A 72,089-nucleotide genomic window follows, 5' to 3' on the forward strand; every position below is an offset into this window, starting at 1 on the left:
CTAAATCATTCTACCAACTTTTGTGAGGGTCGGTCCATAATTAACCTCTATATCGGACAAATATTTTATTGTCATATATTGATGGTGGGTATACCAGATTCGGCACAGCCGAATATAAAACTCTTAAGGCCCAACTATAATATGCATACACTAGCTTAAGTCAGCTTAAGCAAATGTGCGAATACATATAAAACGTATGTGACAAACTATAATGTACTTAAGAGAGTTTCGTCAAGTTTCGTCGAATTTTATTTGCTTAAGCAAAGTGCGAAGCTGGTCGCACATTCCGTACGGAATCAGCTGTTTATTTATTTTATACAAAGAAAATAAAGAAATAAATGAAAAGGATGAAGAAAATTTATATATTTTGATAAAATAATAAGAAATACGTATTTTTTTAATTGCAAGTTGCACATAAATGTTCAAATGGGGCTAAATAGTTTTGAATGCACGTAAGTACATTATAGCCACCTAAAAGTTTCTTTGAATTTCCTTAAGCATTTGACAGACTTTTCGTTCGGTTTTGACATTACCTTAAGCTAGCTTATGCATATTATAGTTGGGCCTTTACTTATTTTATTTATAATTTATTTAACATGAAATTAATATAAAACAAAAGATCTTACATTTTGTACAATATTAATTTCTTGATAAACAAATATGTAATAGTATTTATTAAAGTTTATCTAATAAATCATAAGAGTTTACAAATTATCATCTTGTATCTCTGACTCTGTATCTCCTTTATGTGTATAATTTTGAAAACACTTTTTAACAATTAGCCCAAAGACACATTATTCACGCATTCATGGTATTTTATCGACAACAACTAACACTCAGTGCAAAAGATGAAATGATGATATTGCAAAATGTTTGTCAAACCATAAATATATACAATACAGTACAGTATAGTGCATTTATTAATTTATTTATTTATTTATTATGAACAACTGATGATAATGTTTATAGCACTTTAAACACACCGTATATTTATTTCATTTAACACATGACAATGATTAACTTCTGATTTTACAGATATGGACAAATGAACATGAAAATTGTCTGTATTGCCTGTTGTACTCGTATTTAGTCGTCATAATCATTATCATGGCTAAAGTAACAATTATTTAATTAAACATATTAATAACTGATTTTGTGGCAAACAACTTTATGAACAGTTTTGTAGAGAAAATTAAGAGTTTATATTATGTTAAGTATTTTTTAATTGAACTCCTGTTTATTTACAATAAAAGAAATAATTATCACTACCATCGATTCTCGATAATATACCCCATTTAAACGGACTCATGAGAGCTAGAAACAAATATTTTGAAAATAAATCATCCATTTCTAACTGAGAGATCTGATTGATATGAAATTTCACATAAGCGCAGCAGAGGAGTATTCGACTTTATGTTTAGACGACTGTCGCCATAAACCACTCAGGAGCGATGCTTTAAACATATTTTTTATGTTGATATTTTTTACTGGACAAAATATGTCCGGTTATTATATACCCACCCACGGTGATTATAACATCATGTCAAGAAAAGCTCAATTCATAAAACTCAACCGGACCAAAATAGCAATAGTTCGGAGAACTAAGATTCTCTCCCGAGATACTCAGCCATACTCCTTCACCTCCCGTGAAGTCGAGAACATTATCTCCAAGTCAAAACCCTCCAAAGCTCTAGGTCCGGATAGCATATCTATGGTAATGCTAATTCACCAATTGGTGATTCCAGATATCCGGAAAGTCGTTCGAATTATCACAATTCTAAAACCGAGCAAATCCGCTACTCAAAGTGAATTATACCGACCCATCTCCTTATTAACACCTGTAGCTAAAATTTTAGATCACTGCTGATCGATGCTGATCAATGACATCACGAACTCAACACTTCACAATGATGTCAAACGCTGGTTATTATGCGGAAGACATGCGTTTGTTGAGTTCAGAGATCAGAAATCAAAATACAACAGGATGAAAATGGGCATTCCACAAGGAGGAGTACTCTCACCGATGCTCTTTAATATATATCTTGCTAAGCTACCTGAATATGTCTGTATGCAGATGATTGAACTCTAATCATATTTCAATATCGACGACTTAAGTGCCAAAATCACTTAATATCTGGCCACCAGAGCAGATTTATTTCAGTAACGAAAATTAAGGTTATCTGCTTTGAAATCCTCGGCGTCTCTTTGGACCAAAGACTAAGGACGGCGCTCATCATCTTAATCGAAGGACGAATTATCCTTACGGTTCAAAACACGAACATTTTAGGGGTAGTCTTCGACAGCGGCCTTCACTTTTCAAGACACGCAATTTACATCAACCAAAAGTTTAGAAACAAGAACAAGGTCCTTACAACTCTATCTGCCACCTCTTGGGGCATGGTCAAGGCGACGATTGTAGTGACGTACAGTATGGACCTTATTCCTTAGTGACGTCCAATGGCGAGGTTTACAAACGGCTCAGAATAATGCACTCTGGATCGCATCTGGTTGTATTAAGATGACGAATGTGGATCATCTACAGAGGAGACCAGGTTACTGTCGGTCAGACAACATAATCAGCCCAATTATGAATAAAAAATTCCGCAGGAGTTTGTTCCCCGGGAGTTTTTTCCCATTGAATTTGAATAGGAAAAATGAGAAAAGGGAAAAGGGAAAAAACTCCCGGGGAATTTTTATTCATAATTGGGCTGAATGTGTTGTTCACTAAAAAACTCCTGTTGGCATGTCATCTGCCGAGTCGCTCCAACCATCCGACGTCGACCGATTGTCTATTGCAAGTACTGAGGCAATGACCTTTTGCACCACAGTGTACCACACCACAATGTAAATGGTCATGTTTTTGAAAACTTAAATTACGGAATATAGTTTTCAAAAAAAGTTTCCATTGTATTATCACTCACTGTATTTACCAATAGTATAAAAAAAAGTAAAACTAACATAATTTCTCTCTAAATCCACTATATAATACTTTTTATTAAAGTTATAATTCAATTAAGACAGTCTTAAAATTAAATTCAAATGTATAGTTTTTCATAAAAAAAAATAAAATAAAGAAATTCCAGATTCCTTAAAAACAGAGTAAAAGAAAAATAAAATAGTTCAATTATGTTCCTTAAGACAACAATTTAATAAGTTGAGTTAGTTAGTTAGTCTATTCATTTTGTTGCTGTTGTCTAGTGAAATTAAAAAACTTAACATAATCTTGTACCAGGGTCATTTGATTCCAATACAAATCGACCCATCGAGAATAAGCCGAATGATAGGCTAAATTGAGAGAATCTGTTGTGGGGTTTGTTAAAGTATTTGATGAATTGCTACTGTGGTTACGAGTGGTAGTTGTAGTATGAATTTGAGTGAAATCTGTGGCCATGCGGTTTTCAAGACATTCAGCTAACTCCTCGTCATCATCATCAGCATCTCCATCTTCTTCTTCAGCTTCTTCATCTGTATTAAAATAATGTTCACTTCCATCATCATTATCTTCCCCCTCTTCTTCCTCCTCTTCCTCTTCGTCATCGCTTTCATACGATTCATCTTCACTTGATGTATAGTACACAGGAATTTGTTGAGGCCTTTCTTCTGTATTATTGTGTTCTGAAGATTCTATGCCCGATGAACCAGATGTTGAGGTTTTTTCATCAAAACCACTCGTATTGCCACTACGCTCTATATCAGAGCCAGAGTTGTCCAAAACTTCATCTTGAGGCGATGTGGCAGAATCTGAAGAACTTTCACTAGTTGGTGATGAATTGTTTTCATTATTTTGCAGAGCATTCACTAAAGGTGAGACGGAATTGGGTGGCGACTGATAAGGTGGTATTTCAATCTAAAAAACAAAATTCAAAAGTGGTAATTTTTATAATTTTATGTTTCAAAAATCCATCTTACTTGAGCAGTTTTATTAATGGATAACTTTTGCTGTAGTTTCTGATGCTGCTGTGGCGGTTTATTTTTTTGCATCTGCCCAGCCAAGAGGTCTGGCATAAATTCTGTCACTTGATTGTGAGCTGGCGATGGAAAATGTTTTGGTTCCTTATCTCCCATACTTATGTTTGTTTCATCTGTGGCCGGATATAAATCTGAAGAATTGTTTTGTAATTCTGAAAAAGAATCTTGTTGTACAGATGGCGTAGCTACGGACAGTATAAAGGTTTGTTTATCAATATCTTCAGATACCGAGGTCGAAATGTCATCTTCTTGGAAGTTGGCAAAATCGGAATACAGATCATGTACATTGTTAGTGGGTGATTTTTCATCAGGTTTATCGATGAGCAAAGATTTCAATTGTGCTAATTTGTTGGAGGACATTAATGGTTCATCCACGGTTACTGCAGGCTGAAAAGATGTTGCAAATGTATGTGGTGTGTATAGTAACTTGAAATCTTACAAATTGAGAATGATTTCAAATCAAATACTTTCTCAAACGTTTAAAAATTTTGTTGAACAAAAATTAATTGAAAAATGTATTTTATTTTCAACTTACCTCTGTGAAAGATTCATTGTTATTTAAAACCTCCTTGGTGTAAGCATCAAATAAGTCAATTTTAGTGCAAGGTTCACAATCCTTTGTCTGTGAGTCCTGTGAAGAATGACGATCGACCAGAAATTCCACCAGTGTTGGTATGGCTGATTTTTGCATTAATACCGATTGATAACGTGAAATATCCTGTTGACTGCTACGCAAACTATCAGCCGCAATGCTGCTGGCATCATCAATAGTATTCGAAGTTAACAGATGGTGTGAGGAGCTGTTGTGAGATTCTCCAGCTGTGTTAAGATTTTCGGAGGGGTTTGGCGGTGGTGGTGGTGTACCTAAGGGTGGTAAATCTTCAATACAGTCTTCATTATTTGAGGGAGATAACATGATTTGTTGAGCATTAAGTTGTTCGCTGGACAAATTTGGCACGTGCAAAGCGCTATCTTGAGAATTGACTAGAAAAGTATTGGTGTCGATGGACGATTGTTGGTTGGATGAAATATTATTTGTAAGATTTTCCTTATTATCCGACAGCGAAGAAGTTAGTGTAATGTTGTCTTGTGAGGCTAGGGGAGCCAATAACTTCTGAATATCACTTTGATACACACCAAAGTAGTTGGCATCTTCTTCAAATTCTCCAAAATTCCATAAATCTCTTGGGTTCTTTTCTGGTTGATCTTTCAAAGGAAACTTCAACACCTTCATACCAGTACCAACTTCGGTTATAAGTTTTTTAAAATTCCTTTGGTCTTTTTCTGACGATACAAAACTAATGGCTAAACCATGAGAACCAAAACGTCCTGCTCTGCCTATTCTATGCAGGTAAGTTACTACATTAACTGGTAGCTCAAGATTAATAACCAAATTTACATGTTCGGAATCCACACCACGTGCCATTAAATCGGTGGCCATCAGTATGCGTGTTTTAAATTCACGAAATTTACGGAAATTCTCCAAACGTGTTTTTTGATCCTGAGCCCCAGATATCAGTTCACAAGGCCAGCCATCCTTTTCCAAATAATTGCGATACGAATCAGCACGTGATTGTGAGCCAGCAAATATTAAACACTGTTTAAAAGCTACTCTGCCAAATATATGTCTTAAGGCCTCCAATTTCAATTGCATTTCTAAAATACTTGTTTTCTGTTCGGGCAATTCATAGACAAATTGTTTAATGCCCACCAAGAGTGTTGCACGTTCCTCTGTGGATATCAGCAAAGGATTTTTCATAATCTTTGCCAATTCCTTATCCAAATTATCAATGAATGTGGCACTACAGGCTATGGTCTGTTTGCGATTTGGCAAAGCTTTGCGTATTCTCTGTAAATCTTGGCGAAATGTTTGTGTATACATTTTATCAGCCTCGTCTATAACTAACGTGGATATTTGTGAAGTATTTAAAACTTCATTTTGTATTAAATGTAAAATTCTTCCCGGAGTGCCAACCACAGATTTTGCCCCCTGCAAACGTTTACGATCCTCTGCCACATCCATTCCACCAATAACACAAACAGCGCGAAATCCTGCACAATATTTACCAATTTCATTAAGAATTTCTTCAATTTGCACTGCAATTTCACGTGTTGGTGCCACAATCAACGACTGTGGCTCACGCAAATCGCTTTGATAGAACTCCAAGACAATCGTAGAAAAAATCAAAGTTTTTCCGGTGCCCGATTTAGATTGCACTAATAAGTCTGGTAAAATAAAGAAAATTCATATTTTAACTGTTTAAATTATGCAAGTAGAGTTAAGTATTATTTACCCATTCCTGATTTACCCACTGGTATAGCGGTGGCTTGTATTACAGTGGGATACATAAAGCCAGCTGTATGTAAACCTTTACGCACCGGCTCCGAAAGTAGCATTTTACTGAATGGCGCCAATTCTTTTAGACGCACATCATCGGTTCTTTCTTTAGCATCCAATTTGTGAGCAATGCCTTTTGTGTCCATTTTTTCACTAAGTATTTTTTAATTTAATTAAATTTTTATTATAAATTTCACAAACGTTGAGCAAATTTTTTTTGTTTACCTGTTCTAGCACGATACACAGTAAAAAAAGACCCACGAAAATTAAATGTCAAAAAGTACACCACTGCAGTGATGCCAGACTGAGCTGCTAATATTAACAAAACCAAAGCCAATTCATATAAGGTGGAGTCAGTCAATCAGCTGATTACTCTATTTCTGTCAAAACTTGTTTTTATATATCAATATCGCCCTATTCTGTGCTTATTATTCAATTACAATTGAACACAAAAAAACAAAGTTAAACATATGCTCCTTTTTCTTTTTCCCAATTGGCTTCACGATCTGGCACAAACACTCCCTGGTACTTAATATCCTCACGAAAGCATTTATCCTTGCACCAAATACACGACAAATAATAACCAGCACTTAGAGCATATGTTTTCATGCATTTGGAATGCGTAAAACCGCTGCCACAACATTTCGAATATATCCAACGAGTCGCATTTTGTAGCATAATTTGCTTGCATATAAAGCACACCTCTGTTGTTTGCGATGGCCTACGTGCGAATAGTTCTATTTCATATTGATCGACCGGCACGCAGTCATGGCTGTATGATTTAAATTCCCCCAAAAATTGCGATAGGCATCTGCTGGTGTGACCGCAAGTCAAATGAAAATATTTCTTACATGTACAACACTGTATGGAGGCGCTCATCTCAAAACAATATTTGCACTCGCGCGTCTGTGCCAAAGCTATTTCTTGACGTATATCGCGCATAAGGAAACCTAGTATACCACTACGATCTTTTCCACGTTGTGGCAAATGAGTTGACAACAACTAAAGGATCCGATTTAGTTTTCAATCATCAAAATTGGACCTAGACAACACTCACCAAACAATAATAGTGTACACGCATTCCTCTCTTTTCCATCCATTCACCAAAGTGAGTTAGGGATAGACCATTCGCTTCAGTGGTTTTGTTGCATAAACTACATGTTCTCATAATTTTTTTAAGATTTTAAATTACTTTTTGGACCCGCTAAAAATGATATTTATTTATTATACCCTTCAGCTTCGTGAGAAGGGTATATATAAGTTTGTCATTCCGTTTGTAATTTCTACATTTTTCATTTCCGACCCTATAAAGTATATATATTCTGGATCCTTATAGATAGCGGAGTCGATTAAGCCATGTCCGTCTGTCTGTCTGTCCGTCTGTCTGTCTGTTGAAATCAATTTTCTGAAGGCCCCAGATATCTCCGGGATCCAAATCTTCAACAATTCTGTCAGACATACTTTCGAGAATTTTGCTATTTAAAATCAGCAAAATCCGTCCATAAATAACGGAGATATGAGCAAAAATCCGAGACAACCTCTGAAAATTTCATCAAAAAACACAATGTATTGCATGCTTTGACAAAAAAACAACAAAACGTATGTTTGGATGTGCAAGTTTTGTGTATTTTGTTTTTTTTAGTGTTTTGTTTCTTTTGGCGTTGTTGTTGTTTTTTATACAACTAAACGTTTGTTTGGTTGTGTGTTGGTTTTTTTTACAAAAAAGCAACAAAACGTATGCTTTGCGTATTTTGTTTGTTTTTGTGTTTTGTTTCTTTTGGCGTTGTTGTTGTTTTTTATACAACTAAGCGTTTGTTTGGTTGTGTGTTGGTTTTTTTGTCAAATAAGCAACAAATCGTATGTTTGGATGGAAGCATATGCTTTGCGTATTTTGTTTTTCTTTTGTGTTTTGTTTCTTTTGGCGTTGTTGTTTTTTATACAATTAAACGTATGTTTGGATGTGTGTTGGTTTCATTGGCTTGCGTATTTTGTTTTTTCTTTTGGTGTTTTGTTTCGTTTGGCGTTGTTGTTGTTTTTTGTGTTCTTGATAAATTTAGGATGCTGTACGCTGAAAGTGGGCAATGTACATACATATATACTAATTATAAAAAATAATAATGCATCCACAACAAAGGTGAAGGGTATATAAGATTCGGCATAGCCGAATATAGCACTCTTACTTGTTTTTTATTAATCTTTGATAAAGTATCTCAGTTTTCATAATTGACATTGAAAACTGAAAACTTTAGCCCTAGTACAAAACTGGCTCATAAAGGGAAATTTTAAATACCCAAATCTGGCAATATTGCAATTAATGAAATTTCCCAACTTTTTTATTAATAAAAAAAATCCCAAAACAAATGTGGTTTTTTTATTCGTTTACTCCTTTAGTTTAAATTTTTGGTTTATTTTTATAAAAAAAAATGTTCAATGTGTCTTAATTAAAATGCTCTTCAATAAAAATCTGCCAATATTGCCATTGGTCACAATAGATTCGTTGAGTTATCAAAAATGTTTAATACCCAAAGATAAATTTCCTGTTAATGCAAGGCCGGGCCAATGGGCAAAATGTTACTTTAGAGAAGTTGCATCAGAAACACAAAATTATGCCATAGCTCAAATATTTCCTAGATCCGATGTTGATGGTGCATGTTATATGGACACATGTGTAGCCAAATATACTAGTAATAAGGATCAACGATTGATTTTAAAGGAATTAAAGTTATTGGAAAAAAATCAAGTAACTTGTAAAGCTGATGTGATAATTCAATTGAATCCACAATATTTTATCAAAAACTCCAGTCTTTTAACAAAATCATATCTCCATGAATTGTCCAAAACATTACTACAAAAATACCATTTAACACCTGGTAGTTCAGTTACTGATACATTTTTCGTAGACAATGGAGTAGATTCTATAGGAATTGAATTTGATGAGTGTACAGATGATGGCATTTATTTAGTAACGGATGATACAAATTTAAATATTAAAAATATTTCATTAACAAACAATAACTTAAATCGAGATCTAGTAGCATTAAATGTGACACCATTTACTGAAGCTAGTCAAGAACTTGATGATTTAATGAAGTTTGTAAGCATGCAACGTTTTCAAAAACGTTCATTATGTATGAGCTTGAATACACTGTTAGTTGGTCCCGTTGGCTGTGGCAAAACCACTTTAGTGGAGGAGTTTTTACAACGCCATCATTGTAATGTATTTCATATTGAAATTGGAAATTGCCTAAAACAGTATCCGGGAGAGACTGAAGCTGAATTGAGAAAAATATTTAATGCAGCTTGTGATTTTGAAAATAAATTACAAAATGAAGGTACAGTTTTCCATCAATCTTTTAGTGTGCTTTATATGAAAGGTTCGAAAGAATTAAATCTATTTTCGAAATCAAAATAAATTTTATCTCTTAACCATTCTGGTAATTAATTCATATGTTTAATTCCTTTGCACTTCAAATATATTGATTTCATTCCTTTGAGGATTCATTCTTTATAGAATTACAAAACTTGTTCATACTTTTATAAAACTCACTATACTTTAATTCCATTACAGATCCCACCATTGTACTTCTAGAAGAAATTCATCTACTTTGTCCACAGGCCACTTCTGCTGGCGGCAACAACTCGGAATCGTTGGCTAATTCTGTGCGTATTTCGGCACAATTATTATCATTGGTTGATAACCTTTTCACCACCCGAACTAATATAATGTGTTTGGCTACCACTTCTAAGCCGGATAATCTCAATGAACTTGTTAGACGTCCCGGAAGATTTCAACATGAAATAAATATAGCAGCTCTACAAGAAGAACATCGTAGTCATATTTTAAAAGAACTTCTAAAGCATAGCATACCTCATCTTAATATACCTCATACAATATTGGAAATTTTGGCCAAACATACACAAGGTTATGTTGTAGCTGATTTAGCTTTACTAGTGCGCAATGTGACCCAAATTGTTTTAACTAAAACCGAAGAGAATTTTGAACATATTGTACTTGATATACTAAAGAAATCCAAACCAATTTCCTTAAAAGGAACAGATGTAACGGCTTATAGGACAACAGAAACATTTGGGTCTATAGGTGGTATGTTGCAGTTAAAGAAAGAGCTAGAAGTTTCTGTTTTAGCAGGTCTAAAACAGGAGCAGTCATTTAAAAGATTCGGCTTAAGCCTACCAAAGGGATTATTGTTATATGGACCACCAGGTTGTGCCAAAACTACAATAGCCAAGTGTTTAGCTACAGAGGCAAATATGACGTTTATAGCCACATCGGGGGCAGAAGTCTATTCGCCGTATGTAGGTTGCGCAGAAAAGTTTTTAGCTAAAATTTTTCAAACGGCTCGTAAAAATTCACCCTGTTTAATATTTTTAGATGAAATTGGTAGGTATATGTATGAAATATAATTTTCTGGTTTTATGAGTATTTTTATTTTTATTTTTTTAGATTCTCTAGTAGGCCGTAGATCCTTAGGTGGCTCTTCAAATTCAGGCGATGTTCAAGTTCGTATTCTGTCCACCCTCTTAACAGAAATGGATGGCGTTATTGCTACATCAGGCCAGAGTGCTCACATTCTGGTGGTAGCCGCTACAAATCGTCCTGATATGGTTGATGATGCTCTTATGCGTCCGGGGCGTTTTGACAAATTAATTCATGTGCCAGCACCCGATTTATTATCCAGACGTTCTATACTCGATTTGTATAAGAGTAAAATGCCATTTTCCGAATTTCTGGATTTAGATGCTATTGCCAGTCAAACGGAGAACTATTCTGGTGCCGATATTTGTAATATTTGCAATGAAACTGCTATGCAAGCCTTTCAGCGTGATTTCAATTGTAAGGAAATTCTAATGGAAGATTTTGAAAACGTTTTGAAAACAACGAAATCTTCTCTGGGCCAAAGTCAAATTGATTGGTATTACCAATTTGAAAATAAATTTTAACAAATAATAATGATTGTTGCTTCTTTAAAATTGTTGAGAATTGGTAAGCTCACTTACTGCTCCCTATAACCCCCATTGTTGTACTCATTCAGGGGGGTTACTCTCTATTGCGATGCGAAAGAAAAATGGTACAATTGGTACCCTTTATTGCGTTTTCGCATCGCACAAAAAATTAATTTAAAATGTTTTTATTTACAAGTTTGACATTTAATTTTGTCATTCTTCGCTATTGTTTATTTTGTGGTGCCAGTATTGCTTCTTTTTGCGAAAGCGTTTGCGTAGACGACACAGAGTACAAAATTGTATTCTTAACGCATTTACCTTTCGCATCGAAATTGCTTTCGCATCGCAATAGAGAGTAACCCCCCAGGATCATGTTTCTAATTTTATATTTGCGGTTTCTCACTTTGTATGATCCAATACCGCCCATTTTCAGCCAAATCACAAATAGTGATACAAAACAGGAACCAAGTTTAAATACTTTTACGATTACAGTTCTTTAGATATTTGAAATTAACAACGTATATTTTGTGATTAACATTTTTAAACTGGAGTAAATAATTGGATTAAATCTTTATTTCTTGTAATATTTTTGTTCTTCAAACATATCCAACAGTCTTTTTACCAGTAAATTTGCAATTGTGTTATCATCCATTCCCGAATTTGCAATAGTGTTATCATCCATTACCGCAGCCTCTTGAAAACTTCCTTCATCAGTAACAGACTTAGAACTATTAGGCATTTCCGGTGTTATCAAGTTACGCTTTAATAAATTCACATTAATAACCGTTTCTTGTGATGTTGTGCTGTCAGATGACGTATTAATAGTACTTAAACTTTGGCTAAGAGTTAATACCGGTCCAATTTCCGTTGTTATTTCTTTGTTAACATAAAGTGAGGTGTCTAATAAATCATCCTCTACTACTCCTGCGAATGTTTTATGATGAATAATAGTTTGCTCGGTAATTGAACAAACGTCACATTTAAATTCCTGTATTTTTTCTTTGGAGCCTTCAAAGCCGGGAATGCAGCCTGGTGTATGGGCTCCAAAAGAACCACAGAATTTACATGTTATAAGTTGCCATTTGTAAGCTGTAAAAATAATTGAATGAAACTACTAGTTATAATTTTAAATATATATACACAATTACCATTTTTAAAATCTCTGCCCTTGGGACATTGACAGACCGCCATATCACAACGTTTATAACTGCGATACAATTCTCCATATGCTCCTTTTTCTTTTTCCCAATTGGCTTCACGATCTGGCACAAACACTCCCTGGTACTTAATGTCCTCACGAAAGCGTTTATCCTTGCACCAAATACACGACAAATAATAACCTGCACTTAGAGCATATATTTTCATGCATTTGGAATGCGTAAAACCGCTGCCACAACATTTCGAATATATCCAACGAGTCGCATTTTGTAGCATAATTTGCTTGCATATAAAGCACACCTCTGTTGTTTGCGATGGCCTACGTGCGAATAGTTCTATTTCATATTGATCGACCGGCACGCAGTCATGGCAGTATGATTTAAATTCCCCCAAAAATTGCGATAGGCATTTGCTGGTGTGACCGCAAGTCAAATGAAAATATTTCTTACATGTACAACACTGTATGGAGGCGCTCATCTCAAAACAATATTTGCATTTGCGCTTCTGTGCCAGAGCTATTTCTTGACGTATATCGCGGATAAGGAAACCTAGTATACCATTATGATCTTTTCCACGTTGTGGCAAATGAGTTGACAACAACTAAAGGACCCGATTAAGTTTTCAATCAAAATTGGAACTAGACAACACTCACCAAACAATAATAGTGCACACGCAATCCTCTCTTTTCCATCCATTCACCAAAGTGAATTAGGGATAGACCATTCGCTTCAGTGCTTTTGTTGCATAAACTACATGTTTTCATTATTTTTTTAAGATTTTAAATTACTTTTTTGACCCGCTAAAAATTAGTTGTGCCGGACCGTATTAGTGATGTAAAAATATTTGAGTTTACTGGATACTCAAAAGTAACTCATCAATACTTTTTGAGTTGCATTTTTCATATACTAATGTTAAATTTATCAAACGTTTGTTTATAAAATAAAATTTCCATAAAAAATCGTTTTATTAATCTTTGATAAATTTATTTTATTAATCTTTGATAATGTATTCAAATCTCAGTTTTCATAATTGACATTTTTCTCATCTTCCGATCTATGTGTTTATTGAATGATTGATATATAAAAATACACTGATGGACAAAATTCACCGCCATTTCCCTTTTAGGATGTATAAAGGACCGCCACGCTACGTTTTTGTAAATAAGGTTAAGTTAAAAAGACTAGTTTTAACTGAAGTGTAATTAAAATGAATTAATGTTTTTGTTGAAAAAATAAAATTTTGTGTTTCAATTATATTTATAACGTGGTAGTCCTTTAAACATTCTAAAGGAAAATGGCGGTGACTTTTGTCCATCAGTGTACATAGATCGGAAGCTTTCCTGTCAAAGGCCTAACTCAGTTGTCAAAAACCTATGTGGTGAGAATGCATTTAGTTAATAAAAACTAAATGAAAACAAAAACAACACCCGCATATGTGATTTTTTTTGGAATAATATTATTGTTTGAATTTTCGTTCTATGTGTATTTCTCTATGGTTTAACCCGGCAAGTCATCGTCGGAAATATAAAAAACTTTTTTGTTTTAAAAAATGTGAGTTAGAAAATAAATTTTGGAATGAAACTAATACAAAAAATCCAGTGATAGTTTATATAGTTTACTTTTATTTTACATTTTTAAATTACTGTGCTTCACCTAAAAATATGTTTATAATAGAACATTTTTAAAAAAATAAAGCAGTTTAGGAATATATTTTTAATTTAAACAATTCATGTATATACCAATATCAAATTTCTGCAAAAAAGATAGATTAAAAATACTAAGCTGTGTATATTTGATATTAATATGAATAATCAATTAATTCAAAATATTTTCCACTGCAAACAATCTGGCTACTTCGTTGCGCTTTGACATTCTATTTTACACGAGTTCTTCGTTAAGTTTCGTTAAAAAAACTGTATCTGTACTCTTCTTACGCCATTGTCAAATGAAAAATTGACGCATAGAAAAAAAGTATTGTGAATGTAAGCTCCGTGAAAATTTATAAATTTTATTGAAAAATTACTATTTTTCACTAGAAATTATCACTAAAACTTGCAACAGGCTTAACTCCATAACAATTAAATGAAGTTTGTTCAAAAGGTAATTATTTTAAGTGGAAAAAGTTGAATTAGATTTTGTCAAGACGGCATACACACATTCGATCGGCAAAAAAAAAGTTCTGAAAATTTTCCTTTGTGCTTCTTTTTCTTGTGCTATTCTTCTCACTACATGTTTTCTCTTTTTACACACACACACAATCATACAACTCTTGTTTTTGCTGCTGCTTCACCGATGCCAATTTCATGAATGAATGTCAAGTAGGAGAACAAATAAAAAACAATAAAAACAACGCATATAAAACGAAAAACAAAAAAACCTTTAGTGACACGGTGGAAAAAAAGCCGCATTTGTTTTTTTACGGGTAGTTTGCAACAATATATTTTTTGTATGTGAAATTGTATACCAGTGTTTGTGAGAGTGTGCAATTGTATATATCCAATTGACTTTGACAGCAGATCAGCAAACAAAATCAATGAAAATCATGGCTGATTTAGATGCTGTACATTTGGGCCTAGATGAAAATGAAGCTGACATTGCTGAGGAACTGCAGCATTTCGATGATTCATTTGATACGCGCAGCGAAGCCTCCGAATCTGGCTCGGATTCATCGGACTCTCAACCCAGCATTAGTTCTGTAAGTACATCGCACTCGAATAAATCTAAAGAGAAGAGAAAAACAAAAAAATTGGATAAGGCCTCGAAAGATTCCAACAAGAAGTCAGCCACCAAACGTTCTAGTTCAACTCCGAAAGATACCGCTGCAGCTGTCAATGGCAAGTCGGCTTCATCTAAGAAGAAAAAAACGGAATCCAATAAAGATGCCGATACCTCTACTGATTCGGTAGAACATAACAAGGGAGAATCGGCTAGTGAGTCTAAAACTTCTCGCAAAAAGTCTATTGACAACGCACAAAATACTTCCTCCAACAATGCCAATGTCAGTGGCAGCACAAAAAGTGACGCCAGCGATGACGAAACTGGTAAACCCAAAAACACTACTCCTTTCGATAGCGATTCAGAATCGGAGGACTCCGATTCGGCAGCAAATATAAAACGTAATGGTCGTAAAAATACCTCTAAAAGTGCATCACCGGAAAAGAAAACTAGCTCTTCGGGGGGTGGTGGTGGAGGTGTTAGTAAAAGCGTCTCGACCTATGACTATAAAACAAAATTGAATTATTTGTTCCGTGATACACGTTTCTTCCTAATTAAATCAAATAATGCGGACAACGTGGCCATAGCTAAGAGTAAAAGCGTTTGGGCCACTTTACCCCAGAACGATGCCAATCTGTGTCAGGCTTTCAAGGAGGCACGTAATGTTTTATTAATCTATTCCGTCAACGAGAGCGGTAAGTAAAGTATATAGTTATATACATAAATACGATTTTAATATTGGGAGGAAACAATATTTTTCTGTGGTAATACGAAATTTGTAGTTCCTTAACATTTTAAATTTGCTATTCTATTGAGGTTCAAAGCTTAAATTCTATATATGTATATAAAAATAATGTAAAATAGTGTAGTTTCATTTGTATATAACTTTTTAATCTTAGTTTTACTATATATTTCCTAAAAATCCTTTTCTTTTGAACACAGGATATGGAATAAAAAATTTGTCCTTGAACAAAGGATATCTTAAACAAGTAAGGGAGATATATTCGGCAGTGTCGAATCTTTTATACCCTTCTACAAATTATACTTTAAATTAAAAAATAAATATTTATAGGTAAATTAAATAAATTTTTTTTTTTTTAAATTTTTTCCAATTTTTTTTAGTTTTTTTAATTTTTTTTTTTAATTTATTAGTGAAAAAAATTCGGGTTAAAAAATATTTTTTCCATTGTATGTCCAAACTATATGTACTTCGTTGCAATGGACTTTGAAATATCTATCATTAAATATCCATATTGTCTATATTAATGACTTAAGGTAGGGTCAGATATGACAAATATTTGTCGAAAAAGACGTAACCACTAAATAAAATACATTTTATTTATTTCAAAAACCTATTTTACTTTGGTTGATTCAAAACAAAAAATTTTGCTTTATTTTATTTGAAGATGTTTGATCTTACAAAACACTTGTAAAAGTAAACACGTTAAACACGTTTTGAGCAAATATTTGCCATGTGTGATATACCTTTAGTAATCCAGATATAGATAAAAAATAGGTCAAAAATCGAGGTTGACCCGGATTTTTCCTTATATCTCAGCCATTTGTGCGCCTATTTTAAATAGCAACCGATATATATTGATAGTTATAGATAGCGAAGTCGGTATAGCCATATCCGTCTGTATGTTGAAATCAACTTTCCGTAGCCTCTAAATAAGTTACATACATGATTCATACATCAATATGTCGGGAATTCTTCCGGCTCGGTTGCTATTTAAAATCGACAAAATCTGCCCACAAATGGCTGAGATATAAGGAAAAAAACGGGAAAACCTCGTTTTTTGGCCTATTTTCGATTTATATCTGGATTATTAAGTCATTAATATAGATAATATGGGTATCTAATGATAGATATTTTAAAGTCCATTGCAACGATGTACACATCTGCTCAAAATAATAGATACACCAAAATTTATTTTTTAAAAACGAAAAAAAATAATGGTATATTGTAAAATTATAAAAAAAATTCAGTCGATTTTTATTTATAGTTAAAAGGAGAGTAAAAAACAAAAACAAAATATTTCATAATTAATAATAAATATTATAAAGTAAATTAAATTTCTTAAATTTCGAAAAATTTGGTGCTCATAATAATAGATACATTTTTAAAAATTCTTATTAAACAAAAGCTAATAAATTTTATCTTAAAAAAATTAGTTTATTATTAAAGTAAAGCTAGTATCCAGTATATCCACCTTTGTTTTGTAAAACTTTCTCCACTCTTCTGGGCATACTGGATATCAAGTTCTGACACTTCTCCAATGGAATCTCGTACCATATTTTTTGCGTTTTCTCCCATAAATCGTCTTTATTTTTGAAAACTTCCTTCGAAAGCCTTATCTTTAATTCACTCCACAAGTTTTCTATTGGGTTTAAATCAGGGGATTGGCTGGGCCAGCTTAAAACAGGTACGTTATTCTCCAAGAACCAGTTTTTAACTAATCTTGAACTATGTTTTGGTCGTTGTCCTGCTGGAATGTCCATATTAATGGCATATTTTCCGATGCATATGGAAGCATTACGTTTTCCAATATGTCTCTATACCCACTAGCATTCATGGTATCTTCTATTCGGAATATCGGACCAACACCATTCCATGAAAAGCAATCCCAAACCATTATGTTTCCCCCGCCATGTTTTACCGTCTTTTTTGTAAATTTAACGTGGAATTCTTTTCCTTTTGGTCGGCGTACATTTCTTTGGCAGTCGTTTCCAAACAAATTTATTTTTGTTTCGTCGCTCCATAAAATATTTCTCCATTTTTTTTCGCCTTCACACCCGGACCATTGTAAGTGCTCTTTAGCAAATTCTAATCTTGTCTTGATATTTTTTTGGCGCATTAGTGGCACTTTTCTGGCAATTCTTCCTGGCAATTTAGCTTGTAAAAGACGACGACGAGCTGTTTGTGGACTGATTTCGTTACATAGCTCCGCAGAAATAGCTTTCGATGATATGAAAGGGTCTTTTTTAACCATAAGGACGATCCGCCTATCTGTTTCTGGACTGGTTTTCTTTGGTCTACCGCGAGTTTCTCTTTTTTGTTTTTTAGATAAAGCATTTTGGACAAAATGTAAAGATCTTCCTATGCTCTTTGCTATTTCCCGTAATGATTTTCCTTGATTTCTCATCGTTTGAAAAATTTTTTTCTCATCTTCGGTACAATGATGATTTCGTCCCATTTTCTTCAAAAGAGTCCTATTTTTTATAAAATTGTTGCTAAAATTTAAATTATACTTACTGTTTCACGTAAATAGGAACAAAAAATTGCACAAAAAAAAAATTGTATATAAACAAATTACAAATTACTGATGTGTATCTATTTTTATGAGCAAATAATTTTTTGTAATTCAAATAAATTCGTTTTTAAAAATCAACATGAAAGCAAATAGTTGCCAGATTTTTGACTGACATGACATTGCCAGATAGAAATTTTAATAATATGATGTATTCTTAACGCTTGCGAGGAAATTTTCAATGTTACCGCCATTTAAATTTTTTCCAATTAGGTGTATCTATTATTTTGAGCAGATGTGTATATAAAGCTATAGTAAGTTGGATCCAAATCGGAGAAAAATATTTTGTAACCCGATTTTTTTGTCACAAATTATTTTTCCAAAAAAAAAATTTTTTTTAATTAAAAAAAACTTTAAAAAAATTAAAAAACAATTTCGAAAAGAAAAAAATTTAAGAAAACAATTTTATACAAAAATTTAAAAAAAAAAATTTAATTTTGTTCACCTAAAAATATTTAAAAACAAGAAAGAAAGTATGGTCGGTCAAGCCCGACCATATAATACCCTACACCAAGTAAATGAGTAAAAATATTTTTCTTTTAAAATATCAATAATTTATATGCGTGAGTGATTTTCGGAAGTGGGCCTTATATGGGAGCTATGACCAATTATGTACCGATCACCATAAAATTAGGTCGTGTGCTTTATGTCTATGTGAAAGTTATTTATGTTGAATTTTGTGTATATACCAACATTTTTAAGTGATTTAAGCACGTTAAAGTGATTTTCGGAAGCGGGTCTATATGGGAGCTATGACTAATTATGGACCGATCGTAACAAAATTTGGTGACATGAATTTTGTATATATAAAACTTATTTGGAGCGAAATCTGTGTAGATACATATATAAATTAAACATTTATGACCGATAAAGTCCAATTTCGAGAGGACATTGTTATGGGGGTTAGGTGAAATAATGGACGGATTTCAGCCAGTTTCAATTGGGCCGAAAAAATAATATGTACCAAATTTGATCGAAATATCTTCAAAATTGCGACCTGTACTCTGCGCACAAGGTTTACATAGACAGCCAGCCAACCAGAAAGTGATTCTAAGTCGATCGGTATACTTTAAGGTGGGTGTTAGACGAATATTTTTGGGCGTTACACACATCTGCACAAACGCATAATACCCTCCCCACTATGGTGGTGTAGGGTATAAAAATTATTTTAAAGTATAATTTGGTGAAGGGTATCCAAGATTTGGCACAGCCGAATATAGCTCTCTTGTTTTTAATTAACGTAAACAAATGATTAATGTTATTTTTACGGTGAAATAATAATTTTTTTGATGTAAAGTTAGTTCTATAGAAATGTACTCAAAGATAAATTTTGTTTTGTTTAAATTATTTTTTCTTCATTTAAGGAAAATTCGCTGGTTTTGCTCGCATGACAGCGCCATCAAGTCGTGACATACCCCAGCCATCATGGGTTTTGCCTCCAAGTATCTCGGCTAAAGCATTGGGTGGTGTAATCGAAATTGACTGGATTTGTCGCAAAGAACTGTCGTTTAATTGTACCTCTCATTTGTATAATTCCTGGAATGAAAATAAACCGGTTAAAATTGGACGTGATGGTCAAGAGATTGAACCAAAAGTTGGAGCTGAATTGTGTCGTCTCTTTCCCGAAGATGATAAAATTGAATTGACACCTATTTTACGGAAATCAAAGGAAACAGCCAAGATGATGAGAGAAAAGGGTATACGGGTGATTTATAAGGCTCCCAGAAGTCTATCATCGCGTGGTGGTGGCCGAGGAAGTAATCATTATCGTAGTGGTGGTGGTGGCGATCGTCGTGATGGTGGTGGTCCTATGCGTCATAAAAGATCCTATGGTGCTCCTCATCGCCCATACAAACTATCACATATGGGCCATCCAGGGTCAGGTTATAAGCGTGGTGGCTCACCCTATGGTCGCGGTGGGCCAGGTGGTGGTGCCGGTGGTAGTGGTGGCTCGAGAGCAGGTGGGGGTGATTCTTCATTACCTCCTTGGGAAAGGTATATGACGCCCACCGCTGCAGCTGAGGCATATTTGGCTGACTATATGCGTACCATGCACGGCCAGCTGCCGCCACTGCCGTTTGTACCACCATTCGGTCAAATACCACCACCTACACCGGGTGGTACTGCTGTACCACCTCCTGGTATGCCAGGTTCGATTTATGAACAATTGCCACCACCGGCAAGATATTACGATGGTCCACCATTGCCCGACTATCCTCCACCCCAGCCAATGCGCCCTCCACCGCCAGGTTATGATAAGAATGCACCATCATTCGAAGATTTTGCAGCTTGGAAACATGCTGGTTTACCCACCGGTTCTTTGCCACCCGGCTTTCCACCGAATATGTCTGGTGGTGGTAATGGCAATAGCAGTTCCGCAGCTGGCGGTGGTAGTGGCAACAGTGCTCCCGGCGGTCCCGGTAGCATAAACAACTCAAATTATCGCGGTAATCGTAACAGCAACTCTAATTCAAATACGAATCGTTCGCGTGATCGTCCAGGTCGTGCTAATGACTACCATCATCGTGGTGGTGGTAGTGCGGGCGGTTCATCACGTAGTGGAGGCAGTGGAGGTGGTGGAGATCGTGATCGTCACTTCCGTGGCGGTAATGAACGCAATAGTGGACGCAGTTATCGAGATAATCGTCGTTAAGTGTTTAAAAAAAATCTATATTTATCTCCTCTCTTTTTTCTAATTTTTATAAAATTATCGAATCGTACGCAATTTTTGTGTTTTCACTGAAAATCGTATAGTGTAATAACTTAAACAACAAGCCTCCTATTTTAACACAAACAAACAAAAAAAAAAAAAAAAAGAATCAACCAACCATTAGACGACACCTCCCTCCACTCCACTGTACTCTATGCAACGTAATTAGTGATTATTTTTTTTTTATTTTGAAATCAAAATATTTTAAAGGTGTTCGAAAGTAAAAAAGAAATGAAAAAAGTATTCTCAACTTTTTAAAAGTGTTTTTAAAATCAATATAGTTCTTTTTACTAAAATATATACATATATTACAACACCTTACCAGCAATTGATAAGAAAAAATATTTAAAACATAAATTTTAAAAATTTAAACAAAAATAAGTGTGAAAAATATTTGAATTTGATGCTTAACGAAGAAAAAAAAAACTAAAAAAAAGTATAACAAAACTTAATATTTAGTATTTAACCTTAATTTAGTTTCTTTCTCCTTCTACATAATTATATATATATAAAACTTTTAAGAATTAAACATACAAAAAGAAAAATATTGAAAAATACATATAAAAAGAAATATAAAACGTAAAAAAAGAACTTTTTATTGCAATAAATTAAGGTGGAGAGCCACTGATTATGTTTCAAAGTTATAAACAAATAAAAAAAGAAACAAATTTTAAAACAAAAGACTGACTAAAAAAAAGAATATTATTTTGAAAATAAATCTTTTTTTGAAAAAAGACGTTCACTACTCTCCTTACCTTAAAAAAAACGAACTGTTGGTTATTGCAAGTAAAATACAAACAAGGAAAGAAAGAATATAAGCAAAGTTATAATTAAAACAAAAAATTTAATTCACTCACCTGAAAAGTGTTGGTTCGAATGAAAATAAATTTTTAAAATATTTCATATAAAATATATAAATCAAGTGCTAAAACCAATCATTGAATCAAAAAATACAAACAAGTGCAATAGTGTTAAAGGAATTAATATAAATTCCGCCCCAACCAACCTTTTCAATCACTTAAACACGGACTTACAAAGATAAATTCCCAATTAAATAGACATTTAAATGGACTTTCGTAAATACATAGTTTGTTCAAGTGATCACAAGTAATTCCCAAGGATTCAAGTAAATTTCTTTTACTTTAGAGTCCTTACACATACAAACAGCTGCCAGCTTTTTTTCTCTTTTACAGAAACCCGAAAACCAAAAACAACTAAACAATGAATTAATTATTTATTCCATTACTCTCACATCAGCAAAGCAATACTATCCTAATTGGTGTTGTTGTTTTGCCTGCTCATTTTTAAATTACATACAAATTGTTTAACATATTTAACTAATATTTTATTATTATTATTATTGTCTTTCAGACCTCTAGTAAAAAAAAAAAAAAAAAAAAAAACACTTCCAAGCATGCAGTCAGTCAGCATATTTTTTGTTTGCTTAGCCTGTCAAGATTGCTGTTTTCCATTAAAGACTCATTAGTGCTATCAGGGGAAACATATGTACAATATATACTTTTGTTTATATATCAAACTAAACAAAACAAGCAACCAACCAACCAACATTAACTTAACAATTCTAAAGAACTTTTCACCTGTACAGTGCAATTATAAAATGGCGAAATGTATGTAAAACGAGGAAATGTACGTGTATGAATGTGGGAGTATTTATTGTATAGATGGCGTATGTAAGTAAAAATTGTGTAAGGGGATTCTTTGATTTTCATGAAAATATGCTTTAAAATTAAAAGTTCTGTGCTAATTAACGATCTGTTAACTTTGTGTGCAAATTTCAATAAGAGAAAGTTAGCAGATCGTTGTTAGTATATCAATATTCATTATTAATTGGAGTGGAAATGACCATTAAACAGTTATCATACTGTCAAATACACATGTTTACAAACAATTATTTTTTTGTTCATTGAATGAAACATACATATATTCTTAAGATATGTTGTTTATCATTAAAACATAATTGGAATGACTTTTTTAATAAATATTATTAATCGAACATGACTTTTTTTATCCTAAACTATTTTTATTCAGAATAAGAACATCTTCATAAATGTTATAAAATTTTACATACATTTTTATAATTATTAGTATTACAGTTGCATTCGCAATGATTTAGTTCAAATATTTTTGTAAATTTTTTTTAAAATAGTTTTTATTTTAAAACAAAAAAATATGAAAACAATCATACTATTTCAGAAATTATGAATTAAATTAAAATCAAACTATCTACGAGTATATTAAAACTATTTTCTGTGTATCATCATGCATACATGATAATTTTTGAAATTTAAAAAGATTTATGTTTTTAATGAATATGTAATAGAAATAATAAAGTATAAATGGTTAAACTATTGCTATACCCTTCAACATGAGTGGCAAGGGTATATACAGTTTGTCATTCCGTTTGTAATTTCTACATTTTTCATATACAGTGGTGGCCAGGAATTTAAGACAAAAATTGTTTGCTAAATTCCACGTGATTGTCAATTATTTTTTCAAATATTTCCACAAATATGTATGCATGAGGACTGTTTTAACACAAAAGTGTGTTTTATTCGACTGTGTCAATTCATACATATTCACCACGAACACATAAAATTGTTCTACAACTTGACCAAAAAAATTTTTTTTACATAAACATATTTTCTCACATTTATATCATTATATTTTTATTATTATAAAATATTCGGACCAAATTTCGTATTTTTAGTTCCATTAGTTTCGGTCATATCATGTTATTAACAGCGGATGTTCGCTGAGGTGGGTCAACGTAGTTCCACATATCTTTGTCCATATATGTTTTACCGATTTTTCCAAACATTTTTCAGAAACTAGAAACATTAATAATAAATTTCATACCCTTAGAGGTCCTTTTATTTTGGCTCTATCGCACTTAAAATTCAGTTGATCAAAAAAATTCAAGTATTTGTCTTAAATTGGTGGCCACCACTGTATATACACACAGTTACTAAATTATACGTACCATCCACTTTTTGTTCCTTTTTTTAAAAAACTATATATTTAAAAATACAAGGCCTAACTCATTCATTCACTCACTCACTCATTCACTGACTCATCAGTCATGAGTGAGTGAATGAATGAATAAGTCAGGCCTTGTATTTTTATATATATAGATTTTTTAAAAAAGGCCCAAAAAGCCGATCGTACGTATACTTCAGTAACTGTGTGTATATATATATATATATTCCGAATCGTTATATCGAATATCTAGCGAATAGTTAGCGGAGTCGATATACCCACGTCCGTCTGTATCAGAGATGTGCATGAATACCATTCAAATGACATATTTATTATTTTGCAAAAATGAATACTGAGTGAGTTATCACTATACATAAACAAAACGAAAACTGTCATTGCATGATTCACTACAGCAAGTGTTTTGTTACAAAATGCATGTAATTGCTTGCATATTCTGTAAACTCTTACCATTCCACTATAGGTCAAATGACCACGTTTTCTGTGCTAAATTAATAACGACTACAAAATCATGTTATTCAAACCAAAGCCTGTAAGAATTTCATAAGTAAGAACAATTCTATTAAAGAAAATGGAATTTAACCCACTAACGACCAAAAATTAACCCTTTTGCAACCATTAATGCAAACACAATACATTGTATTCATTCATTTATTTTAATTATACTAAAACATTTAGTAATTTCTTAAATCTAATTCATTTTGTAAATTTATATCAAAAAGGTCCTCTTCACATTCATTAATTTCATCGTCTTTGTGGCTAAGGTGAAATTCTTCCATGGGTTCACTGCAACATAATAATTCAATTACTTCAGGTGGAAGTGTGGAACGTTTCCGCTTTTGTAAGCGCCAATTTAAAAATGATGTGGAAATTAATGGATCTGAAATATCAACAGCTTTATATTAAGTCGGAAAATTCGTCTTCTTCGCTTCCATTGCATCTCAGCAATTATTTCAGCAACATGCAGTAAAATAGATTGCAACGAAACTTTTGCAATTGTCTCATTTGCCTTTATCATTTTTCTTTTAAAATTTGAATAAATTATATTCTTGAGTGATTTTCGGATTATGGACCGATCGCAATGAAATTAGGTCGTATGATTAATTTCTATATGAAAGTTATTTCTGTTGAATTTTATATGTATACCAACATTTTTAAGAGATTTATGAACGTTAAAGTCATTTTCGAAAGCTGGTCTTATATGGGAGCTATGATTAATTATGGACCGATCATTAGAAAATTAGGCGACATGAAAAAAATAACATCTATTGACTTTGACGCATAGCTGTGTAACGGTAAAAAACAACAAAAACAAATGTAAAACAGCACATCGATTTTAACACTTTTGCAAGAAAAAGGTGTCATTTGACCTAATGTGCTATGACACTATAAAGTTAACAACTTAAAAATCTTAAGAAAAAAAAAATTACATAGCAGGAGTTCGAAAAAAAAACATCCTAAAAAACATACGTATTTATATTTAAAGGCCACACAACCTCGATCTGCCGAGACGTACAATTTTTGACCTGGTATCTGCCGAAAATCAGATTTTGGCTATCTTTTAACCCGACAAAGTCGTATTTTCTAGATATTTGTGCATAATTTTATCTCTAGCTTCTTTTTTCATTGTGTCTACATTTTTTAAAACTAAACATAATGACTTGCAATTCATTGTAGAATAATGGTAGATTTGTTCCATTTTGATAACAGGGGACGTTGTTCTTTATACCATGTATACAGAAAAAAGTTTCTACATAACATGAATTGATTTCAATTCATAACATTTATAAATAATTTCTTAAATAGTATCCCAATAAGCACTTATGCCCCAAAAATTCAAGCACTTGAACATTATGCTGGAATTTGACTTGAATGCATTTGAAAAAATTAAATATTATTCAAACAAAAAACATTGCTTTCAACATGAATTCCAGTAAAAATGATTATTGGGAGGAGTCTTAAAAAAATTAAAATTTTCATTTTTATATACATAATTCAAACATTTTTGAAATTTTGCCAGAGGTTTTAGAGGTATAGTGAATTTTATGTTTGAACTTTAAAGGTATATAACTCGGAAACTATGGATATACGACAATAAAAATAGTAAAATCTAAATCATGTTCCTTCCCCTAATTCCTTTTTTTATACAAAAAATGTTCGTCAACAAAAATTGTTTTCAATCTTTATCTTAAAAAATTCCATACAGCTTCGCCATTTTCAATAATTGCACTTTACAGTTTTATCGCCTAATTACAGTTGGACGTTCGACTAAGACCGTTTTAGTTTTTGCTCAAAATAGAACAATCAAGTCTACTACCAACTTTTTACAGAGACCTAAGACTGCGGACATTAAGGATTTCTGTTGTTTTTTTTTTGTTTTCCTTTTATATATTACATATCTTTACAGATCTCAATTTAATTAAATGGAATTTCGTCCCCAGAAAAAATTAAAATCTTCCAGACGGTCAACAAAATGCGATGAATGATGACAGTTGCATATATTTTTGATACAGAATTTTATAAAATGTAAATCGCCAAAATTTATATTAATAATTAAAAATAAAAAGAGTAATTCATAAGAAATTATATGTGTATAAAATGATTATTTTAATTTATCTTTAGAATTAATTTGCTGCATTAACTTGTATTTCATCATCGGAACTGTCTAAATTATTCAAAATATTAAAACTCTTTTTATTGAAGGGTTTAGAAGTAGATGAAAAGGTTTTATTGGCTGCGTTGACTGATGAAGCAGAACGATTATTGATCACTGATTCAGTTGGATTGTTGAGATTGTTTATGTTAGCTGGGGCAGATGTGGATGTCGTTGGTGAATTGTATATTGGATCTGAAAAATTATTTTTATTTAAAAATTAATTTAATTTTTTTGAATTACTTAAAAATAAACTAAAGTATTACATATATTCTTTCCGTTGAGCTAAATTTATATATTTTTTAGTCTGGCCTAATAACAGTATTAACAAGTAAGAGTGCTATATTCGGCTGTGCCGAATCTTATATACCCTTCACCAAATTATACTTCAAAATAAAAATTTTAAATATTTTTAGGTAAACAAAATTATTTTTTTTCCAAAGTGGTTTTTTTCATTTTTTGGAAAAAAAAATTTTCTAATTGTTATTTTAAATTTTTTTTTAAATTTTAAATTCGGGTTCAAAATTTCCGATTTTGACCCATTGTAGGTCCAACTTACTATGGTCTTATATACGTCGTTGCAAATGTCTTCGAAATATCTATCCTTAGATATCCATATTGTCTATGTTAATGTCTTAGTAATCCAGATATAGGTCAAAAATCGAGGTTGTCCTGGTTTTTTCCTCATATCTCAGCCATTTGTGGACCGATTTTGCTGATTAAAAATAGCAAACTTCTCGAAAGCATGTCTGACAGAATTATTGAAGATTATGGGGTCTTCAGAAAATTGATTTCAACAGACAGACGGACATGGCTTAATCGACTCCGCTATCTATAAGGATCCAGAATATATATACTTTATAGGGTCGGAAATGAAAAATGTAGAAATTACAAACGGAATGACAAACTTATATATACCCTTCTCACGAAGGTGAAGGGTATAAAAATTAGGTCGAATAAAGAAATTTTTATAAAGGAAAAACATTAGAAATAGTCCTACCGAAACAGCTGTTCTTAACCCAAAACCGAACGTAATATTCCGCCAAAAAATCATTCGGAATAATCCGAAACTTTTCAAATGTACTATTAATTTAAAAAAATATATATATTTTAATTTTAGATCATGTTTCAGCATATTTTTAGGTGCCCTACATCATCCTGCGAACGCGATAAAGTAATTTTTTTACCTATATACATTGTATTTCGAATTGAATTACATACTAACACCTTGTTTCCTAAAATATTTTGGGACCATTTAAAAAAAGCTTTTTTCAGTTTTTTTTTTGCAAATATTTAAATTGTCAAAAACAAAAAAAATTAAATTTTGCAATTTAATTTTAGAATTTAAATTTAGTATAAACATGTTTTTACCGTCATCATTTAATACATCATGATTGCGTTCCTGGCGTTTGGTTATGAAATAAGTGGTAGCATAAAACAACAGCGGTAGGCAAGATGTTATACACAAAGCAATCGTAAATAACGTTATATTATAATTACGATGGCAACAATCTAATTCTTTTGACCACATATTACGTGTCCGATTCATCTATAAATTAAAAAAAAAAAAACATTAAAAAGGGGAATTCCCACAAACTACAGTTTCAAAATAAAAAAAAAATACTTACAGAATCTTGCAAATCATAGCATACTTCTCCATTATTATGTTGATCTAATTTGATATAGAAAGTATTCAAATCCATATATTGTGTTTTACACTTCTCGCAAGGATCTTTTTTGTTATTATGAAAACAATTCTCAAAGATTTGATTTTTTTCATAAAATGCAAAACTATTGTTATTGTTGAAGCAATCTGTGGCATATAGTTAAAGGAAACGATTTTAGATACAATTGAAATAAACAAATGAAATAGTTTTAAAAATTACCATCACAATACGCCTTTGTCCACAGTCCTGTAAGCACGGATTCCGTAGATGCCACTAAATTGATACGATCCTTATCGAAATACATACTTGTACAATTTGCTGCCAGTAAATCATATGCCTTTAATACTTCATTGTGATAATCGACGCAGTTGAGGCACATTGTCACCGGAACTGAATGGGTTGTAATGCAATATAATAAAAGCGTTTGTTCGTTGGCTAATTCCTTTAAAAGTTTATCACATGACTTCTCCTCGGTAGCATTTGCAAGAAATATTATTGAACACATTAGTATTATTTTTGGTATCATGTTTTTAATATTTATGATGCACTTTCTGATAAAACTTAAAAATTTGCATTCACCGAATGAGTCAATAAATCGAACAGCTGTGATTTCAAACAAAATATAAACAAAAGCTTCTTCATTTTTAAGGTTGCAATTCACAATGGAATGTTAACACTAGTAACGGATTTTATAGTTAAAACAAAAATTCGACTTTTCGAGTTTTTTCAATTATAACTTTCGAACTTTCAAATTTTTCAAAAGTCGACCTTTCATCTTATTTTAATGTAAAAAATATATGCTTGTAGTATTTATTGATAAGAAATCCCCATTTTATAAAAACTATAAACAAAAAATCGATTTTGAAAAAGTCGATTGTTCGAACAATCGCTTTATAGAAGCCTAGTTACCAGCATAACGTTCATACAAATATTTTTTTATATTTGAAACAATTGACAAGCTATTCAATTAAATAATTTTGTTGACTATTCTAATTGATCAAATAACGAAAAGTAGTTTTAAGTATTTTTACGTTTTTTTTTTTAAAAGTTTATATAAATTCTTGTTTTTATTTTTATAATTTCTCTCTGTAATATTTTTGCACAATAAGTTTTTATAAGATTTTCCAAAATTTCAAAACCAAAATAATGGACGATTTTAGTACAGGATTGAAGCAAGAACTATCCATGATAAATATTCAATTAATAAATCAGCAGTTTCTAAAACTATACAAAAATTTAGAAACAATAGTTTGAGTTTGTTTCTAGTTTCTGTTTGAATACCTATCTCTTAGTAATACCGTTATACCGTTAAATCGAATTTTCTTTATCCATCTGGCAATACTACCCGGTTAATGCACACAGTTGCTTAATGAAGTATTCAGCATTTAATGCCATATCAGGGATGGAAATAATAATACTAATGCACTTTTATTAATACTACAATTTAGGTTCAAAAGTACCATAGTAATTCCGTGATATTAATATCTAAAGATATTAAAATGTTTAATATGAACGAATAATTTGCTTGTCCAGTCTATGTGTTGTAAATGAAAACATACTGAAATTATGTATATTTACAGTAATTTTGAAAATAATTTTGTTTTTTAAATTAGCTGGCTTTATTATTTCCATAATTAATGCATGCACAATTTTTCAAGATATTGTTACCGTTTCTCGCAATAAAGTTATAAAATAATAATTATTTAGGACTATTTCAATGAATTTAAGGATCCGTAAGGGCACTGCTACATGTACAATATACACTGTCCGCGAGGCAGTATCGTTTAGCAGGCAATATTGATTGAGCGCGATCCATATCACAGAATAGCTTAATATTTTAAAATCTAGATCGCGGATAACTCGATAAATATTGAACGTTTAGCATACTTCGTGATATCAAATAAAATAAAACAAAAATACGAAATAAATAGCTAAACAGGAATTCTTTTGGATAACTCGCTGCATTAAAATGGATCGCGATCCAAACGTCCAAATAATAAAAATTTATTTATCCATCATTGTGATAAAGCAATTCTTATTTCTGCACACATTATTTTTTCTTTAGTTATATTTTTTAAGTAAATAGTTCAGAATAATTATGGTGCCACAACCAAATTATTTATAACAGTTTTTAATTAAAATAAATATGATAGATTAACATTTGTACTAATTCAGTCATTGAAGTACTCAAGTACTTTTCATCTTTTCAAATTGTGTTTAAAAAAGGTACATTTGTACTAAATTAATCAACCCTGAAGCCAACTCTAATTTCTGCACATCGTATTATTTTCTTCAGTTTTGTTTTTTAAAACGCCGAGTATAGACGATTAAACGGACAGTTAAAGATAATTATTATGCTGTATACAACACTTACATTAAATATACTCTTGTATATGTACAACAAGAAAATCTATATGTAAATTTTTTTTGTCAAACAACAATTGTTAATAACAATTAAAGTTAGTTTGCAAAGTAATACCAAGTTTTATACATGTAAATATAAATTGTGTAGTTGTTAATTAATGGTTTAGGGAAAAGTGCAAATTATTAAAACACAAAAAACAATCCAATTGGATTTTTAACGAAGCGACAGAAAAGTGTGAAAAAGTAAAACGGAGCAGCCTTTTTTGTTAGTGTTTGTGTGTGTGTGTTTTGCCAAAACGAAAAAATTCAAACAAACAAAACGTTTTTTGATAAATAAACAAAACACAACAATAAATAAAAATAAGCCGGTAATTGATAAAATATTATGTATATTTGAATTAAATGCAAATTAAACATGTGAATATTATTGGTGTTAATAGAGAAAATTTTCAATTGAAAAAAAATAAATATATATAAAAGGCGACGCTGCGCCACTCCTTTTGCAAAGTTATTTCTTCTTTTTCCTTTTTTTTTTTTTTTGTTTTTGTTGTTTCTGTGTGTTTGCCGTTTGTCTGCAAATTCGGTTGTTGTTTTTTTACTTTGATTATTTTTTGTTTTATCTCAGCTTTTTTTCCTGGTTTTGATAGGTATTCATCCTTGTTTTTGTTGTTGTTGTTTTATTTTGTGTTTATCCTTGTCAATAATAGTGGTGGTTGTTCAGAATTTCTGCAAAATTAAACAGCTAGAAAGAAAATACAAAATAATAATTGTAATACATGCAGTATAGTGAAAAAATAAAACAGAATAACATATAATAAAAATAAATAAAAACACCCGTATAATATCAAGTCAGTCAATGGTACACTTATTTACAACGAGTCGCTGAAAATCTAAAAAAGAGAAATATTTAAAAAAAAAATAATTTTAAACTGGTTTGAAAATATCGGCAGTCTACAAGCAGTTAAAATAAGGTAATTATTATTTGTTTAAAATGTTTGTTATTTGATGCAGATAAATTATTAAAATAAAATAATTACGTATAGGTATAGACAGCCTAAATACAGTACAGGGCAAAACCAAACTTTGGAATAAATGCCCGAAATTATAATTTGTTACAATTAATAACACCGACAAGAGTGATGCTAACATTTTTATACCTACATATGCCTTTTTTAACTTTACTATGATAATCACTACTTTGAAAAATCTGGAAAATCTTACCATTTAAAGCCTGCTATTAGTGCACAACATTTTATACGAAGATGGTTTTCGCATGCTGTAGATATGAAAATATTTTCGCTCGTGGAAGTAAAAGTTCGAAAAGTATTTAGGTATTTATTTTATAAAAAGGCTTTAGGCACAGATAAATACACCTAGATCGGAAAATCTCCTGTCAAAGACCTAACTCAGTTATGTGGTGAGAATGTATCAGTATAAAAAATCCATAGAGAAATAGAGCGAAAGCTAGAAAAACACCCAAACTAAAATGTTACACAAAATAATCACATGTACGAGTATTGTTTATGTATTTATTAATACATTCTCACCACTTAGGTTTTTGGCAACTGAGTTAGGTCTTGGTATGAGAATTATACATAGAGACGAGACACTCCGTTTCGTCAAAAAATACAACAAAACATATGCCTGATACAACAACAAAATACATTGACTAGCATGTATTTTCTTGTTGCTAGAGTTAGGTTTTTGACAATTACATCTCATCGCTATGTTACCCTATGGCTTTAGGAATCAAATATTCATTGGATGACAATAAATGAAAATTGTCCAAATATGTATTCAATTAATAGCATTTTAACTGGAATTCAAGTTGAAAGCATGTGTAATTCAAGCCTTGACTTATAGTGAAGGAAATAAATTACACTTTATTTAAATAGTATAGTAGAATTTGTCATGGTTTTTTTCTTCTTATATCTGAGCCATTTGTGTGCCGATTTTCCCGATTTTAAATAGTAATTAAACCAAAAAAACATGTTTGCCAGTTATTTGGGGGCCTTCGGAAATTAAATTTAAACTTTATAAACAAATAATGAAATTGTAAAGAAACAGAAAAGCTTTCATTATTATGATATTGACAAAACAATGGAAACTTAGGTTTAAGTTTTACAAACATTTTCTAACCCTTTTAATTACGCAAATACCCCTTATTATTTTTATATTACTGAGCTTCACACTGATCATGCAATTAAACAATTAAAGATTCAGACGTCTGCCTTCTTTTAAATATTTTGCCATTTCCTTATAACAGCATCTGATAACTCTTCCTTAGTGGTATAACTTTGATCCCATGTTTTGGGATATACATTTTTCCATAAGTTTTCTATGATATTCAGATTGGCGATTGGGCATGCCAGTTCAAAAGCCCTACCTCTTTGGTTAGTTATCACGGTTGCAAGCCTAGAGGTGTGTTTAGGTCATTGTAGTATCCGATTCCAGCCAAAACAGCCCTTCACCATAATATTTCCTCAGCTTGAATGTCTTATTTGTGTAGTTCTTAAATTATATTTGAATTCATCCGACAAAATAAATTTATTCCATTTCTGTTTCGACCAGATTAAATGTTGTTTGACAAATTTGATACAAAAGATGTTTTTTTTTTGCCCTGCGGCTAACTGTTCGATTATTTTAAATATTGATAACCTCCCGGAAGTTATTTTTGGAGTTCTTTTGCTATTAAATTATTGTATCTTGTATTAGGGTGGAAGACCTCAATGTTGAGTTTTTTTTAAGTAAACAGAATTTGTTTCAATAAAAAATATTTCAAAATACATTGTGCGAAAAAAATGACAAAAAGAAATTATCAAAATAAATTTTGATTACATATCGGTTTTTTACATTGATTTCTTATATATTCTCTCTATTTTAGTCTTCTTTCTTTTAGAAGTTTTAAAATTTCCATTATTTTCTCAATTTTTGTTAAACTTTAATGCTTAAAAACGCTCAAATTTACTATATTTAAATAAATATTATAACCTGTTATGGCCAATAAGGCTAACTTACAAAATTTACCAAATATAGAAAGAATTTTTTAATGGATTTTAGAAAAATAAAAGATTTTATAAAGTTTAAAGGCCTTATTCAGAATAAATTTTTAAATTTATTACAGGTTTATAAAACAAATTTACTTACTTGAGTGCCCGAATTTTGGGACTGTGTATAATTAAATCTTTATTTAATCTATTGTTTATTGAAGTTTAATTTGTTATTCAAAAATATATTTAATAAACGAAATTTAAAAAAAAAAAAAAAAAAAAATGGCATTTGTCAATATTTATTAAATTAAATTTTTCCTTAGTTTTCTTTAATTATTTCCTTCAATATACATAAATTTCTATTTATTTCTAGTAGTCTCCTTTTTGTACTATCGGCATTTTTTTTTCTCCATTCAAGAAAAATATAAAACATTTCTTCCTTTCCTTTTTTTCCCTTTTTGTTCATCCTGTTTTTCCTAGTACATCTTCCTGTCTGCAAGGGGAATATGTAAAAATGACAAAAAAAAAAAAAAAAAAACAGAAATTACGATATAGAATCTTTCGCTTCATTTTGAGTTTGCGCATTAGTTACGGCAAACCAAACAGGAAGCCAAATATTTTCTACAATCTTTACATTTATTATTACAAAAATTTACATAATTTTAAAGCAATGAAATAGTATAAGATGCTGTCTAAACATTAAAAAAAGGATTATTTACAATAACAAGAATGCAAAGAAAGTATATGAATTTAAGGGATTTATTAGAAATTTTCTTAAAGTTATGATGATGTGTTATTGGATGGAATACTGTACTATTATTTAAGGAATTCTAAGATATTTGATATTTATGAATATGCATTTAATTTTATTATAAACAATTTTAAACAATGTTCCGAATTTTATAAAGATTTAATACAATTATATAGAAAACTAGGTACAAAATTGGTTAATAATCGAGGTAATCGGGGGTTTTTGCTTATATCTCAGCCTATTTCGTGGAATTTAAATCTCTCTAGCGGATATATTGATGTATCAAACTATCCAAGTCTAATAACAAACTTTTATATTAACCACGAAGCTTTATAAACGTTGTATATTTTAAATACATACATACATATTTACTAGGGTATTCATTCGACTAATGATCGTTCGATTAATCGAATAATTTCTTACGAATAATTATTCGAACAATTTAAAAATGGCCATTTTCGAATATCGAATAATTCGAACAATTTTATGTAGAATAATCGAATGAAAAGAAATAAATGTCCATTAGTGTGTCCCAAAAAAAGTTTTTTTCTTATTTTCATGGGTGCTCAAGCATAATTTGAAAGCTTATAGGGTAGAGTATTTTTGAGATTTTTTTCAGATTTTTCGGAAGTGGTTTAGAGGTCGCTAAAGTTTTTGCCAAAAATCGGGTTTGTCGGCCTTTTTTTGAGTTTTATTCATAACTTTGTCAAGACCCACGATTTTCATTACTTTTTAGGACACAGTTTAAAAGAAAAATGTCCATGCTTTATTTTTGTGTGCAAACATTTTTAGTTTTTGTAATGAATTGGCTCATTAAGATGCCCTACATTAAAAAAATTTCAAAATTTTTCCATAAATTTTGTAAATAAGGCTTTATAACTTTTAAAATTTTTATGAAAATGAAAAAAACTAACAATGCAGTTTGTAAGATCAATTAATTCTTGAAAGATCAAGGAACTGTGCTTTAACAGCTGTTCCATCCATTCAGGAAATTTGTCGAATTTCTCTCGCAGAAAGGACTTTTGATGGACTAGATCGGCATCTTTCAAATTAACGAATTCGGAAGAGTATAATTTTTTATATCGAAATTTTTAATTTCGTCTCAATATTCTCAGGCGTCATCCTAATCGGACAGGAATGGATTAATTTATGTAAGGAAATATACTTTCAGTATTCATGTATTTCCCAAATTTCTCAGTTTCGCTTTAATAAATTAAATTTAAATCTTTAAATTTGAATAGTTTTGAAACCAAAACACACGTAATACATTTTATGCAAACAACATAAATGAAAAAAACAATCAACATGTTTTAAACTCAACTTGTTTAACAACAACACTGAATTTTTTCTTCTCTTTTTGACAAAAAACTTGATTTGGTATTTGAAATTATTGCAAAAAAAAAATCTGAAAAAATGTGTACCATTGAAATTGATCTTTGATATCAGAATATAAGTTAAAAATCCAAAAAAAAACTTGAAAAACTTAGTGGTGACTGGATTGTTGGTAGCATTCGTTTGTATCGCCAGCAAAGGAATTGTTATTGGTAACTGTCTGGTTCAATGGTTGTATATTTTTATTAGGAATGGCTTGGCTGGGTTTTTATGTTGTGATGCTGGAAATATCTGCAGCTAAACAAGATTTGTTTTGCTGGTTTTCTTTGATTCATTCAAAGACGGCCACGAGTGAATATGTGAGGTAGGTTAGCATTAAGTGTGGGCTGGTTTAGGTCTGTTCTTCACATTGTTGTAGCCGTTGTTATTATTTGTGTTTTGTTTCATTGCTCTTAGTTTGGCCAAAAAACAGCTGGAAAAAGGCTGAGAATATAAACAAGTTTTGGAATGAATGAATGCTGTTTGCAACAACAATGTTTTGGTAAAGAATTTTTTTTTTGAGTTACCCGTATTCTTGGCATTTAGAATGAATGCAGTTATTTTTCGGCAAATAAGATAAGGACAATTTGTGTGTATTTTTGTTGTTTTTATACCCATCAGCTTCGTGAGAAGGGTATATATAAGTTTGTCATTCCGTTTGTAATTTCTACATTTTTCATTTCCGACCCTATAAAGTATAATATTCTGGATCCTTATAGATAGCGGAGTCGATTAAGCCATGTCCGTTTGTCTGTCTGTCCGTCTGTCTGATGAAATCAATTTTCTGAAGACCCCAGATTCGGGATCCAAATCTTCAATAATTTTGTCAGACATGCTTTCGAGAAGTTTGCTATTTAAAATCACCAAATCGGTCCATAAATATCGGAGATATGAGCAAAAACCGGGACAACCTAGATTTTTGACCTATTTTTGATCTATATCTGGATTACTAAGTCATTAATATAGACAATATGGATATCTAATGATAGATATTTCAAAGTCCATTGCAACGATGTTGATAAGGCTATAGTAAGTTGGACCTACAATGGGTCAAAATCGGGAAAATATTTTTTAACCCGAATTTTGTCATACATTTTTTTCCAAAAAAAAAAAAAAAAAATTTTAAAAAAATTGGAAAAACAATTTTTTAAAAAAAATTAAAAAACAATTTAAAAAAATTTTTTTTGGAAAAACAATTAAAAAAAAAATTAAATTTTGTTTACCTAAAAATATTTAAAAAAATTTATTTTAAAGTATAATTTGGTGAAGGGTATATAAGATTCGGCACAGCCGAATATAGCTCTTACTTGTTCTTGCTAACATGAACCTTGGAAATATTTAAAGCTTTCTTTTTGCTATTGAGTTGATATAATTATTTGAGAATAAGGTATTTTAGTACATTTTGGTTAACACAAAATAAATTTGCTACAACGTTATAAACCTAGAGAAATACAAATAGAGCGGAAACTCTCCTGGCAAAGACCTAACTCAGTTGTCAAAAACCTAAGTTGTGAGAATGTATTTATAAAAAAAAAACTTTGTTAAAACAAAAACAACACAAGTATGTTTGATTATTGTTGTTTTTGTTTACACTAATGCATTCTCACCACTTAGGTTTTTGACAACTGAGTTAGGTCTATGACAGGAGAGATTCCGCTCTATGTGTATTTCTCTATGGTTATAAATTCCAGGATTGAAATAAAAGTTTGTAGAAAATTGTGAAAAGTTGAGTAAATAACAGAGTGGATAATATTTAAATCGATCTTTCCAAGAGATAGCTACTTTCGGGATATACTTTTGGTCAATGTAATGAATCTTTTGGCCAGCCTGAATTCATACAAGTTAACCCAATGACGTGCTCTTTCTATAGAGATGCCAAAGAAAGGTTCATGTCCAATGAAAGTGCGATAGGCTCATCTCTGCGTGCTCCTTATGACCACCACAATGTCAGATCATTATGCTCACCATATTCAAAGATGTAACGCAGTCCATGACGACTAAAGACCTAAAATTATAGGCAAATAAGGCTGCATTTATATCTTACATAATCAATATCCTAATGCACCTTAATCTCCTAACAATAAGCAAAGCATTTTAGGATCGCGTAAATTTACGTCTGAAATATTGTTGGTTATGTAATCATTGGAATACCCCTTTGGAAATTGGGCACATAAACACAAGCCCTGTGTCCCTATTGACTATCGCTAAACCTGATCGAAATTATTGTGCCATCAAATTTGGTCTGATCACTGATCCCTTTCAGGTAAAAGGATTCTAAAGTAGGCAATACTAGAATCCTCATGTGGAGGAAGCTTATAGAAGTGCAGCTTCCTCCATTACTAAAATGTGTAGAGGATAGCACCTAAGGCTTATGTGGACAGGTCCTCATGGACCCAGTAATAGAAATACAGATATGGTGATAGTCCTTATCAAGTAATGATCTCGCAGTCAACTTTATTTCATCAATTTAAAGATTCATATGTTAGTATAGATTGGTCTTGTCACTGTAACAAAAGACCATTAAATCATTCTGGGTTTCTACCATAGACAGGCATAGATTGCCTTAATATCTTTCTGGGTAGTGCACGACAAATTATTATTCTAAATCAGGGTCCTGTCAAGTGTAACTTCATGGTATTTCACCTCATTTGAAACCTTTATAGATGAGCTATAAAGGTTCTACGTCTAGTAAATGGTACAATAATAGTCTTGCCTGGGTTGATATTTAAACCTCTTTCAAGATCGATCTGCATCCTTTCCGATATCATTACGTCTTCCCAACCAGTAACAGATATTACCAGGTCGTCGACATAACCAAATGTTGCTGATTTCCTAAGAAAGGGCTTCTTCGGTTGCCTTGCTAACTTTATGACCTCAAAGGGAGGTACTGAGTCTCTAATTGAACTTTTGAGTCTGTCCTGGACTGTAGTATGTAGCATAACACCATTCTCCAGCCTTTTTCCCATATTTTTTTGGATCAAAAGCAGTCTAGTTGCTGTCATGTAGTTATATCCGTATGAAAGGCGTTGGTGTCTTTTTACTAAGTTCGCGTGGTACCCAATCCCCTATGAAATGTCGGAAGATAAAGGTCTTATATCTTGGATGGATAAACGAGATAAAGTGAATACTTAAGTAATAACACAGGCATAATCCATAGGCCCATTACTCTGAAAAGACAGACCTTGGTCTGAAAAATTAAACAGACTGGCGGCATACACAAGCTTCTTCCTTGAGAAGAGGTGCAAAAATACATATCACATCTAGAATGAATATGAATCATTGTTTAATACTATATTAAGAACCGCTTAACAATGATATTTTTTATTAGCAGTTGTAATTATTTCAGTTCTAAACCAACTAAATCTAAGTTCAAATATCTGTTTGCTAACTTTCGAATGTTATTTTACTTTAACTGCTTATTTTGTTGAACTATGTCCAGCTATACATAAAATACTACATTCATACTTAACATTTGTATTTGTTTGGCTTCATTTTTATTTGAATTTTTAGTATGTCCAACTTCTTCACAGAGTTCGAACATGTCAGTTAAGCTTTCATGAATCTAGACTCAACTACAAATAATTGAACAAACAGCCTATATAGTCTAGTTTATAGCCTACCGTAAACATACTAACTAACTTAAGCATATCGTATTTTATTTGTATTTTATACATTCACATAGATATTACTAGTATATCGTCACATAAAATGTAAAACAATGTAAACTTTAGATAGATAATTATGAATAAATTAAAAAATAATAAAAAACCAAGTAAGAGAGCTATATTCGGCTGTGCCGAATTTTATATACCCTTCACCAAAATATACTTTAAAATAAAAATTTTAAATATTTTTAGGTAAACAAAATTTAATTTTTTTTCCAGTTGTCTTTTCGAAATTGTTTTTTAAATTTTTTTTTTAAATCTAATAATTTTTTTTTTTAATTTTAAAAATTTTTTTTTGTTTTTAAATTTAATAATTTTTTAATATTTAGTGAAAAAAAATTTTGGTGAAAAAAAAAATTCGGGTTAAAAAATATTTTTTCCGATTTTGACCCATTGTAGGTCCAACTTACTATGGTCTTATATACGTCGTTGCACAGGTCTTTGAAATATCTATCATTAGATATCCATATTGTCTATATTAATGATTTAGTAATTCAGATATGGGTCAAAAATCGAGGTTGTCCTGGTTTTTTCCTTATATCTCAGCCATTTGTGGACCGATTGTCGATTTTAAATAGCAACCGAGCCGGAAGAATTTCGGAGATATTGATGTATCATTCGTGTATGTAAGTTATTTGGGGGCTTCAGAAAGTTGATTTCAACACACAGACGGACAGACGGACATGGCTATATCGACTCCGCTATCTATAACGATTCAGAATATATATACTTTGTGGGGTCGCAAATCAAAAATGTAGAAATTACAAACGGAATGACAAACTTATATATACCCTTGCCACTCATGGTGAAGGGTATAACAAGTAATAAAGCTAATAAGGGAGCTATAACTAATTATGGACCGATCGTAACAAAATTTGATGACATGAATTTTGTATATATAAAACTTATTTGAAGCGGAATTTGTTGAGATACATATATAAATTAAAAATTTATGACCGATAAAGTACAATTTCGGAAGGACATTTGTATGGGGGCTAGGTGAAATAATGGACCGATTTCAGCCTTGGTTTTTGTACCAGGCTTGGTTTTTGTACCAAATTTGATCGAAATACATATATTCAAAATTGCGACCTGTACTTTGCGCACAAGGTTTACATGGACAGCCAACCAGCCAGACGGACATCGTTTAATAGACTCAGAAAGTGATTCTAAAGGTAGGGTCACACATGGCAAATATTTGCTCAAAAAAGCGTAACCACTTTTTTTAGCACAAATTAGTTTGACGTGTTTACTCTTACAAGTGCTTTGTAAGATCAAACAACATCAAATAAAATAAAATAATTTTTTTTTGTTTTGAATCATCCTAAGTAAAATAAGTTTTTAAAATAAATAAAAGAATTCAACTGTATTTTATTTATTGGTTGCATCTTTTTCGTCAAATATTTGTCATGTGTGAACCTACCTTAAGTCGATCGGTATACTTTAAGGTGGGTGTTAGACTATTCATTTTGCAATAATTTTTTTGACCAGCACTTTAAAATTTTTTGGAAAGATGTTACATTATTTTGCATTTCAGCTGACGATATGTGTGTTTATTTATTTATTTGTACATAATACACATGGTGTTAATAATACATAGCCATCATCTCGTCTCATTCATTCTCCTCATCATCGTCGTCGTCATCACCATCGCATTAAACTTTTGATTTTTATATTCTTGCGAATTCTTAAAAGTTCATGAGAAAAACAATCTTTTGTTTTCATTTTTCTTCGTATGCTAGATTCTTGGTGTTTATCTGTCGACATGTTTCGCTCTATGATTGTCTTCAACATTTTCAAACGTATAATCTTTAGTTTTGACTTGTTGTGTCTTTACATTATTATAGAGTGTTTTAAGAGGAGTTGTACTTAGTTGCCTAGATGAAAAATCAAATCATTCAGTGGCTATCCAGTCATAAATTGCACAATACTGAAACTACTAAATTAGGACTGCTGTAAGTACAAATATATCGAGTTTCCAAAATAAATTTACCAGGACAATACACGAAAAACAAACGAGCGGTGTTGCGGTTGTTATATACCAGTCAGGTTGTATTTTTGATATAACAATATTGAAAACACGAATCAGGGAGCAATTGATGCTATAAGTGCAAAAGTGGTGTAACCCACAATTTTTTTTTGGTTGCTGTTCTGGTGTTACACACAGTCCTTACATTACCAATAACAATACAAAAGTGTGGTAAGCCATATTTCGGTATTCAAAAGCAGATAGAGCATAATATAACAAAGTAATGTAGCAAAAGTGGTGCAAGTGGAAATTTTGGGGTTACACCACTTTTGCCCTGATAGCCTCAATTATTAGGCTTTATCGAAACAAGATTCAGATGATTGTCTTTTTCTGCCTGAATATATTTTTGGAATATCGTTTAATAACATTATTCTGAAGTATTTTTAAGGTTCAATAAAACAAAATTGCGTTTAAAAATTCACTTAATAAAGTTTACCGAACTTATTTCTACGACTCTCGTATACACACACTTTGCTTTGTGTTTTGCTTTTAATTAAAAATATCTTTGTTTAACCAAAGTATAATTTTAATTTGAATTTTTTCTCAATGCTTTTTGTTTTGTCCATATTTTTATGACTACATTTGGAGTTCTTTGTGTCACAATACATACTCGTTTAAGTATTATTTTGATTGTTATAATTCCAGCCTAATGTCAGAAACTTTGAAAACTGGATTGAAGGCGTTCACTTTGATTCTTTGTATTTAAAAAAAAACACACAATAAACATGTGGTGATTTTAACATGAAATTAACAACATTGTTGACAAACAAAAAAAGCTCTAAAATATATGTATTTATTTTTAGAAATTTACAAATTTTTTACGGTGGCTTGAGATGACTATGGCAAATATTTTGAGAGCTTAAATTAAAACTAAATTTACCAAAACATTATGCGAATAAACATTTTATGGTCATCTAAATGATACCACTTAGCTTCCAACTAAACTCAATAAACTTTAATTTTTTTGTTTGTAGTTAGTTATCACCAGGGAAACCAAAATAAGGGTTTTAAGCGCTGTAAATATGCAGTAAAAACTCTAAAATATGCTCTTAAAATTTTAAAAATATGCTCTTAAAAATACAAACTTTTATATAATTTTTAACCAAAAAATATACTTTTATTTAAAAAAAATCAATAGCGGTATTCACAATGTAGAGTACTTTCGATGTCTATATCTATATCGATGTCTATTGGATCTGAAAACATTTTTATACATAGAAAATGTTCTTTCGACATCAACTGATGTTATAGGAGCAAATTTAAAAGACAATATTTCTTTAACACTTAGAACGGTTAAGTTTGAATTAGAACTAAAATTTGATATTTAGATGGCGCTATTATTAAAATAGTTCTTGTTTTATATTAAAATAAGTAAGAGAGCTATATTCGACTGTGCCAATCTTATATACCCTTCACCAAATTATTCTTCAAAATAAAAAATTTAAATATTTTTAGCTGAACAAAATTTTTTTTTCAGTTTTTTCATTTTTTGGAAAAAAAAAATTTTCGAATTGTTTTTTTTAAATTTAAAAAAAAAAATATTTCTATTTTTCAATTTTGAATTTTAAACAAAGCAAGTAAAAACCTGTAACGCAATACCGAAAAATAAGTAAGACAAAATTTGTTTGATAAAGTCAAAATATCCTATTAAACAGTAAAATATGCTCTAAAAACGCAAAAATATGACATAAATATGCTCTTAAAAGAAATATATGCAAAAATTTGGATTTAAGGGTAAAATATGCAAAAATATGCACTAACAAATCGATGCCAAAATTCTTAAATAGTTTTGAAACGTTTAAATATCTTATCCATGTGCTCATTAGACTCACCAGAAAACAACATGCATTTGCATATTTTGGTTTCCCTGGTTATCACTGATTAGTTAATTAATTAAGATTCCAGTTTTAAATTTAATTATTTCTTTATATACTCAGCAAATGATTATTGTTACAAATCAATTAAGTTTAAAACGGTCACATTTAAAGCATTGTTCAAAATATTGGGTGTATGACTTAAAAATGTGGGATTTACAATAGATGGCGTATCATTTGAATGCAGTTTATGTTTTTAAAACTTTTATGTCATTATGAAGGGTACATACAGTGCCGAACAATACAATATAATCACTACATATGAATTCGATTAAAGCGGTAAAACTACAAAATTTGATTTCAAAATTTAAAATATGTTCATTATATATTAAACAATAAATAGAAAAAAATAAAATAAAAAAATACCCCATTCTTATGTTAAAAACGATGTCAAATCTAAAAGACTAAATAAAATATGCGACATTCAAATAGAATCAATCAGTCTTAAAATGATTAAAAATAAAAAAACATCATAAGAATTCGTTGTTTTCTTAATATTTTGTTGCATATCAATTATTTCTAATAACAGCATTAAATCTTTTGGGGATTGAATTTAACAAACTTTCGCATGTAGATTAGGGTGGCCCTTAATAAACGAAAGTTGGATTTTGGCCATTCTCACCCCCCAGTTTGGTGAACATTAGTAAAAAAATCATCCTGAAAAAATTTTAGGTAAATCGGTTGGGGTTAAGACGTGCCGCAAGCCCTCTGAAGTTTTGAGATGCATTTACAAGGGGAAAAAATTCATTTTTTTCAGTTTTTGTAAAAATTTTGCCATTAAAAAATTACTTTTGTAATTCAATTTAAAAGAATCGAAATGTGTACGTAATTGTCGTTCTAATGAGACATAAAAAACAGAAATCGGTTAAAAAATTTTAAAGTTATTAAAAATTCGCCAGGCCATTAACGTGTCTCAGGCCACTAGAACAAGAAATGTTGGAACAAAATTAACATATTTTGAGAAATATTAAAATAAAAGCTCATTTTTACTTAAAATATGTCCATATTTACTTGTATATGAGTTTTTGTCTTCGTAGGATACCGTTAACCTATTCTTAGGTATGAACAAAAAAAATTAATTTTTTTAACGGCAGTTTCAAAACTCCATTTTCAAATTTTTAAAAATTTTGTTAAACAAATTTCAGAATTTTTTGATCATCTCATTAGGATTTATTAAGAGTATAATAGGGAATTAAATCGTGAAAAAATTATGAAAATATCTCTTATAGTTTTTCCGTACCTGCGATTTAAATTTTGAAATTTTCGAGAAAAACCAATTATTTGGCAATTTTTAGGCCAATGAGCTCTATTTTCTTACTCTTATGAATTTTAAGCAAAACTTAATTAGAATATTATAGTCCAGATAATTCTAAATATACTCTGAAACTTTTACTAAAATCAAAAAACGTTAACCCTTAAATCGTGAAGGTCAAAGGTCAAATTTTTCAATATTTGGAATTTCTCTTGGAAAGATTTTGAAATGTTCGAAATGTTGTATATTTTTGGGCCGATTTTGATGAAATTTAACAAAAATATAACACAAAGCCTAGTATTTACAAAAGCAGCAGAAAAATTAAAATTAACCCTATATAGCACTTGGTGTTAAAATGACCCCAAACTTCTAAAACCATAAAAAATTATGATTTTCAAAGTTTGGTGTCATTTTAACCCCAAGTGCCATTAAGCGTTAATTTCCATTCTTGTGCTGTTATTATAAACCCTAGAGTTTATGTTATATTTTTGTTAAATTTCATCAAAATCGGCCCAAAAATATACAACATTTCGATCATTTCGAAATCTTTCCAAGAGAAATTCCAAATATTGAAAAATTTTACCTTTGACCTTCACGATTTAAGGGTTAACGTCTTCCGATTTTAGTAGAAGTTTCAGAGTATATTTTGAATTATCTGGACTATAATATTCTGAATAGGTTTTACTTAAAATTCATAAGAGTAAGGAAATAGAGCTCATTGGCCTAAAAATTGCCAAATAATTGGTTTTTCTCGAAAATTTCAAAATTTAAATCGCAGGTACGGAAAAACTATAAGAGATATTTTCATAATTTTTTCACGATTTAATTCCCTATTATACTCTTAATAAATCCCAATGAGATGATCAAAAAATTCTGAAATTTGTTTAACAAAATTTTTAAAAATTTGAAAATGGAGTTTTGAAACTGCCGTTAAAAAAATTAAATTTTTTTGTTCATACCTAAGAATAGGTTAACGGTATCCTACGAAGACAAAAACTCATATACAAGTAAATATGGACATATTTTAAGTAAAAACAAGTAAGAGTGCTATATTCGGCTATGCCGAATCTTATATACCCTTCACCTTTGTTGTGGATGCATTATTATTTTTTATAATTAGTATATATGTATGTACATTGCCCACTTTCAGCGTACAGCATCCTAAATTTATCAAGAACACAAAAAACAACAACAACGCCAAACGAAACAGAACACCAAAAGAAAAAACAAAATACGCAAGGCAATGAAACCAACACACATCCAAACATACGTTTAATTGTATAAAAAACAACAACAACGCCAAAAGAAACAAAACACAAAAGAAAAACAAAATACGCAAAGCTTGCACATTCAAACATACGATTTGTTGATTTTTTGTCAAAAAATCCAACACACAACCAAACATACGTTTAATTGTATAAAAAACAACAACAACGCCAAAAGAAACAAAACACAAAAAAAACAAAATACGCAAAGCTTGCACATCCACACAACCAAACAAACGGTTAGTTGTATAAAAAACAACAACAACGCCAAAAGAAACAAAACACAAAAAAAAACAAAATACGCATAGCTTGCACATCCAACCATACGTTTTGTTGTTTTTTTGTCAAAGCATGCAATACATTGTGTTTTTTGATGAAATTTTCAGAGGTTGTCTCGGATTTTTGCTCATATCTCCGTTATTTATGGACGGATTTTGCTGATTTTAAATAGCAAAATTCTCGAAAGTATGTCTGACAGAATTGTTGAAGATTTGGATCCCGGAGATATCTGGGGCCTTCAGAAAATTGATTTCAACAGACAGACAGACAGACAGACGGACAGACAGACAGACAGACAGACAGACAGACAGACAGACAGACAGACAGACAGACAGACGGACATGGCTTAATCGACTCCGCTATCTATAAGGATCCAGAATATATATACTTTATAGGGTCGGAAATGAAAAATGTAGAAATTACAAACGGAATGACAAACTTATATATACCCTTCTCACGAAGCTGAAGGGTATAATGAGCTTTTATTTTAATATTTCTCAAAATATGTTAATTTTGTTCCTACATTTCATGTTCTAGTGGCCTGAGACACGTTAATGGCCTGGCGAATTTTTAATAACTTTAACATTTTTTGACCGATTTCTGTTTTTTATGTCTCATTAGAACGACAATTACGTACACATTTCGATTCTTTTAAATTAAATTACAAAAGTAATTTTTTAATGGCAAAATTTTTACAAAAACTGAAAAAAATGCATTTTTTCCCCTTGTAAATGCATCTCAAAACTTCAGAGGGCTTGCGGCACGTCTTAACCCCAACCGATTTACCTAAAATTTTTTCAGGATGATTTTTTTGCTAATGTTCACCAAACTGGAGGGTGAGAATGGCCAAAATCCAACTTTCGTTTATTAAGGGCCACCCTAATGTAGATAGGGAAATTGCATACCATATTTCCTGAATTTTCTGCCAAACAAGGAAGAACTTGTTTTTCAATTTTTCAGGTCCGAGTTTGTCTTTTACTATTTTCCATAGGATTTAAGTCTGGTTATTGAGACGGCCATTCCATAATATGAATTTTGTTATATAAAAACCATTTTTTGGCAAGACCTGACGTGTGCTTTGGGTCATTATCTTGCTGGAAGAGCCATTTTAAGGGCATATTCCATTCAGCATGTGGCTTTATAACATTCTCCAAAATATTTACATACAAGTGCTTATCCATATTTTCTTTAATCCAATAAATTGGACCAACGCAATACCAAGAAAAGCATCCCCATATAATAATATTTCCCCAACAATGTTTAAACGTTTTTGGTTTTTAACATTTTCTGGAAGTCTAACCCATGTCTTATCAACACTACCAATTAAATTAATGGTCGTTTCGTCCGTCCACAACACATTTTGCCACTTTTTTATATTTTCTGGCCCACACCAATCCTTATGATTGCTCCTGGTTTTAAATGAAATATTGGTAGTGATTCTATTGTAATGTCCGTCACTGTATCTGTCATTTATTCTCACTTAGTTATTGAACATTATAGTGTAAACAACTAAGTTTTTTTTTTGCTTCGAAAATGTCGAATTTTGTGCCAACAAATCGTCGTGTGCGGGAAGTTTAGCTTTACTTTAATTTGATAAAAGTGTCGCTGAAACACACCGATTGATCACCAAAGTTTCGGTTCAGAAGTTCAGACACGGAAGACAAAGATCGCTCAGGTCAGGGAATTTTAACTTTACTTTAATTTGAAAATAGTGTCGGTGAACCAAAGCTTCGGTTCAAAAGTGGTGATTTTGACACGGAAGACAAAGATCGTCCAGGCCAGCCAAGAATTGGAGGCATTAATCCATGAGGATTGTCGTCAAACTCAATAAGAGCTTGCAAAACCATTTGGAGCTAATCAAGCACCAATTTCAAAACGTTTGCAAGCAGCAGGATTCATACAAAACCAAGAAAATTGGTTACTATACGAATTGAAGCCGAGAGACCTTGTAAGACAATTTTGCATGTCTGAAATGATGTTTGAACGCATTAAAAGAATATAATTTTTGCACCGAATCTTTACTTGCGATGAAAAATGGATCCATTACTATAACCCGAAGCGTAAGTGATCATATGTGAATGCCGACCAACCAGCCGAATCGACACCAAAGCTAAATATCCATGGCGCTAAGGTAATTCTCTGTATTTGGTAGGGGCAAAAGGGTCCTGAGCTGCTGAAATTTGTCCAGACCAGATGCGATCATTAGCCGAAAAACGATCAGAATATTCGGCCAGAAATGAAACCGTAATATTCCATCATGACAACACTCGGTCAAATATTGCAATACCAGTTAAAAACTATTTATAATGAAGTGGTTGGGAAGTTTTCCCTTATCCTCCTTTTAGTCCAGATCGACTACAATTTATTTCGATCGATGCAGAACGCTTAACTTTGGAACAGTGTATCCGAAGTTGGCTTGATTCGTTCTTGGCCTCAAAAGATGAGCAGTTCTTTTGACTAGAAATCCATATGTTTTCAGAAAGATGGGCTTAATCATCCCTAGAATGACATCTAAGAATCACCCCATATCTTACAGCGTTTCTACTCTAAGTTAATAGCGTCTGCGAGGCGCTTGGAGGAGTCAAATCCGTTGCAATTCTACTGTGGTAAATATACGTATTGAACAGATTTTCAACTAAGCAGAATGGAGCCACTCTCTGCCATCTCTGGTTTTAAAGGTTTAAACCTTAAAATGTTATAATTCAAAAGGTATATTACTCTGAAAAGATAAACCCTGAACTAAAAATTAAAACAGAACAGGACGTATTTAATAGGCTGACCTTGGAAGCACAAGAGTCAGCATCTTTGAAGCGAACATACCTGAAGTATGTAGCTTAGTTGAATACTACTGTTGTGAAGGTCAAGTTATCCACGACAATTACTCAACAAAACAAAAGTAATCATGTGAGCATGGCTAAACCTGTAGCCTATGTCTGCTTTGGACCATGCACGATCGTGAATTCGAAGTCTTTTAAATACGTTTCTCCACATCTACGGGGCCCAAATAATTTCATGGACCCAAGTGAGCTGGTTGATAACTAGCTGCCTTTATAACCTAACCTAACCTAAGGGGCCCAAATCAGGACCAAAGACGGTGATGAACAATGCGGCTCATGATGAAGTCAGTTGGCAAAACGACTTCCTCAATCCAATGATTTGCCACATCTAACATAGTTAGTGAGAACAGATATAGTATTGATCTGCTACGGTCAAGTTGGGACTTATGATATCAGCGTTATAGTTGGCCATCAAGGTCATAGTCAATCTGAGGGTAAAATGGTTACGAATAGATGACTGCTTTTAGAGGAGAAGTTCTTGCGGATGCTAATTGACGAAATTGCAAGGATATACAATAATTTTGTATTACATTCAGTTTATTACTCCGATTACAATCCATTGCGGATGCTAATTGAAGAACTCGGTAACAAATCTGCATCATATGCAGCTTATTACTCCGATATCAATCCATTACAGGTGAATGAGTAGTGGCAGGATGTCAAATCCGAATAAAAAGTTACTAATAAATGACGGTTTTAATTAGAAGCATTCTTTCTTCAAATTAATAGAAGTCAACGTTTTTTTTATAAATGGAGCCACTACTGCAAATAACCCATTTCTTGACAGGAGTTTAAGACCCATTTTTACATATCCTTTTTCTAACTTAATCAAGCCCATTAAAGAAAAGGATAATTTCGAATACCATATTCACCCATATCGCGAAACATGAAATATGATCCCTTTTTCCATTATTCGTTCATCAACTTGGTTCACGAGAAAAAATTCCCCATGTTGTCAAAATTTTTAGATGGAATTTTGCAAACAATAAGCAGCTGTAACGAACAAACTCAACTATTGTAAATGAAAAGTTCTTGGGATTATCATGATAGCAATTTTCCCTTCGAGGGATAATTCATGGGAACAAAATTTCACATATTAATGCCGATAGGGGTGAATCTTATAACAAAATAATTTTGTAATGTTTATTGTATGTATGAATTTTAAGAATTCCAGTTTCACTTTTCATTAAACTCATCGAACGGCCTTCGGAAAGACATGTGTTTAACTATTATTGTAATAGAATTGTTAAATCACTTTTAATACACTAATTGCTCCATATTTCCTGTTTGACTGGTGGTAGATCGCATTGTTTTGTCTACTGGCAGCTAAAACAGAGTCTGACAGCTAAAATACAAATACAACAAAATACAAACACAACAACAATTAAGTTGTCTAACAAGCAAAAACACTTTTCTTTACTCTCTTTGGAACTGGAAAACAAATTGACAGATTTATTTCAACTATGTAATTTAATTGTTTATGTCAAAATGTTTGCAAATATGTTAAGAAATCATTAAATACTTAAGCACTGTTAAGTTGTTGTTATTTTTTTGTTTTTATTTTATTTTAAAAATTTATTGCAAAAATAAATTTCTCTAAGCCTACATTTTGTTGGCAGCCCTTGCTAAGATGCCTTTTGCATTTTGTTTGTTTATTCCAAAGGTCATAAATATTAACTTTAAACTAACTGCAATTAGAATTTTGTAATACTTGCAGAACTTGCCAGCAAAAAAGTAGTTCTTGCATTTAGATTACTGCATTACTATTATATTAAGATTTATGTTTAATTATAATAAGAATTAAGCCAACGACTAGTAACTATATCCAAGGTAATTTAATCATAAATATAGGGTATTGAAAAAATTATAGTTATTTTATGTTTATTGTAGAAATAATTGAGTTATTTGTAATTTAGGATTAAACATAGTTTTGATTCTTATGTATTTATTAGGAATAAATCATTAAGTTAAGTAACAAATCAGTGCTAGTTTAAGCGTTTGTTGAGATATTTGATGACAATCGCGATCGCTGCAACAAATTTCGGGAAAGCGATCGCTTGTGTGCTTGAAATTGAGTTATGTTTCGCATTGGATACTATATAATTTGGAAAGTCCTTAAAAATTCCTGATGAGCTTCAACATTTAGATTGCAGTATATAGTTCAAAAATTACAAGTGGTTGAAATTTGAAATAGTTTATTTAGTTGTACATGAACTATCCAACTCTTGTGTGAAACCTAAATTAAACTAAGACCGTATATTAAGGTGAGTCCAATTGTATGGATGCACTCAGCAACCTTGACCTCGAAAACCTATGGTTTCGAGGGAAAAAGAATTATTACCATCACGGAGACTCTTAATGTAGGCTTATCCACATCTAATGGGATCATATCAGGCCCAAAGATAAACGATGAACAATTCGGCTCATGACGAAGTCTGATGGAAAATTTGCTTACTAAATCCGACGATTTGAGACAGCAACCAAGTTTCTGCAAACAGACCTAGTATTAATCTGCAGAGATCAAGTGATATCCTTGACATTAGCTGGCCAGTACGGATCATAGTAAACCTGAGGGTAAAATGGCTACAATGATTTCCTTTATATCCCGTATTTCATAAACAAATTTCCAAATCTAAGTTTTTGACGACTGAAGAAGCATTATAGATATTTATCTCGCAGTGCATTACAATCTCTCATTTTCTATAAGCTGCAGAAAAGACTAGCCTAAAGCCTCTTTCGTGGCATTCTTTGACGTAGAAAATGATCGTCTCCAGATCTAACTCTCTTAATAGCCTACTTATGTGGGTCCTTGAGAGATCAACTGGAGTTTCACCTGCTTTCCTTGTCAATACTAATTTCTGGGAGGCTTATGTGGATATCTTAGAGGATTTTCCATCAACTTCAGCTTTATTCCTTAATTTTCTAAACGATCTTCTACGTCAAACTTCCAACCCAAGCTATTCTTTTGCAGATGAAAGCAACATTTGCCATTCATATTCATTCAGTTATAGATTAAGCCTGTCGGAGATTGGGGCAATGAGGCAAAACATGAATGATTCCCTTAATCGGGACCTTGTGCCAATCTCTGAATGGGATCGTGCGAATAATGTCGCTTTCAACGCTCGTAAGACTTTGTGTTGCATGTTGACACAAAAACCGAACGACAGACCCTGTCACTTCATTTGTATTTATGGGTGGAATCAGACGCTCTTGATGTTCTGGGCATGAGAAGACAAAGTGATGTACACTGGTCAAATGTCGAAAGAAGCATTCAAGAGTTTCGGTTTTCTGAAACGGAATTACTCACGCCATCTGATCTCATCACTATTAACCACCTATATCCGACAGAAAATGGAATACAACTCCTATGTATGGGCCGGTGCTTCCAAGTCTATTTTTGAGCTTCACGAATTAGGAAACTTGTTCCGGATACCCGCCGATTTTAACGTAATACACGTTTTTCGTCAACAACACATCCCTTTGTGGTCGATTGTCCAGGGAAAATTCATTCTTTAGCCGTACTGTCCGTATGTGAAATACACTTTCCGCTGTCATTTTCAATGAAGGAAATTTCAAATCGAATGTCCACAAACTCTACTCCCTCTTTTTCCTCCTTCCCATAACCTATTTTCCTAGTTGCAACACAATGCTTTGTATGAGTAGGGGTCATCCTCTGAGTGCTTGTCCAAGAAGAGGAAAGAAAAAAGATCTTTCCAGGACATCTTTTCAAATAATTCCAGAGAGAACCTTGTGCTGTTGCCTTCTCCTCCTTCGTTCGGCTTTCGGTGTCTATAACACTTAGTACTCGGCTGCTTTTCCTCGGCAACCTACTGAACTATATAGGTACTTTTTGTGCTATGTGGACAAGCTTTTTGAGAAGTCGAATCCCTCCACTTTCTGATAGTCGGCAGATATAGTGACATCATGTTCCTCGACATATAGAAGTGCCTTGTCCTACTATCTTTAAGGTTTCCTCAAAGGAGTCAATCGATAACCCAAAAAGCTAGTCCATCAGTGCCCCTCGCAAATTAATATCAGAGTCGATGGTCCCAAACCTTGGTCTCCCTTAAGGCTATTTTCCTGTCATCTTTCCTATTTCTTAAGTTATTGTCATTGCTGTTGTTCTCTTCACTCTTCCTGACGGCTTGCGTTGACTAGGCACTAACAATTACAAATAGCCCTTGGCTAGGCGCTGGAGGGGAGCTGTTCGCGACTAGTTTAGACAGTAACAAGTCGTACAGGTCCTCAACACCAACCACATTGAGGTTAAAGGTGCATTTATAACGCGATACCCACTAGGTAAGGGCCTTACCGAAACAAAGAACGACCCATTACACTGGACATACACGTATCATCTATGTATTGACAGATAGGACAAACAATATAATCCCCATTATTTCTCTGTCAGAATGGTATATCTCTTGGTAACAAAATTTTGTATTATTTTGAACTTTGAATGAATAAGTTTTCGTAAAAGAGAAGGGCACATATGCTTTGTTCTCTACGCTGTAAACTGATCTTATTATTATTAAGGCAAACGCTCACGTTATTCTTTGTTTAATGGCTTTGTAATAATTTCCATTTGAAATGTAAATTTTGTAAAATGTAAATTTAATTGTTATTCATCCAACTCATAAATTTTTTTGGCTAACATTTTGTATGTGGGTCGATTTTTTTTTTGTTAATTTGGCAAAAAGGGGTTTTTGTTTATTTGTTTGTAGTCATTTCTTTTTTTGGCTACAATACATTTTTATATTAAAATATGTTGTTTCATGTGTCTACTTATAACGGAGTGTATTGTTTAATTTAGTGTTTAATAATTAATGCTAAATTTGTTTACTAGTTGGCAATTATAAAGTGGTTTACATTGGTATTATAGGGAAATTTATAAATTTTTAATACATAAATTAATGACAACAAATATCTATTATTGATGACAACAACACAAGTAAAAGTGCTTAATTAGCTAAGGTCAAGTTTAGGGTGAAGCGTGTAACCTGGAAATAAATACGTTACGAAATTTAATGGGAAAGGTTTAATATTATCACCTTACTATTACTACTATTAATACCATAAAATGAATGCTTATCTTGTTAGCATTAAATGTGTGAATCCTTTCTTGCTTATTCTCATATCATCGGTCTTTAATGGCACCCCACAAGAAACAGTTTAAGGGCCGATTTCTCATTAGGTGATTATCTTTTTTCCCAACGAAAAACTGCGGATTAAAGAAATTTGGTTTTCTCAATGTCTCATTTGCTTCTATTCTGTCGCAAAGCTAACCCGACCTCATCTGCCAATTATTTATTTATCGTACAGATAAATTCAACCAGCTGATTGCTGTTCATAGTTTTTATGTGTTTGTGTTTTTGCAAACGAAATTAAACAGATTTTATAAAAAAAAAGTTTAATAGAGGAATTAACATTAATTTGGTGGAGGATGAACTCGAAGAACATGAGTTCCAAGTGAATGCTGAAAGAGTTTATCATGCCAGGCCTAACTACCTGGCAGACATGCAGGATAATGAATTTTTCAAAAGATTCCGGCTGTCGATGGCCACATTAAACAGCTGATTTATGTGAACATGTTGTCAATTGAAGACAGGGTCCCCAACTTTCGCATCTATTTTCAGAGATATTGCAAACTGAAAATAATAGTTTTGTCGGTATATTGAGAAAACCAAAATAGTTAACGGACAGTTTATCGGCCTAATAAATTTATGTCAACATTTAGTAACAGGCAGTTTGTCGATACATTGAGAAAACGGGCCTAAGGGAGTTAAATCGCAGCTCCGATGTGGCCAATTTACATCGCCAAGAAGGCTGAAGATTGATTGTTTGGTAAACTGTGTGACATTGTGCGAGATCCTGCTGAAACCGAATATTAATCAAGTTAATATCTTCCATTTCACCTCATAATGTATTAATTTGAACACTTTCGGCCACAGCAGCCACATTGTCATCGGTACCATGAGTGTTGTCCATTATTAAGCAAGACTCATAAACTTGCGTACAACACTCACGTTAAGAACTTCATTTCGGCCAAACCGAATTTTTTTGCCAACAAAGAGTCATATGCGGGAAGTTTTGCTTTACTTCTTTAATATGAAAAAAAGTGCCGCTGAAACACACCGATTGCTCACCGAAGCTTATGGTGAATGTGTTTCATCGGTTTCAACGTGCGAGAGATGGTTTATGAGGTTCAGTAGTGGTGATTTTGACACGGAAGACAAAGATCGCCCAGGTCAGCCAAAAAAGTTTGAAGACCAATTAAAGATTGTTGTAAAACTTAACAACAGCTTACAAAATCATTGGGAGCTACTCAATCAGCAATTTCAAAACGTTTGCAAGAAGCAGGATTCATTAAAATGCTGGAAAATTGGGTACCATATGAATTTAAGCCGAGAGACCTTGAAAAACTATTTTGCATGTCCGAAATGCAGCTTGAAGAAATAAAAAATCATTTTTAACCGAATCATTACTTGCGATGAAAACCAACCCAAAGCCAAATATCCATGGCGCTCAACAACCATTCCCACGACAGCCGGTTCTACCCACCGAAATGACCCGAGTTCAATCGGCCAAGAGCTGTCAACTCAGCAAACACTGCTGATACAACAACAACATCCATGGCGCTATGTTATCTGTGTTTAGTGCAGGGAAAGGCAAAACACGAAAGTTTACTGGCAACACCGATTCGTGGTGAGAGCGGAGAGAGTGTATAACTAATACAATCGTAAAATGCAATAGTATAGGTTGCCTTTCCCTGGTTTAGTGAGAGCAAAATGGTCTTATGTATTATGAGCTGCTGAAATCTCGCCAGACCATTACAGGGAACCTGTACTGAATGCAACTGTTTCGATTGAAGCGAGCATGGGACAGCGCTCGGCCACATTTGGCAATACCTGTTAAAAACTATTTTGAAAGAAGTGGTTGGGAAGTTTTGCTCCACCTGCCGTTTAATCCAGACCTTTCCCAGTCCATCTACTATTTGATTCGATCGATGCTGAACGCTCTCTCTGGGATACGATTCACTTCAAAACAGTGAATCTTGGCCTCAAAAGATGAACAGTTATTTTGTCACGGAATCCTTATGTTGTCATTTTTAAGTCATACACCCAATAAATGTGCTTTAATTTTAAACTCTTTAAAATATTTTAAATTTTCTCTGTACCTACTCCTAAAATCGTTTACCAAACGGACATTTACTTCTTCTTTTTAACGGCCTCAGACATTTCCGTTAACTAATCGTGGTATTTCTATTTTCTATTTTTTTTTTTAATATTTACTAACAACTAGACAATCATTTTAAAACATTTAAGCTCAAACTTTTACATAAATACTTGCATATTTTTGTTTAACATGGTTTTCATATAGTTTCTTATCCGTTTACCCGTTTTAAAAGTCATTATCATTGTTTCCTTTTAGTTTAACATCCTGTCCTAACTGTCAAATCGTTTGAATAGCAAAAATTATAATCAGCATAAAGAAAGAAGGTGCAAAAAAAAAAAAAAAAAAAAAACAAAACGCCCACTTTGTGCATTTCATTTTACGTAGATTGTATTTACGTACATATTCATAAATGTTCATATGAATAAGTATAATCTGTGATAGTTTGTATTTAACATGAAATCCTTGAAGTGTAAATATTTAACCAAAGTTTAATATCCTGTAACCATAATACTCTCACTCTTCAAACATACAGTGTTTTTTTTCTTCCAACAAATCAATGTTTGTAATTTAATATGGAAGTATTGGAAGTTAACAAAAAGAAATCTGAAATGTTTTGACATGTAATAGTTGGTAGGGTAGAATATTTTAATTAAATAATAAATGTAAAATATAGAAATATTGAAGCAGATTTTTTATTTACATAAATTGTTATATATTAGGTTTCCAATCAAGGGAATAAGGCTAAAATAAAGTAATGTTATAGTTCCGAATATCTTTCATTTTGAATACCCTTCATATATGCATAAGTTTGTCGTTCCGTTTGCGACTCAATAAAACATCGTTATAGATATAGAAGTTGATATAGCGATGTAAAAATAAATTGACTGATATAATGGCCAGCTATTTGTCAGGTTATCATTATAATTCAAGAGTCAAGAGCATGATAAGTCTCCCATTTTGTTTCAATACATATCAGGGAATTGTACACAATGTATCCTGTTCGAGCTTAAATTCTTTTAACACAAACTCAAGCCCAATACAATTTCAATATATGTTGTTCATTTATCTTTCTATAGTTTTCTAAGAAAAAGGCTGACAAATTTTGCTATAATATTCCTGCTCTCTTTCTGGTATAACAGCAATCTTCTTGTGCCAACGTATATGAAATAATCGGTTTCTATATTTCAAAGTTGATAGTAGCAAGGAGTGACCAGTTCTTCTAATGTTTAGTTGCTTTAGTTTCCGTTTCTAGTATCCTACACATTCCTTCACTAGGTTTTTATTTTCGTGCTCGTGTAATGCTCAATTGCTACTATTCTAAGTATAAAGTCGTTGTACATAAGAAACATACATGTGTGTGAAGTTAAATTTCGAAATTTATAACCCTAGACACAAACCAGTTGAGTTAACAGAGTTCTGTTTAAAGGCTAACATAGCACTGTTAAACATTGGAAATCAAGGTAGGTGTATTCAAAATGGAATAATAATCACACGGTTGGACCAAATGGACCACTCACGTTGGAAACGGGAACTCATCTCCCGCTTTTTCCAAAAACTAAGTCAAATCATAAATTTCAAACATATTTTTACATTTTTTCGGAATTTTTAAAATTTACTTATAATGGATGGATGAATCTAAATTCCTGGAAATTGGGAGAAGATGGGCGGATGAATCTTGCTGGAATATTTAGGAAGGGTGTTGGTCTATTATGATCCGTGGTCATAACCTTTAACAGTGCGTGTTCTGATAGAGAAATTAAAATTTTTCGGAAATTTAAATTTCTTGGGAGGATGAATCTAAATTTCTTGGAAATGGGAGAAGATGGGCGGATGAATCTCTCTGGAATATTTAGGTAAGGTGTTGGTCTATAATGGTCCATAGTCATAACCTTCAACAGTGCGAGTTCTGATAGAGAAATTTAAATTTTTCGGAAATTTAAATCTCTTGAGAGGATGAATCTAAATTTCTTGGAAATGGGAGAAGATGGGCGGATGAATCTTGCTGGAATATTTAGATAGGGTGTTGGTCTATCATGATCCGTGGTCATAACTTTTAGCTGTGTGAGTTCTGATAGAGAAATTTAAATTTTCCGAAAAAAAATTTTTTTTTTTGGAAGATGAATCTAAATTTCTTGGAAATGGGAGAAGATGGGCAGATGAATCTTGCTGGAATATTTAGATAGGATGTTTGTCTATCATGGTCATTGGTCATAACCTTTAACAGTGCGAGTTCTGATAGAGAAATTTTAATTTTTCGAAAATTTTAAATTTCTTGGGAGGATGAATCTAAATTTCTTGGAAATGGGAGAAGATGGGCAGATGAATCTTGCTGGAACATATAGATAGGATGTTTGTCTATCATGGTCCGTGGTCATAACCTTTAACAGTGCGAGTTCTGATAGAGAAATTTATATTTTTAGGAAATTTAAATTTCTTGGGAGGATGAATCTAAATTTCTTGGAAATGGGAGAAGATGGGCAGATGAATCTTGCTGGAATATTTAGATAGGGTGTTGGTCTAAAATGGTCCGTGGTCATAACCTTTAACAGTGCGAGTTCTGATAGAGAAATTTAAATTTTTCGAAAATTTAAAATTTCTTGGGAGGATGAATCTAAATTTCTTGGAAATGGGAGAAGATGGGCAGATGAATCTTGCTGGAATATATAGATAGGATGTTTGTCTATCATGGTCCGTGGTCATAACCTTTAACAGTGTGAGTTCTGATAGAGAAATTTAAATTTTTAGGAAATTTAAATTTCTTGGGAGGATGATTCTAAATTTCTTGGAAATGGGAGAAGATGGGCAAATGAATCTTGCTGGAATATATAGATAGGATGTTTGTCTATCATGGTCCGTGGTCATAACCTTTAACAGTGCGAGTTCTGATAGAGAAATTTAAATTTTCCGAAAAAAAAATTTTTTTTTTGGAAGATGAATCTAAATTTCTTGGAAATGGGAGAAGATGGGCAGATGAATCTTGCTGGAACATATAGATAGGATGTTTGTCTATCATGGTCCGTGGTCATAACCTTTAACAGTGCGAGTTCTGATAGAGAAATTTTAATTTTTAGGAAAATTAAAATTTCTTGGGAGGATGAATCTAAATTTCTTGGAAATGGGAGAAGATGGGCAGATGAATCTTGCTGGAATATTTAGATAGGGTGTTGGTCTAAAATGGTCCGTGGTCATAACCTTTAACAGTGCGAGTTCTGATAGAGAAATTTAAATTTTTAGGAAATTTAAATTTCTTGGGAGGATGAATGTAAATTTCTTGGAAATGGGAGAAGATGGGCAGATGAATCTTGCTGGAATATTTAGATAGGGTGTTGGTCTATCATGATCCGTGGTCATAACTTTTAGCTGTGTGAGTTCTGATAGAGAAATTTAAATTTTTCGAAAATTTTAAATTTCTTGGGAGGATGAATCTAAATTTCTTGGAAATGGGAGAAGATGGGCAGATGAATCTTGCTGGAATATTTAGATAGGGTGTTGGTCTAAAATGGTCCGTGGTCATAACCTTTAACAGTGCGAGTTCTGATAGAGAAATTAAAATTTTTAGGAAATTTAAATTTCTTGGGAGGATGATTCTAAATTTCTTGGAAATAGGAGAAGATGGGCAGATGAATCTTGCTGGAATATATAGATTGGATGTTTGTCTATCATGGTCCGTGGTCATAACCTTTAACAGTGCGAGTTCTGATAGAGAAATTTAAATTTTTAGGAAATTTAAATTTCTTGGGAGGATGATTCTAAATTTCTTGGAAATGGGAGAAGATGGGCAGATGAATCTTGCTGGAATATATAGATAGGATGTTTGTCTATCATGGTCCGTGGTCATAACCTTTAACAGTGCGAGTTCTGATAGAGAAATTTAAATTTTTAGGAAATTTAAATTTCTTGGGAGGATGAATGTAAATTTCTTGGAAATGGGAGAAGATGGGCAGATGAATCTTGCTGGAATATTTAGATAGGGTGTTGGTCTATCATGATCCGTGGTCATAACCTTTAACAGTGCGAGTTCTGATAGAGAAATTTAAATTTTTAGGAAATTTTATTATTTTTTTTGGAGGATGAATGTAAATTTCTTGGAAATGGGAGAAGATGGGCAGATGAATCTTGCTGGAACATATAGATAGGATGTTTGTCTATCATGGTCCGTGGTCATAACCTTTAACAGTGCGAGTTCTGATAGAGAAATTTAAATTTTTAGGAAATTTAAATTTCTTTGGAGGATGAATCTAAATTTCATGGAAATGGGAGAAGATGGGCAGATGAATCTTGCTGGAATATTTAGATAGGATGTTTGTCTATCATGGTCATTGGTCATAACCTTTTACAGTGCGAGTTCTGATAGAGAAATTTAAATTTTTCGAAAATTTAAAATTTCTTGGGAGGATGAATCTAAATTTCTTGGAAATGGGAGAAGATGGGCAGATGAATCTTGCTGGAGTATTTAGATAGGGTGTTGGTCTATCATGATCCGTGGTCATAACCTTTAACAGTGCGAGTTCTGATAGAGAAATTTACATTTTTAGGAAATTTAAATTTCTTGGGAGGATGATTCTAAATTTCTTGGAAATGGGAGAAGATGGGCAGATGAATCTTGCTGGAATATTTAGATAGGGTGTTGGTCTATCATGATCCGTGGTCATAACCTTTAACAGTGCGAGTTCTGATAGAGAAATTTAAATTTTTAGGAAATTTTATTATTTTTTTTGGAGGATGAATGTAAATTTCTTGGAAATGGGAGAAGATGGGCAGATGAATCTTGCTGGAATATTTAGATAGGGTGTTGGTCTATCATGATCCGTGGTCATAACCTTTAACAGTGCGAGTTCTGATAGAGAAATTTAAATTTTTCGAAAATTTAAAATTTCTTGGGAGGATGAATCTAAATTTCTTGGAAATGGGAGAAGATGGGCAGATGAATCTTGCTGGAGTATTTAGATAGGGTGTTGGTCTATCATGATCCGTGGTCATAACCTTTAACAGTGCGAGTTCTGATAGAGAAATTTAAATTTTTCGAAAATTTTAAATTTCTTGGGAGGATGAATCTAAATTTCTTGGAAATGGGAGAAGATGGGCAGATGAATCTTGCTGGAACATATAGATAGGATGTTTGTCTATAATGGTCCGTGGTCATAAGCTTTAACAGTGCGAGTTCTGATAGAGAAATTTAAATTTTTAGGAAATTTAAATTTCTTGGGCGGATGAATCTAAATTTCTTGGAAATGGGAGAAGATGGGCAGATGAATCTTGCTGGAATATTTAGATAGGGTGTTGGTCTATAATGGACCGTGGTCATAACCTATAACAGTGCGAGTTCTGATAGAGAAATTTAAATTTTTCTAAAATTTTAAATTTCTTGGGAGGATGAATCTAAATTTCTTGGAAATGGGAGAAGATGGGCAGATGAATCTTGCTGGAATATTTAGATAGGGTGTTGGTCTAAAATGGTCCGTGGTCATAACCTTTAACAGTGCGAGTTCTGATAGAGAAATTTAAATTTTTAGGAAATTTAAATTTCTTGGGAGGATGATTCTAAATTTCTTGGAAATGGGAGAAGATGGGCAGATGAATCTTGTTGGAATATATAGATAGGATGTTTGTCTATCATGGTCCGTGGTCATAACCTTTAACAGTGCGAGTTCTGATAGAGAAATTTAAATTTTCCGAAAAAAAAATTTTTTTTTTGGAAGATGAATCTAAATTTCTTGGAAATGGGAGAAGATGGGCAGATGAATCTTGCTGGAACATATAGATAGGATGTTTGTCTATCATGGTCCGTGGTCATAACCTTTAACAGTGCGAGTTCTGATAGAGAAATTTTAATTTTTAGGAAAATTAAAATTTCTTGGGAGGATGAATCTAAATTTCTTGGAAATGGGAGAAGATGGGCAGATGAATCTTGCTGGAATATTTAGATAGGGTGTTGGTCTAAAATGGTCCGTGGTCATAACCTTTAACAGTGCGAGTTCTGATAGAGAAATTTAAATTTTTAGGAAATTTAAATTTCTTTGGAGGATGATTCTAAATTTCTTGGAAATGGGAGAAGATGGGCAGATGAATCTTGCTGGAATATTTAGATAGGGTGTTGGTCTATCATGATCCGTGGTCATAACCTTTAACAGTGCGAGTTCTGATAGAGAAATTTAAATTTTTAGGAAATTTTATTATTTTTTTTGGAGGATGAATGTAAATTTCTTGGAAATGGGAGAAGATGGGCAGATGAATCTTGCTGGAATATTTAGATAGGGTGTTGGTCTATAATGGACCGTGGTCATAACCTATAACAGTGCGAGTTCTGATAGAGAAATTTAAATTTTTAGGAAATTTAAATTTCTTGGGAGGATGAATCTAAATTTCTTGGAAATGGGAGAAGATGGGCAGATGAATCTTGCTGGAATATTTAGATACGGTGTTGGTCTATCATGATCCGTGGTCATAACTTTTAGCTGTGTGAGTTCTGATAGAGAAATTTAAATTTTTCGAAAATTTTAAATTTCTTGGGAGGATGAATCTAAATTTCTTGGAAATGGGAGAAGATGGGCAGATGAATCTTGCTGGAATATTTAGATAGGATGTTTGTCTATCATGGTCCGTGGTCATAACCTTTAACAGTGCGAGTTCTGATAGAGAAATTTAAATTTTTAGGAAATTTAAATTTCTTGGGAGGATGATTCTAAATTTCTTGGAAATAGGAGAAGATGGGCAGATGAATCTTGCTGGAATATATAGATTGGATGTTTGTCTATCATGGTCCGTGGTCATAACCTTTAACAGTGCGAGTTCTGATAGAGAAATTTAAATTTTTAGGAAATTTAAATTTCTTGGGAGGATGATTCTAAATTTCTTGGAAATGGGAGAAGATGGGCAGATGAATCTTGCTGGAATATATAGATAGGATGTTTGTCTATCATGGTCCGTGGTCATAACCTTTAACAGTGCGAGTTCTGATAGAGAAATTTAAATTTTTAGGAAATTTAAATTTCTTGGGAGGATGATTCTAAATTTCTTGGAAATGGGAGAAGATGGGCAGATGAATCTTGCTGGAATATATAGATAGGATGTTTGTCTATCATGGTCCGTGGTCATAACCTTTAACAGTGCGAGTTCTGATAGAGAAATTTAAATTTTTAGGAAATTTAAATTTCTTGGGAGGATGAATGTAAATTTCTTGGAAATGGGAGAAGATGGGCAGATGAATCTTGCTGGAATATTTAGATAGGGTGTTGGTCTATAATGGACCGTGGTCATAACCTATAACAGTGCGAGTTCTGATAGAGAAATTTAAATTTTTAGGAAATTTAAATTTCTTGGGAGGATGAATCTAAATTTCTTGGAAATGGGAGAAGATGGGCAGATGAATCTTGCTGGAATATTTAGATACGGTGTTGGTCTATCATGATCCGTGGTCATAACTTTTAGCTGTGTGAGTTCTGATAGAGAAATTTAAATTTTTCGAAAATTTTAAATTTCTTGGGAGGATGAATCTAAATTTCTTGGAAATGGGAGAAGATGGGCAGATGAATCTTGCTGGAATATTTAGATAGGATGTTTGTCTATCATGGTCCGTGGTCATAACCTTTAACAGTGCGAGTTCTGATAGAGAAATTTAAATTTTTAGGAAATTTAAATTTCTTGGGAGGATGATTCTAAATTTCTTGGAAATAGGAGAAGATGGGCAGATGAATCTTGCTGGAATATATAGATTGGATGTTTGTCTATCATGGTCCGTGGTCATAACCTTTAACAGTGCGAGTTCTGATAGAGAAATTTAAATTTTTAGGAAATTTAAATTTCTTGGGAGGATGAATCTAAATTTCTTGGAAATGGGAGAAGATGGGCAGATGAATCTTGCTGGAATATTTAGATAGGGTGTTGGTCTAAAATGGTCCGTGGTCATAACCTTTAACAGTGCGAGTTCTGATAGAGAAATTAAAATTTTTAGGAAATTTAAATTTCTTGGGAGGATGATTCTAAATTTCTTGGAAATAGGAGAAGATGGGCAGATGAATCTTGCTGGAATATATAGATTGGATGTTTGTCTATCATGGTCCGTGGTCATAACCTTTAACAGTGCGAGTTCTGATAGAGAAATTTAAATTTTTAGGAAATTTAAATTTCTTGGGAGGATGATTCTAAATTTCTTGGAAATGGGAGAAGATGGGCAGATGAATCTTGCTGGAATATATAGATAGGATGTTTGTCTATCATGGTCCGTGGTCATAACCTTTAACAGTGCGAGTTCTGATAGAGAAATTTAAATTTTTAGGAAATTTAAATTTCTTGGGAGGATGATTCTAAATTTCTTGGAAATGGGAGAAGATGGGCAGATGAATCTTGCTGGAATATATAGATAGGATGTTTGTCTATCATGGTCCGTGGTCATAACCTTTAACAGTGCGAGTTCTGATAGAGAAATTTAAATTTTTAGGAAATTTAAATTTCTTGGGAGGATGAATGTAAATTTCTTGGAAATGGGAGAAGATGGGCAGATGAATCTTGCTGGAATATTTAGATAGGGTGTTGGTCTATCATGATCCGTGGTCATAACCTTTAACAGTGCGAGTTCTGATAGAGAAATTTAAATTTTTCGAAAATTTAAAATTTCTTGGGAGGATGAATCTAAATTTCTTGGAAATGGGAGAAGATGGGCAGATGAATCTTGCTGGAGTATTTAGATAGGGTGTTGGTCTATCATGATCCGTGGTCATAACCTTTAACAGTGCGAGTTCTGATAGAGAAATTTAAATTTTTAGGAAATTTTATTATTTTTTTTGGAGGATGAATGTAAATTTCTTGGAAATGGGAGAAGATGGGCAGATGAACCTTGCTGGAATATTTAGATAGGGTGTTGGTCTAACATGATCTGTGGTCATAACCTTTAACAGTGAGAGTTCTGATAGAGAAATTTAAATTTTTAGGAAATTTAAATTTCTTGGGAGGATGAATCTAAATTTCTTGGAAATGGGAGAAGATGGGCAGATGAATCTTGCTGGAATATTTAGATAGGGTGTTGGTCTAAAATGGTCCGTGGTCATAACCTTTAACAGTGCGAGTTCTGATAGAGAAATTTAAATTTTTAGGAAATTTAAATTTCTTGGGAGGATGAATGTAAATTTCTTGGAAATGGGAGAAGATCGGCAGATGAATCTTGCTGGAATATTTAGATAGGGTGTTGGTCTATCATGATCCGTGGTCATAACCTTTAGCAGTGCGAGTTCTGATAGAGAAATTTAAATTTTTAGGAAATTTTATTATTTTTTTTGGAGGATGAATGTAAATTTCTTGGAAATGGGAGAAGATGGGCAGATGAATCTTGCTGGAATATTTAGATAGGGTGTTGGTCTATCATGATCCGTGGTCATAACCTTTAACAGTGCGAGTTCTGATAGAGAAATTTAAATTTTTCGAAAATTTAAAATTTCTTGGGAGGATGAATCTAAATTTCTTGGAAATGGGAGAAGATGGGCAGATGAATCTTGCTGGAATATTTAGATAGGGTGTTGGTCTAAAATGGTCCGTGGTCATAACCTTTAACAGTGCGAGTTCTGATAGAGAAATTTAAATTTTTAGGAAATTTAAATTTCTTGGGAGGATGAATGTAAATTTCTTGGAAATGGGAGAAGATGGGCAGATGAATCTTGCTGGAATATTTAGATAGGGTGTTGGTCTATCATGATCCGTGGTCATAACCTTTAACAGTGCGAGTTCTGATAGAGAAATTTAAATTTTTAGGAAATTTAAATTTCTTGGGAGGATGATTCTAAATTTCTTGGAAATGGGAGAAGATGGGCAGATGAATCTTGCTGGAATATATAGATAGGATGTTTGTCTATCATGGTCCGTGGTCATAACCTTTAACAGTGCGAGTTCTGATAGAGAAATTTAAATTTTTAAGAAATTTAAATTTCTTGGGAGGATGAATCTAAATTTCTTGGAAATGGGAGAAGATGGGCAGATGAATCTTGCTGGTATATTTAGATAGGGTGTTGGTCTATCATGATCCGTGGTCATAACTTTTAACAGTGCGAGTTCTGATAGAGAAATTTAAATTTTTAGGAAATTTAATTTTTTTTTTTGGAGGATGAATGTAAATTTCTTGGAAATGGGAGAAGATGGGCAGATGAATCTTGCTGGAATATTTAGATAGGGTGTTGGTCTATCATGATCCGTGGTCATAACCTTTAACAGTGCGAGTTCTGATAGAGAAATTTAAATTTTTAGGAAATTTAAATTTCTTGGGAGGATGATTCTAAATTTCTTGGAAATGGGAGAAGATGGGCAGATGAATCTTGCTGGAATATATAGATAGGATGTTTGTCTATCATGGTCCGTGGTCATAACCTTTAACAGTGCGAGTTCTGATAGAGAAATTTAAATTTTTAAGAAATTTAAATTTCTTGGGAGGATGAATCTAAATTTCTTGGAAATGGGAGAAGATGGGCAGATGAATCTTGCTGGTATATTTAGATAGGGTGTTGGTCTATCATGATCCGTGGTCATAACCTTTAACAGTGCGAGTTCTGATAGAGAAATTTAAATTTTTAGGAAATTTAATTTTTTTTTTTGGAGGATGAATGTAAATTTCTTGGAAATGGGAGAAGATGGGCAGATGAATCTTGCTGGAATATTTAGATAGGGTGTTGGTCTATCATGATCCGTGGTCATAACCTTTAACAGTGCGAGTTCTGATAGAGAAATTTAAATTTTTAGGAAATTTTATTATTTTTTTGGAAGATGAATGTAAATTTCTTGGAAATGGGAGAAGATGGGCAGATGAATCTTGCTGGAATATTTAGATAGGGTGTTGGTCTATAATGGACCGTGGTCATAACCTATAACAGTGCGAGTTCTGATAGAGAAATTTACATTTTTCGAAAATTTTAAATTTCTTGGGAGGATGAATCTAAATTTCTTGGAAATGGGAAAAGATGGGCAGATGAATCTTGCTGGAATATTTAGATAGGGTGTTGGTCTAAAATGGTCCGTGGTCATAACCTTTAACAGTGCGAGTTCTGATAGAGAAATTTAAATTTTTAGGAAATTTTTTTAGGATGAATTTAAATTTCTTGGGAATGGGAGAAGATGGGCAGATGAATCTTGCTGGAATATTTAGATAGGGTGTTGGTCTAAAATGGTCCGTGGTCATAACCTTTAACAGTGCGAGTTCTGATAGAGAAATTAAAATTTTTAGGAAATTTTATTATTTTTTTTGGAGGATGAATGTAAATTTCTTGGAAATGGGAGAAGATGGGCAGATGAACCTTGCTGGAATATTTAGATAGGGTGTTGGTCTAAAATGGTCCGTGGTCATAACCTTTAACAGTGCGAGTTCTGATAGAGAAATTAAAATTTTTCGAAAATTTTAAATTTCTTGGGAGGATGAATCTAAATTTCTTGGAAATGGGAGAAGATGGGCAGATGAATCTTGCTGGAACATATAGATAGGGTGTTGGTCTATAATGGACCGTGGTCATAACCTATAACAGTGCGAGTTCTGATAGAGAAATTTAAATTTTTCGAAAATTTTAAATTTCTTGGGAGGATGAATCTAAATTTCTTGGAAATGGGAGAAGATGGGCAGATGAATCTTGCTGGAATATTTAGATAGGGTGTTGGTCTAAAATGGTCCGTGGTCATAACCTTTAACAGTGCGAGTTCTGATAGAGAAATTTAAATTCATCTGCCCATCTTCTCCCATTTCCAAGAAATTTAGAATCATCCTCCCAAGAAATTTAAAATTTTCGAAAAATTTAAATTTCTCTATCAGAACTCGCACTGTTAAAGGTTATGACCACGGATCATGATAGACCAACACCCTATCTAAATATTCCAGCAAGATTCATCTGCCCATCTTCTCCCATTTCCAAGAAATTTAGAATCATCCTCCCAAGAAATTTAAATTTCCTAAAAATTTAAATTTCTCTATCAGAACTCGCACTGTTAAAGGTTATGACCACGGACCATTTTAGACCAACACCCTATCTAAATATTCCAGCAAGATTCATCTGCCCATCTTCTCCCATTTCCAAGAAATTTAGATTCATCCTCCCAAGAAATTTTAATTTTCCTAAAAATTAAAATTTCTCTATCAGAACTCGCACTGTTAAAGGTTATGACCACGGACCATGATAGACAAACATCCTATCTATATGTTCCAGCAAGATTCATCTGCCCATCTTCTCCCATTTCCAAGAAATTTAGATTCATCTTCCAAAAAAAAAATTTTTTTTTCGGAAAATTTAAATTTCTCTATCAGAACTCGCACTGTTAAAGGTTATGACCACGGACCATGATAGACAAACATCCTATCTATATATTCCAACAAGATTCATCTGCCCATCTTCTCCCATTTCCAAGAAATTTAGAATCATCCTCCCAAGAAATTTAAATTTCCTAAAAATTTAAATTTCTCTATCAGAACTCGCACTGTTAAAGGTTATGACCACGGACCATTTTAGACCAACACCCTATCTAAATATTCCAGCAAGATTCATCTGCCCATCTTCTCCCATTTCCAAGAAATTTAGATTCATCCTCCCAAGAAATTTAAAATTTTCGAAAAATTTAAATTTCTCTATCAGAACTCGCACTGTTATAGGTTATGACCACGGTCCATTATAGACCAACACCCTATCTAAATATTCCAGCAAGATTCATCTGCCCATCTTCTCCCATTTCCAAGAAATTTAGATTCATCCGCCCAAGAAATTTAAATTTCCTAAAAATTTAAATTTCTCTATCAGAACTCGCACTGTTAAAGCTTATGACCACGGACCATTATAGACAAACATCCTATCTATATGTTCCAGCAAGATTCATCTGCCCATCTTCTCCCATTTCCAAGAAATTTAGATTCATCCTCCCAAGAAATTTAAAATTTTCGAAAAATTAAAATTTCTCTATCAGAACTCGCACTGTTAAAGGTTATGACCAATGACCATGATAGACAAACATCCTATCTAAATATTCCAGCAAGATTCATCTGCCCATCTTCTCCCATTTCCAAGAAATTTATGTTCATCTTCCAAAAAAAAAATTTTTTTTTCGGAAAATTTAAATTTCTCTATCAGAACTCGCACTGTTAAAGGTTATGACCACGGATCATGATAGACCAACACCCTATCTAAATATTCCAGCAAGATTCATCTGCCCATCTTCTCCCATTTCCAAGAAATTTACATTCATCCTCCAAAAAAAATAATAAAATTTCCTAAAAATTTAAATTTCTCTATCAGAACTCGCACTGTTAAAGGTTATGACCACGGATCATGATAGACCAACACCCTATCTAAATATTCCAGCAAGATTCATCTGCCCATCTTCTCCCATTTCCAAGAAATTTACATTCATCCTCCCAAGAAATTTAAATTTCCTAAAAATTTAAATTTCTCTATCAGAACTCGCACTGTTAAAGGTTATGACCACGGACCATTTTAGACCAACACCCTATCTAAATATTCCAGCAAGATTCATCTGCCCATCTTCTCCCATTTCCAAGAAATTTAGATTCATCCTCCCAAGAAATTTAAATTTCCTAAAAATTTAAATTTCTCTATCAGAACTCTCACTGTTAAAGGTTATGACCACGGATCATGTTAGACCAACACCCTATCTAAATATTCCAGCAAGGTTCATCTGCCCATCTTCTCCCATTTCCAAGAAATTTACATTCATCCTCCAAAAAAAATAATAAAATTTCCTAAAAATTTAAATTTCTCTATCAGAACTCGCACTGTTAAAGGTTATGACCACGGATCATGATAGACCAACACCCTATCTAAATATTCCAGCAAGATTCATCTGCCCATCTTCTCCCATTTCCAAGAAATTTAGAATCATCCTCCCAAGAAATTTAAATTTCCTAAAAATTTAAATTTCTCTATCAGAACTCGCACTGTTAAAGGTTATGACCACGGACCATTTTAGACCAACACCCTATCTAAATATTCCAGCAAGATTCATCTGCCCATCTTCTCCCATTTCCAAGAAATTTAGATTCATCCTCCCAAGAAATTTTAATTTTCCTAAAAATTAAAATTTCTCTATCAGAACTCGCACTGTTAAAGGTTATGACCACGGACCATGATAGACAAACATCCTATCTATATGTTCCAGCAAGATTCATCTGCCCATCTTCTCCCATTTCCAAGAAATTTAGATTCATCTTCCAAAAAAAAAATTTTTTTTTCGGAAAATTTAAATTTCTCTATCAGAACTCGCACTGTTAAAGGTTATGACCACGGACCATGATAGACAAACATCCTATCTATATATTCCAGCAAGATTCATCTGCCCATCTTCTCCCATTTCCAAGAAATTTAGATTCATCCTCCCAAAAAATTTTAAATTTTCGAAAAATTTAAATTTCTCTATCAGAACTCGCACTGTTAAAGGTTATGACCACGGACCATTTTAGACCAACACCCTATCTAAATATTCCAGCAAGATTCATCTGCCCATCTTCTCTCATTTCCAAGAAATTTAGATTCATCCTCCCAAGAAATTTAAATTTCCTAAAAATTTAAATTTCTCTATCAGAACTCGCACTGTTAAAGGTTATGACCACGGACCATGATAGACAAACATCCTATCTATATGTTCCAGCAAGATTCATCTGCCCATCTTCTCCCATTTCCAAGAAATTTAGATTCATCCTCCCAAGAAATTTTAATTTTCCTAAAAATTAAAATTTCTCTATCAGAACTCGCACTGTTAAAGGTTATGACCACGGACCATTATAGACAAACATCCTATCTATATGTTCCAGCAAGATTCATCAGCCCATCTTCTCCCATTTCCAAGAAATTTAGATTCATCCTCCCAAGAAATTTAAAATTTTCGAAAAATTTAAATTTCTCTATCAGAACTCGCACTGTTATAGGTTATGACCACGGTCCATTTTAGACCAACACCCTATCTAAATATTCCAGCAAGATTCATCTGCCCATCTTCTCCCATTTCCAAGAAATTTAGAATCATCCTCCCAAGAAATTTAAATTTCCTAAAAATTTAAATTTCTCCATCAGAACTCGCACTGTTAAAGGTTATGACCACGGACCATTTTAGACCAACACCCTATCTAAATATTCCAGCAAGATTCATCTGCCCATCTTCTCCCATTTCCAAGAAATTTAGATTCATCCTCCCAAGAAATTTAAATTTCCTAAAAATATAAATTTCTCTATCAGAACTCGCACTGTTAAAGGTTATGACCACGGACCATGATAGACAAACATCCTATCTATATGTTCCAGCAAGATTCATCTGCCCATCTTCTCCCATTTCCAAGAAATTTAGATTCATCCTCCCAAGAAATTTAAAATTTTCGAAAAATTAAAATTTCTCTATCAGAACTCGCACTGTTAAAGGTTATGACCAATGACCATGATAGACAAACATCCTATCTAAATATTCCAGCAAGATTCATCTGCCCATCTTCTCCCATTTCCAAGAAATTTATGTTCATCTTCCAAAAAAAAAATTTTTTTTTCGGAAAATTTAAATTTCTCTATCAGAACTCGCACTGTTAAAGGTTATGACCAATGACCATGATAGACAAACATCCTATCTAAATATTCCAGCAAGATTCATCTGCCCATCTTCTCCCATTTCCAAGAAATTTAGATTCATCCTCCCAAGAAATTTAAAATTTTCGAAAAATTAAAATTTCTCTATCAGAACTCGCACTGTTAAAGGTTATGACCAATGACCATGATAGACCAACACCGTATCT

General features: G+C 32.4%; 6 protein-coding genes across 6 annotated transcripts; 2 read left to right on the forward strand and 4 right to left on the reverse strand.

The window, feature by feature from the left end:
- Positions 1-2,962: 2,962 nt before the first annotated feature.
- On the reverse strand, positions 2,963-6,531 carry Gem3 (Gemin 3). The gene is made up of 4 exons (XM_065505062.1): positions 6,264-6,531; positions 4,505-6,195; positions 3,910-4,356; positions 2,963-3,847 (listed from the first exon to the last, which is right to left on the reverse strand). The coding sequence occupies exons 1-4, from the start codon at positions 6,451-6,453 to the stop codon at positions 3,173-3,175; spliced, it is 3,003 nt and encodes a 1,000-aa protein (XP_065361134.1). The 5' UTR covers positions 6,454-6,531; the 3' UTR covers positions 2,963-3,172.
- Positions 6,532-6,769: 238 nt separating this feature from the next.
- Positions 6,770-7,475, reverse strand: LOC135953754 (pineapple eye protein-like). The gene is made up of 2 exons (XM_065503739.1): positions 7,365-7,475; positions 6,770-7,309 (listed from the first exon to the last, which is right to left on the reverse strand). The coding sequence occupies exons 1-2, from the start codon at positions 7,473-7,475 to the stop codon at positions 6,770-6,772; spliced, it is 651 nt and encodes a 216-aa protein (XP_065359811.1).
- A 1,224-nt stretch (positions 7,476-8,699) lies between these two features.
- On the forward strand, positions 8,700-11,276 carry LOC135953821 (uncharacterized). The gene is made up of 3 exons (XM_065503833.1): positions 8,700-9,639; positions 9,876-10,706; positions 10,770-11,276. The coding sequence occupies exons 1-3, from the start codon at positions 8,754-8,756 to the stop codon at positions 11,264-11,266; spliced, it is 2,214 nt and encodes a 737-aa protein (XP_065359905.1). The 5' UTR covers positions 8,700-8,753; the 3' UTR covers positions 11,267-11,276.
- A 468-nt stretch (positions 11,277-11,744) lies between these two features.
- LOC135954751 (pineapple eye protein-like) lies at positions 11,745-13,126 on the reverse strand. Its single transcript, XM_065504976.1, has 2 exons — positions 12,418-13,126; positions 11,745-12,358 (listed from the first exon to the last, which is right to left on the reverse strand). Exons 1-2 carry the CDS (start codon positions 12,902-12,904, stop codon positions 11,841-11,843), a joined length of 1,005 nt encoding a protein of 334 aa, XP_065361048.1. The 5' UTR covers positions 12,905-13,126; the 3' UTR covers positions 11,745-11,840.
- A 1,249-nt stretch (positions 13,127-14,375) lies between these two features.
- Ythdc1 (YTH domain containing 1) lies at positions 14,376-21,753 on the forward strand. Its single transcript, XM_065506538.1, has 3 exons — positions 14,376-14,526; positions 14,749-15,836; positions 19,817-21,753. The coding sequence occupies exons 2-3, from the start codon at positions 14,960-14,962 to the stop codon at positions 21,103-21,105; spliced, it is 2,166 nt and encodes a 721-aa protein (XP_065362610.1). The 5' UTR covers positions 14,376-14,526; positions 14,749-14,959; the 3' UTR covers positions 21,106-21,753.
- A 4,898-nt stretch (positions 21,754-26,651) lies between these two features.
- LOC135955856 (osteopetrosis-associated transmembrane protein 1) lies at positions 26,652-29,100 on the reverse strand. The gene is made up of 4 exons (XM_065506223.1): positions 28,717-29,100; positions 28,459-28,643; positions 28,202-28,379; positions 26,652-27,025 (listed from the first exon to the last, which is right to left on the reverse strand). Exons 1-4 carry the CDS (start codon positions 29,021-29,023, stop codon positions 26,802-26,804), a joined length of 894 nt encoding a protein of 297 aa, XP_065362295.1. The 5' UTR covers positions 29,024-29,100; the 3' UTR covers positions 26,652-26,801.
- Positions 29,101-72,089: the final 42,989 nt, after the last annotated feature.

Source organism: Calliphora vicina, chromosome 3, assembly GCF_958450345.1.
Source record: "Calliphora vicina chromosome 3, idCalVici1.1, whole genome shotgun sequence".
NCBI classification, from domain to species: domain Eukaryota; kingdom Metazoa; phylum Arthropoda; class Insecta; order Diptera; family Calliphoridae; genus Calliphora; species Calliphora vicina.

Coding starts and splice junctions, on each gene's coding strand:
- Gem3 (XM_065505062.1), bottom strand. CDS start 6,453: ATGGACACAAAAGGCATTGCTCACAAATTGGATGCTAAAGAAAGAACC. Junction 4,357..4,504: donor ACAATGAATCTTTCACAGAG/GTAAGTTGAAAA, acceptor ACATCTTTTCAG/CCTGCAGTAACCGTGGATGA. Junction 3,848..3,909: donor CCATTAATAAAACTGCTCAA/GTAAGATGGATT, acceptor TTTGTTTTTTAG/ATTGAAATACCACCTTATCA.
- LOC135953754 (XM_065503739.1), bottom strand. CDS start 7,475: ATGAGAACATGTAGTTTATGCAACAAAACCACTGAAGCGAATGGTCTA. Junction 7,310..7,364: donor GTGTACACTATTATTGTTTG/GTGAGTGTTGTC, acceptor CGGATCCTTTAG/TTGTTGTCAACTCATTTGCC.
- LOC135953821 (XM_065503833.1), top strand. CDS start 8,754: ATGCTCTTCAATAAAAATCTGCCAATATTGCCATTGGTCACAATAGAT. Junction 9,640..9,875: donor AAATAAATTACAAAATGAAG/GTACAGTTTTCC, acceptor ATTCCATTACAG/ATCCCACCATTGTACTTCTA. Junction 10,707..10,769: donor AATATTTTTAGATGAAATTG/GTAGGTATATGT, acceptor TTATTTTTTTAG/ATTCTCTAGTAGGCCGTAGA.
- LOC135954751 (XM_065504976.1), bottom strand. CDS start 12,904: ATGAGCGCCTCCATACAGTGTTGTACATGTAAGAAATATTTTCATTTG. Junction 12,359..12,417: donor GGGCAGAGATTTTAAAAATG/GTAATTGTGTAT, acceptor TTATTTTTACAG/CTTACAAATGGCAACTTATA.
- Ythdc1 (XM_065506538.1), top strand. CDS start 14,960: ATGAAAATCATGGCTGATTTAGATGCTGTACATTTGGGCCTAGATGAA. Junction 15,837..19,816: donor CTATTCCGTCAACGAGAGCG/GTAAGTAAAGTA, acceptor TCTTCATTTAAG/GAAAATTCGCTGGTTTTGCT.
- LOC135955856 (XM_065506223.1), bottom strand. CDS start 29,023: ATGATACCAAAAATAATACTAATGTGTTCAATAATATTTCTTGCAAAT. Junction 28,644..28,716: donor GACAAAGGCGTATTGTGATG/GTAATTTTTAAA, acceptor TATATGCCACAG/ATTGCTTCAACAATAACAAT. Junction 28,380..28,458: donor GCTATGATTTGCAAGATTCT/GTAAGTATTTTT, acceptor TTTAATTTATAG/ATGAATCGGACACGTAATAT.